This window comes from Nilaparvata lugens, chromosome 6 (genome assembly GCF_014356525.2).
Source record: "Nilaparvata lugens isolate BPH chromosome 6, ASM1435652v1, whole genome shotgun sequence".
In the NCBI taxonomy this organism is placed as follows: Eukaryota; Metazoa; Arthropoda; class Insecta; order Hemiptera; family Delphacidae; genus Nilaparvata; species Nilaparvata lugens.
In genome coordinates, this window is record NC_052509.1 from 26,122,410 (window position 1) to 26,194,498 (window position 72,089).

At 34.4% G+C, this 72,089-nt stretch overlaps 3 protein-coding genes across 5 annotated transcripts in view; 2 read left to right on the forward strand and 1 right to left on the reverse strand.

Moving 5' to 3' along the window:
- Window positions 1-1,532: 1,532 nt before the first annotated feature.
- LOC111062725 (zinc finger protein on ecdysone puffs) lies at window positions 1,533-52,195 on the forward strand. Of its 2 annotated transcripts, XM_039430555.1 has the most exons (14): window positions 1,533-1,686; window positions 6,505-6,795; window positions 13,514-13,651; window positions 15,412-15,593; window positions 23,498-23,555; window positions 24,142-24,225; window positions 24,706-24,807; window positions 33,056-33,202; window positions 46,492-46,593; window positions 47,067-47,148; window positions 47,577-47,681; window positions 48,199-48,335; window positions 49,009-49,149; window positions 50,333-52,195. In XM_039430555.1, exons 2-14 carry the CDS (start codon window positions 6,508-6,510, stop codon window positions 50,678-50,680), a joined length of 1,914 nt encoding a protein of 637 aa, XP_039286489.1. In that variant the 5' UTR covers window positions 1,533-1,686; window positions 6,505-6,507; the 3' UTR covers window positions 50,681-52,195. The 2 variants fall into 2 exon arrangements, with proteins under 2 accessions (XP_039286489.1, XP_039286490.1); XM_039430556.1 differs by lacking the exon at window positions 15,412-15,593 and having other exon boundaries at window positions 23,502-23,555.
- On the forward strand, window positions 26,305-29,492 carry LOC120351858. Its single transcript, XM_039430557.1, has 2 exons — window positions 26,305-27,338; window positions 28,905-29,492. The coding sequence occupies exon 1, from the start codon at window positions 26,360-26,362 to the stop codon at window positions 27,305-27,307; it is 948 nt and encodes a 315-aa protein (XP_039286491.1). The 5' UTR covers window positions 26,305-26,359; the 3' UTR covers window positions 27,308-27,338; window positions 28,905-29,492.
- A 1,922-nt stretch (window positions 52,196-54,117) lies between the features above and the next one.
- The window catches only part of LOC111062784 (ABC transporter G family member 23), a 95,667-nt gene continuing 77,695 nt past the window's right edge, over window positions 54,118-72,089 (reverse strand). The window contains exons 12-16 of one of the 2 annotated variants that reach the window (XM_039430553.1): window positions 63,676-63,746; window positions 62,592-62,680; window positions 61,950-62,126; window positions 61,270-61,356; window positions 54,118-54,500 (exon numbers count right to left, since the gene is read on the reverse strand). In XM_039430553.1, coding sequence (XP_039286487.1) covers window positions 54,274-54,500; window positions 61,270-61,356; window positions 61,950-62,126; window positions 62,592-62,680; window positions 63,676-63,746 — 651 coding nt within the window. In that variant the 3' untranslated portion in view covers window positions 54,118-54,273. The remainder of the gene's footprint in view (window positions 54,501-61,269; window positions 61,357-61,949; window positions 62,127-62,591; window positions 62,681-63,675; window positions 63,747-72,089) is intronic. The other variant, XM_039430554.1, reaches the window with a different exon arrangement.

Consider the following 72,089-nt stretch of genomic DNA (forward strand, 5'->3'; position numbering starts at 1 on the left):
ATCAGATTATTTGTCAATGTGTAATAGAATTGACTTGTTTATTTATTTATTTATGCATTCATAGAAATAAAATAATTCCAAACATATTATGAATTATATTGGAAAAGGAACAACAGCTTTTATGTTGATATCAGCAGCATGAGATAATACTGAGAGGGAAATTATGGAGTACTGTAGTATCACACAGAAAATATATTTTCTTTTCTCCTCTCTGAGAAGTTACTGTACTAGTGTGTGATTCACTGTATGGTGTGTGCATGTGTGCGTATGGCTTCATAAAATTGAAAAGACAGCAGAGCAGAGCAAGCCGATCATCTACTGAAGTGGGAGAGAAATTACTTTTAACATGGCTCTTTCTCAAAGACAGAGAGGTCCGATGCTCTATCCTCCACTAATCACTCCCACTACCCAGCAGTATTCTATGCATTCGATGCTCTATCCTCCACTAATCACTCCCACTACCCAGCAGCATTCTCCTTCTTTTGTGTCTGTGTGAGAGAGCTTTGCAACGATGCACCAACACTCCCCTTCCAGCTATTGCTGTCAATGTTTCAAGTCATATACTGGTCAGCAGGTATAATATTGTTTTCATCACAAGAGCATGAAGCAAAATGACACGGCACATCCAATTGTGCGCAGGATGTCTGTCTGTGTCTACGCTACAAACTGTGGAGGGAGAAATGAGTTCTCCTCTTCATGTTAAAAGTAATATATCTCAGACTTTAGTAATATTGGATAATTGCCAATCGTGACTTGTTCTTATTTTGTTGAATATGGATGTGGAATGACAATAGCGGAGCAAGGGAGGAGGTGACAGAGTACTGTACTACAACTGTTGGAGGGGGATTTCTGAATTAGTGGGCAAGGCCTGTCGATGGTACTGATCTCTCGTAGTGAGTTGAAGAACTAACTGTTAGTCACCCACTTTACCCCCCTCCACACCCACTCGCACTGCTGGTCACCCATTTAGCGCAACATTAGATGAGTTCTCTGTCCTCTTCTCTGTGGAGTAAAGCTTGTTTCTTCAGTTTCTTGATTTCGATCGCTTCTGATCTGAATTTAGCCGACGATGCGACTACAGTATACACACAGTACGGAAACTTGGCTAGTACTCTGACACCAAAATCCGCCATCTTGTTAGGAAGCGCTGCATTGTAATAGTATTGATGAATATAGAGCGGTCCACGTTATAATGACAGTATCAACTTTGGTTTTGCTATCCTTGTCTATCATTCGACAAAGCCGGTGGTACTATCCTTTTCTAGGTCCACAAAAATGCCAATTAAGTTTTTGACAGTGTAGAAATATACTTTATCAATGGAGAAAATCGGCATTGACATTCTTCTATCTTTATCTACTGCCATTATAACGTGAACCTCACTATAGTATTGATAGTATTGTTTGGATCACTTTAATGATCCGGATCAATTGATCCCATTCACTGCTACGAGCCAATCAGAAGACCAGGATTGGAACTTCCCAAGGTCACGTGACGTGTCTAATTTTTGCGTCATATAAAAAGCATTGGTTAGATAGGCGTTTGATTACAAGTTTCCATTCTGTACCTATTCTGTGTCGCGACGTTGGTGACGAACGACGTGCTACAAATTTCGACAGTGCTTGTGGATACATAAAACACCGACTATTAATAACTTTTTCATTTCTAGTGCATAATTCCTGTCAGTGGTGAGTTGCAATTTATTTCTACATAGATTAAAAGTGAATTTAGTTTTTGTCAACAAAACATTCAGGAATATTTAATCAGTAAAAATTATGCCGGACTAGGTAACGCCTTCAAAATTAAAGCTAGTGTCGAATATTTTACAATTCACGCTTAAGCATAATTATAACTCAATTACTTATTGATATTACTGTGGTAGAAAAATCCTTCTCATTTGTGTTTCTTTTACTAAACTCTGAAGTTTTGTATTATAATCAATAGATTTTACTTCTGTACAAGCCGACAAGCCATCCGACGGCCATTGTTGTTTTTATGCTCATTATTGTAGATGCCGATTGTTAGACAAGCAATTGAATAATTTGTAATAATTCAGTCAACAAATTTGAAACAATGTATTGGCTTATAATACTAGATCTTTAAACAATATGAACTAACTACATTCAAAATCTATTGAGATTTTATTAAAAAATCTGATACATTATTTTTATCAATGTTCAACTTGGACCTTGATTATTGATTTTGTTGTATTTAAGTTAGTAACTTAGTTAGTTGTGTCTTTAAATTTCCCATTAATATTGAATGATTTATTAATTCTATTTCTCTATTAAATCGTTTAAATTTAATTTCAATTATTTAAACCGTTGTTGCATTAAGTTGAGAAATTTATTTTCAGCTATAGCCTAGGCTATATTATAAATCTTATTGAAATACAGTAGGCCTATATCATATAAAACTCTTCACACCACATCTAACTAATCATATTTTCAGATCAGCACATAGATTTATTAATCCTCGAACTAACTTAAGCATTTGAAACTATATGCAGAAGACAAAACCACAACACATAACATTATATAGGTATCGTATATTACTAGCCGGCAGGATTGCTTCCCTCGCCTTATCCGTCTAGCCAGGGGGCTCCGCCCCGGTTGGATCACCCAAAAATAGGATCAACAGGCTTGCTTTGCTTGCCTGCAGTTTTCATTTAAGTTAGCTTCCTTTCGTCAAAGATTAAAAGAGTTTATCAGGCTTGACTCAATCACCAGTTTTATTTTAATTATGTAGCGCAGGATTGCAAAAATCTTATTTTTATTAGAATTGATAAATATTTAATATTTATAGAAAATATTATAATATTTATTATTCTTAAGATACTTCAGTATTTCATAGAATCACTTCACTTATATGGGATACTTTATTCAAATTAATAAAGACAATATACAAACTTGTAGTAATCTTTTATTAAAACATTTACTTTTAATAAGTTTTTTTTAAAAGGTACTACAATGTTTTTATTAATTATTCAGAATTTCAATATAATAATTCTGTGAAATTTGAAACAGGAATGTTATGGAGAAATTAACAAATATATAGCCTATATATGCCTATTTATTTAAACATCTTAAGTATGAATTTACTTGAGAAATGTGGAGAAATGCATTGAAAAGTTGTGAAAGGAAACTCACTAATTTAGCACTACCATTAGGCCTACTAAGTTTTACACTTTCAAGTTCATTTGTTCACTGGAAAACTTGCTCAAACCCCAAACAAATATTTAGTACGAAATACTTGTGTACGAAATTTAAACAATTTGTGTTTATAATATGATGAAAATGCTGAGAAAATTTTGAAAACCGCCAACTTTTAGCGTATCCGAAATATTGGAGCTCTCTTAACATAAGATATTATTTAAGCCCTAGCTAAACCTCTGTGCCTAATTTGATCGTTTTCTATTCATTAGGCCTACTTCACGAACAATCTAAAAAAAAAACGCTGGAGAATTCTGGGAAAACGATGTAGAAGCGCCTATATAAGGCGTAATTTTGAAGTCCTCTCAAGACAAAATTTCTAGGTCCTTGCTGAATTTCTGTACCAAATTTGAACAATTTCTTTCAATTAGTTCTTGAAAAATGTGAGAAAATGCTAAGGACGGTAGGAAAACAACCTATCCTCGGCGTATCTTTAGCGATATTCTCAAGTTCTCATTAGACAAAAATTCCAGACTCATGATGAACTTCTGTATCAAATTTGATCATTATCTGTCAATTAGTTCTTTAGACGGCCTAGAAAACGCCGGAAACGTTAAAAAAACCGCCGAATTCGGGTGGGACTTAACGTAGGCGTTATTTCAAAACACTTCCAATACAATATTTTTATACCCTAGCTGAGCCTCTGTGTACAAAATTTCAACATTTTTGCCGACTAGTATATCAAAAAGCTAAAAAAACGCAGATTTTGGGCGTATCTTTTTCAAATCTGCTCTTAGTGCGCCTCTAGAAGGCCAACTGAAAATACATGCCTATTTGAACGTATTTGGTCTAGTAGATTTTTAATCTGTTGATTATGAAAGAGTGAGTGATATATTATATAGATTCCATTTTATAAAAAATCAAATCCACAAAAGCACTTGAAATAGAAATAAAGAACTGGATCAAGACCAAAAATGTTATAGCCAAAATATTTTAATAATATTAATTTATTTTCTATTTATTTATTTCCCCTTCACTACCTAAAAATCGTCTCTCAAACTTGATTTAATTTTGCTTTCTTGTAGTTACTGTACCTATTTCATCATTTCGCACCTTATTTTGTTTTCCAAATTTTGAAGATGATTTTTTGTCGAATTGTATTTTATTTTCCTTTATACTATAGACATTTTTTTACTTTTCTCTAATTAAATACTTACTGAACGCTCAGTGCTAGCACACAACATTTGTTTTGCTGGTAACGCCAGTATTAATTACTATTATTCAATTTTAATGAAAGCTTTTGTAATTTTGTTCGTGAATTTTTCAATGTAAGAATCTCAATTTTGTTTTTCATGTTTGTAATCTTTTTATTAATTTGTCAAGAAGTTTGATTTGATATCATCATATTGTCATTTACAAACAAAAATGTAACCTCCCTAACTTTTCCTTTTATATTTAAAACATAATTAAACAGAACCCTTCAGATTGTGTTCATATAAATTTTATATGCAACACAATTTGAAATTTGGCAGATCTGAGGACTCCTCTCGTCAATTTGAACATTACCATATTCCATGCATCATGGAATTGATAGTCCTTTCAAACAAAAAATAGATCTCATCAATAACTCACAGTTTTAGTTTTATTCTTATTCTAAGTCATTGACCAGCGCTGCTGGATAGACTGTGTCAGGGTTTATAATACATGTCACAAGAAAGTTTCAAAATGCCATCTCGCTATCAAGAAATTCACTCAGGTTATAAATGGATTTCAAATCTGCTCGGAATTGTCTATCACTTCCAGTATCCTTGACCCACTCTGGCAGCTTATTGAACATTTTGAAAGCGATGAAAGGATAACACCCCTGAGTCCTTGCTAAACGGCATCTTAGCATGTTGATAAGGTGAGTCTGACGGGTTCCATAGCCATGTATCTCACCACGAGTATCAACACTCCTAGCTATGTCTCTGATGCGAACCACACATTCAATAATGTACTGATTTACAACAGTAAGCATTTCTAACTTCATGAAGAGTGGTCTGAAATGAGCCATGTAGTCACTGCCCCTCAGCACTCAAACAGCCTTTATCTGCAGAAGCAGCAAATCACCAAGTCGTCCAGAGTGTCCCCACAGGTCAAGTCCATAACAGACATGGCTGTGAAACATGGCATAGTAGACAGTAAGGAGGTATCCGGCACCAATTTCAGATTTCAACTTTCGCAGAACATAGAGCGCACCGGACAGCTTGGCGCAAACATTGACAATATGACTTGTCCAGCTTATTCTGGTATTCAAGGAAAATCCCAGCAACTTCACATCAGTTTCCACCCGACCAGCCTGTCCCAAGGAGCAGAAAAGCTTCTGTGTCTTGTCCTTGTTCAGCAGCATCTTGTTTTGGTTGAACCAGCTCTCAGCAGACCTCAAAGAATCATTAGCAGCCTGCCCCAGCAACTGCGCATCACGTCCTCTATTGATCAGTGTAGTGTCATCTGCATATACCAAAGCATTCATTCTCAGATCAATGTCATTAGTTGCAATGATAATTATTAGGAGAGGGCCCAGAACCGATCCCTGAGGTACACCGTACTTCACCAATTCACTGCTTGAGGTGGCTCCATCAATACTCACCACTCGACGTCTTTTGTCAAGGTAAGAGGCCAGAGTGCTGAAAACTGTCCCACCAATTCCATAGGACTTTAGCTTCTTCAGCAGGATACCATGAGAAATGCTATCGAAAGCCCGCCCTACGGAGGTCACTCCAGACAGTTTTGTCCTCTTGTGGGCTTAAGTCAGAGACAAAAAGACCAAAAGATCTCAGCAAGTGTATATTACAGCATTAGCCTCTCGATTACTAGTCAAATTGAAACGCACATTGAAATCTTCACAAATTAGGATTTTGTTACCTCTACCTCGCCTGAGAACAAAGCCAAGACAAGCCTCAAGCTTTTTCACAAAAACTTCAAAACTTCCATTTGGTGAGCGGTACACAACAAGTGCAATCAAATCATACTGCACCAGCTTTGAACAAGTTACCTCAAAATTCAGCTCGACACAAAAACGGCCAACATCAATATTGTTATATTTGATAGAATTTTTTACATATATACTAACTCCTCCATACAGCTTAATTCAATTTCAAGATAGGAAACGCTTAAAATGAAAAACCCCTATTAGAACAAAAAAGATCCCATGCAGAAAAATAGGAAGATATAGCCTACCTTTCTAGGGTTACATGTCAAAAATATGATCATATTGTTTGATAAGAAATCAAATATATGAAATTTGGTAAAATATATGATCATAATTATAATGTTTACTGTGTGCAATTATTGGAAAATTGGGATTAATTCCAGGGAATGTCGTATCGTAGAGATAACCGCAGGGATAACCCTAGAAATTCAGGCGGAAACTATGGAGGTGGAGGAGGGGGGATGAACAGAAGACAGAACTACGGCGGAGGGATTGGAGGAGGCCTGAACCAGGTGAATCCTTGGCAGGGAGGACTTGTGCCAGGTGTCAATCAGCTGGGACTCCTCCAATCTCACGGCCAGCCTAGCATTCTGTCTCAACTGTCCTCTCCAGAGGCCCAGCTCGCCATGGCTACCAACCTTCTCAACAAGATACTGTCACCTCAAGAACAGAATGTGAGTAACCGTCATACTTACATTAATTCAAATACAGTATCTCTGCATAACCTACCTCACTATGATGCTCGGTTTTACCAAGCTCGGTCAAGACATTTAAACATGGTCAAATAGTGATCAGTTTTCAACGAGTGCACTAAAATTTGATTTCTTTGGAAATATTGGAAATAGTTACTATCGATTATTGCAGTGCACACTTTTAAATCGTACCCGTCTTGACCGGGCTTCAACCAGTTTTGATTTTGTATTAATCTACTGAAATTTATACATTCATGTTGTAAATGATTGAACCATTAAGTAAGTCCAGTAACTTACTGTACTTTTTGTGAGAAGTATCTTGTTCACTTGTAAACTTGTCGTTCCATATTAAATTTGTGTGAATATTTTGTATGAATTTAGAATGAATAAATTTGAATAAAAAAATCTTATTAACTGAAGTACTTGTATTCAAAATAAACAATCTATACCAAAGGAAAGAGAAATTTGTAGTTTTTTTCGCAATAATTACCTTAGACTAGGCAGCCGGGCGGATGTCCGCTTACTCCTTCTCCGGGCACTCTTGTCACCGGGTTCTTTCAGGTCATTAGACACCGCCGTCTTATGAAATATGTAGCCGACTATCCCCTAATCCGAATATTATATAATCAATCTGCCATTGCTGTACCGTAGCATAGCGTCGCATCGCTGATGGTATGTAATAAGTGTAGCCAATAATATGCAGGGTGTCCACGCGGCGGGAAAACCGGGAAATCCGGGAATCGTACGTGAATTTCATTTGGGCGGGAAATGTACGGGAATTTTTTGACACTCCCGTCAACTAGCCAATTGTTTATTAATTAAGGACAGAGTTGAAATTTAGCCAGTGGATGAGTGGTGTATTAGTGATGGATGATGCAGGTTGGTGTATTGATTTGGCGTTCTATAAATATCGTGTATCGATTCGGCGTTTTATCGGTGCCCTGCATCGATACGATCTATCGGAACGAGTAGGTTTTCTTGCGATATTCATTATTAAGTTATGTCCACACATGCCGAACCGAACCTCGAACAGCGCAGCGAACCGTGCAATTGTTTGTTTTGTTTTGTTTTTAATATCTTCCCAGAGACTCTTAACAGAGTATGAGAATTGTCAAAAAAAATGCTTGAAAACATTACTTTCAATTTGAAAAAATACACATGACACATACTCATATACATACATACACATACACATACATATAAACATATCAACACACAAAGGGCCCCTCCCTACACATATATTCCTGTGTGGTATAAAATACACCCTCCATCAATAACTCTTTTAACTTCCTTCCGAATAAATTGAGATCTTCAACGTTTTTCATATCATCATGAAGCTTTCTAAAAAATTTAAGACCCATATATGTTGGCTTCTTTTCAAAAAGAGCTGTCCTATGGTACATGGAACATGGTCTCCTCTATTTCTGGTTTGATACCTGTGGGAATCACTATTTCTAGCCGAAGCCTTATTTCTCCTGAAGTACATAATCACCTCATAAATGTAAAGAGAGGGAACGGTGATAATGCCTAGCTCCCTGAAATGATTCCTGCAAGATTCGAGAGGCATAATTCCTTGCAGCGCCTTGCAGCGAACCGCTCAGCGAATTCAAACAACAAAATACTAAGTAGTGAATATTTTTCAATTTTTATAATGAAACATTTATACTGTTGATTTATTTTACTAATTTCGCCTTCAAATCATCAGTTTTCGTACTGTCAATGATAATCTGAAATAATTTCAAGACATATATTTTCCAAACACTGATTTTTTTCTAAACATGATTAGAATATTATTTGATTTGGATTCTCTTTATCATACTTCCTTGTGAATCAATAATTGATCATCCATTTTGAATTTATAGGTACTAAATAAATTATCAAGTAAAATAAATTACTGTACATTATATTATCAAATTTATATCTAGAATAGTTATTGATAACTCTATCAACTGCCACAAGTCCTCCCATATCTGTAAAAATTTCAGGAGCTCCGTCCCATCTATGCAAAGTTTCATTTTAGAGTTCCAATTATCAGGTCTCAGATATAATTTAAACGAAAAATTTCGAGTAGAAAAGATTGAGCATGAAAATCTCTACAATTTATGTCCAGTAACATTTTCACCTAAAATTGAAAATAAGCTCAAAATGTGAGAAAATAAGATTATTCAATTACAAACTGTTGGCAACTTACTGTTGATTCTATTAAATCATTCACTATGAAGAGATAGCAGACTTCGAGTGTCTGCAGCGCTATTGTCCTGTCACCAGCTGCTGTCTCAGATCTTACAATAGTAGATTTGATATGTGCGGGAACACTAGCGTCAGTTGATAAATTTTTATAACGGCAAGGAAAGTTGAGTGTGTGCGCCGCACCAGATTTTTTCAATCGTAATGTATTTTGTTTTTTGTTGATCCCAGCTATTGATAGCATATGGTGGCACACCATTCAGCCGCTATCCTTGACTTTGAAACTCCTGAGAGCCCATAATACCTTCTTCCGAGTACGTTTGACAATTGAAAAAATAATTTCAATTATTTCTGAGAAACTTTCTCTCTTTCACCACCTACTTATCTTTTGAAACAAAAAATTTTGCTCGAAATGTCTCGACATTGACGAACATAATCATGAATTAAAAAATAACTATAGGTCGGATAAAAATGATTCAAACATTAATAGAAAGGAGACATTCTCCCCGTTAATTTGATATAAAACTATTACGCATTACGACGCCACATGATTCTGAGAGAAGCGATCTTCAAAAGAAAAAATCTGGTGTGGCGCACTCACACAACTTTCCTTGCCGTTATGAAAATTGATCAACTGACGCTAGTGTTCCCGCACATATCAAATCTACTATTGTAAGATCTGAGACAGCAGCTGGTGACAGGACAATAGCGCTGCAGACACTCGAAGTCTGCTATCTCTTCATAGTGAATGATTTAATAGAATCAACAGTAAGTTGCCAACAGTTTGCAATTGAATAATCTTATTTTCTCACATTTCGAGCTTATTTTCAATTTTAGGTGAAAATGTTACTGGACATAAATTGTAGAGATTTTCATGCTGAATCATTCCACTTAAATTTTTTAGTTTGAATTGTATTTGAAGACTGATAATATTGAGAATAAAAAATCAAACTTTGCATAGATTGGGCGGGGCGGTGCTCCTGAAATTTTTACATATATGGGACTTGTGGCAGTTGATAGAGCTTATCAATGACTTTTCAAGGTATGAATTTAATCAAAATCGTTGGAGCCGTTTTTGAGATAATCGCGGAAAACCCTGTTTTTGATAACATTTTCGCCATTTTAGCCGCCATCTTGAATTGCATTTGGTCGAAATTGTTCGTGTCGGATCCTAATAGTGAAAGGACATTAAGTTCCAAATTTCAAGTCATTCCGTTGATTGAGAGATGAGTTATCGTGTACACAGACGCACATACACTCATACACACACACACACACCACACACACCACACACACACACACACACACACACACACACACACACACACACACACACACACACACACACACATACAGACCAATACCCAATAACCACTTTTTGGACTCAGGGGACCTTGAAACGTATAGAAATTTAGAAATTTGGGTACCTTAATTTTTTCGGAAAGCAATAGGAAAATAAAAGGAAAGTAAAAAAATCTGGTGTGGTGCACTCACACAACTTTCCTTGCCGTTATGAAAATTGATCACCTGATGCTAGTGTTCTCGCGCATCTCAAGTCTACTTATAATAAAGATCTAAGCCAGCTGGTGACAGAACAATAACGCTGGAGACATACGAGGTCTGCTATCTCTTCATAGTGAATCATTTGACCTTCCGGGACGCGCGCCTATTTTTGTAACACGAGGACGCGCGCGTTGTACTTTATACAACACTTGGTTTCTTCATTAAAATAGCTACTATATCAATTATTATAATTTTAAAAGGAAATAATTGTCATGATACTGAGTTCTTGGTCAACAATATTTTAATATTGAAATTTATCCAATCAATAATTTTTCAGAAATTATTCTATTTACATTTAACATTATTTATGGAATCATGACAATGAATTGTTCGAAATATGGATTAAATAAAATGAGAAGAGGCCTGTACTGTATTAATGTTAGCAAAAGTATTCACATGTTTTCCATTTGTGATGGATAGCCAAAATTGGACCGCAAGCTGCACGGCGATTTTTAATCAAGGACTCTGATTGGCTGAAAAGTTCAGCGTTCGGCGAATGGCGTGGAGAACGGTTAAAAGAGCGGCTAGTGGGACGTCGAACGGTTCGGATTCGGAGAACTGCGCGGCGGTTGTTCAACAGCTGAGTGTTAAGAGTATGAAACATATGACTTATGTTCGCTGCACACGGCTCGATGCACGGCGGATTGTACGATTCGCTACGCTGTTCGAGGTTCGGTTGGGCCTGTGGGAATACCTTTCCCTATCCATTTGAGGTGTAGTTCCGTATCTGGTATAGCTATTATTGATGTTGAAATTATTGATAGTGAATCAAATCACACTATGTTTTTCAGAACCTTGAATGTTCTGTTCAATATTATTATTATTATATTTTTTTTTTTTGAAGGGACGGATTCAAGGATTCAAAGGTTCAAAGAACCCCTAACGTCAACCGAAGCTTATTGTGTTCCCCAAGTAGTATGTTAGTTAGGCAAACAAATACCTGTGTCCTTTACAGGAACCAAGCATTTTTCCCTATGCTGACATCCCATTCATCACCTGGTTGCTTGTCGCAATCCAGTGTGATAAGCTTGGCAGTCCCTTCAGACTGATTGGTCCTCGTGACCTAAGTGAGTTCCACTCCTGGCCTTTTTGTAGGTCCTTCCGCTGAAGGAGGGGTCGCCAAATTGCCTGTAGGGCATCTAGTCACCCTCGGCTCAGCCTCTTGACCTACATTTGTGCCTGTAGTTTCACCCATCTCTGGTCTCTTGGGTTTTTCTTTTTGCCCCTCCGAAACTTTGCAGGGTCGAAAGCCTGAATGGCCCGAAGTTTTGCCTGAATGGCCGCCTTCCTTTGACCAGTGGTGAGTTTTGGCCTCTCCACCCACAAACTCGTGACCTACGTGAGTTCCACTCCTGGCCTTCTTTGTAGGTCCTTCCTCTGAGGGAGGGGATTTTTAATATTAGTCATGTCTCCAGTAAATATAGACATAAAAAGGGGGTGTGCTTTTAATATAATATTGTAGTTCTGATTTTTCAATATATTGCTTGGTTACATAAGAGAAGTCTAGGACCAATTTTTGCATGCAAAATTTCCTTGTGATGGATACAGAATGACCCAAACACCTTGTATTTTTGGTTCATTTTCTAGTTTCCAGCTTATTTCCACTCAGTCGTCGGACAGTTGAATTTGCTCTTGCCTTTTTTCATATTACAAAATTCTGAATACAATGAAATCATCCGAAACTCTCTATATCTAATGTGTTCTGAGTTACAAAAACGAGTAAAATTTTAACAAAATAATCAATTTAAATGAATTTTAGTTTTCAATCAACAATATCTTCTAATTGCCACAATTCAAATGTATAATTCAAAATCCCTCTGGGCGTAATTTTGTGCGCTCTCTGGTCTCAGGTTGAAGAGCTTAAAATTACGCCCAGAGGGATTTTGAATTATACATTTAAATTGTGGCAATCGGAAGATATTGGAAATTTTGCATGCAAAATTGGTTCTAGACTTCTCTAATGTATCCAAACAATATATTAAAAAATCAGAACTACAATATATATTGCAAACACCAATGTACGGTATACACCGGTAGTGATTACCGGAGTACAATTGTTTAAAGGGTAAAGGGTAGGTTATGGAGTTTCATTTTTTCTTCTAAATTGACTTTTTTATATTATTCGAAACACAGTGTACAGTATAATCGTATAATGGTGCTACATTTTGATGAAAAACATACTTGTGCACTTTTGAAATATTGTTATTTAAGGATATTTTTTCCAAATTGACCCTCCTTCTGAATAACCCCATAGACCCCCCCCCCAACCTATATTTTTACATATTAATCATGTGTCTTAACCAGCGAGGGAAACCGGGAAAAACGTGAAATATGCGGGAAATGTACGGGAATTGTACGTGAATTTTCTGAGCCTGATTCAGTGGACACCCTGAATGTTTTCCAACGTATCCGTAGCTTCGTATCTTGACGCATGCGCTCTGAGCTGAACAATGCCATGCGCTCAAGCTATTGCGTATTAATAAGCTGGGATAGGTAATAAGTCTCCCAAAGACATATTCCAAGCTGTGCTTCGACGGTGTTTAATAGCCATTACTATACGAACAGCATTTTTCGGTCGTGTTGCCGCTTGTCATAAAACCCACGGCCCTTTATGGGGCAGACTATACAAGCTAAATAAGACTGCGAATAAGCCTGGCTGACTGCGTGGCCTGGCTAGCTGCGCATCTCATGCCTTGTCTAATAGGGGCCTAAGGTAGTTAAAACAAATTATTATGAAATTTTCTCTTTCCTTTGGTTTAAATATTGCACATTCCGGACTATTGGTTTAGAAATTATGATTTTTAAAAATTGTTTCATTTTAAAAATAACCTAGTAATTCCAATTTCACCGAGGGGTCGAGTTATATCTTCAGAGAAGTGAAGACCTGGAATAGAGGATAGGTCGTTATCAATTGAATGGAACCTAATAGTAGTAATATTTTGTTGAACAGACAACACCTCCTTCACTGCTGAGTTTGCCGATCAACCGCAATATGGCGGCATTCAGCGATTCCCGCTCACGTTGGAACAACTCTTACTCGGACCGTAGACGGGACAGGCCGGACCGCCGGGTGCAGCCCTACAGCAAGGTACGCAAACATCTACAGTCACTGCTGGCTGGGTTCGATTTCATTTCCACAATGGTCTCCTTTTCACCACTAAAAACTGTGCCGCCTTCAACTTGTAGCCATCATTTTATCTGGTCGTGGACTTATCATTCAGTCTTGATTTATCTACTGTCAACCTATGTTTTCATGTGCAGTCTTATTGTTGACGTTTATTGAAGATTGTTGAACAGGTAGCCGAGAGAATAACATGATTGTTGTGGAGGTAAGTTTCAAACCAAATGAGGTTCGCCACTATTGTCATAATATTGCTGTCATCTTTACTGCATTCTCAATTATCAGACTATGTGAATTCAAAGTGACCTTAATTTCAACTGACGCATTATATGTAACGTACTTCTGGCTTGATCCTCTGATTACTCAGCTCGAGTGTTTTTAACTTTCCATCTGAAAATAATTATTTTGAATTTTATCTGTTTATGCTCTCTTATAGTATGCAATCGTAGTGAATCCTACATTCATTTAATAATTTTTGCTAATGCTGTATTTGGTTTCTTAAAATACACCAAATGACTGATCGTCCATGTAGAAGGGAGTATCTTACATGGTTGGTACTCAGTTCCAATCATGTCGAACCAATAGGTTCAGTCTTCTGAATAAATTCTATGTATGAACCTCTTGGCAACTGATTTCTCATTTTGGTAAGTAGTTTATTTGTTTCTTGACAATTCGCTCAATTGTTGCTAGTTATATTCATAAATACTGTTCAAAAAGTAATATTGGCTATTTGTTCATGAGATTATATCCCATCGCTTCTCCAAATATCTTATCTCTGATCTTAATTCCCGCACCACCTTCACATTGCATCCATCAAATATCGTTTTATATTTCAATTTTATTTATATCAGTTATCAGATAATTTATCAATTGCTGTATTCATGCACTCCACTAATAATGATAATAATAATGCCGAGTGACCTGGATGGCTCAGGTCTTGTATCAGAGTTTTCAGGTCGCACCTGACATGACTTAAAGTCTGTTTTTTAGGCAGCCAGGACCGACAGCTTAGCGTGGCATGAGAAAAATATTTTGCCCGGGCCGGGATTCGAACCCGGGCCTCTGTTTACAAAGCCAGCGTCTAAACCACTCGACTATGAACTCGACTAGTAGCAGTGAAGTAGTAATACTGTTGAGTAAAACAGTTAAGCTATATTGACAATATCCCATTTATATTGTTGAATATCGCAACAACATTTTATTGCATCTATCAAATTTCAGTTTTTTATTGAAGCGTTTTCAGAATTTCTATGTGTCAACGACTGGGTATTATGATGGCTTTTCTAATAGATTGACTTGAAACTTGACTAGATCCAATTTCAACTAGGTTGCTTTAGTTTGAATTTTATTCCATACTAATATTTTTAATGTATCCATTATGATGAAATTGCTGATTGGTGATCTAATTCCTCTCAACATATAAATGTTGATTATTTCAAACCAAATTATTTGCAATTACTTCTTCATCCATCTTAGTTATCTGAAATACAAAAATTCCCGACCTAGAAAATGATGGAACCATTGGAAATTAATCGAGGCGCAGCTCGTTTCTTTTATTTTTTGCAGTCCTGTTGAATTTTGTCTCACGAGGAGTTTCATCTCGCAGGAGTTCTTTTCTCAAAATCGTCATTCCGCATGTAACCATTTAACAGAAATTGCAAGTTTCAGATTCTGTTTTTCTCCTCACAAGAGGCTGCTGATGTTTATCATAGACCATTGATTTTCAGTCGGGCTCTAACCGTCATCAGGACGGCAAATCCCGTTTCGGTTCAGAAAAGACTTCCCGTTTTAATTCTGACAAGGGCGGTTCTTCAAACAAGTCCAAAAAAAAGGAATCTACTAACGATGTTAAAGTAAAAGAAGAGGATAAAGTGAACGGCGATGCTGATGAAGATAGGAAGTCCAAGAGGTAAGCCGCTTCTCCAAGATATTCCCTCTTTCTCTCATATCTCCATCTCTCAGCTCCTAGTCTATGATCAGAAGCAGTTTTTATCTGTCATAGTCAGCGAGTCACTACTAACATTAAGAATAGCTTTCTGACTTCTTGATCATCCGTTCCTACTGCCAAATTTCATGTTGTCTTGACAATTTTTTTTGTAACACCAATGTAATACACTGTTAGCAGATATTTCTTTCAGACTCGTTGGCTGGGACTATCTCTCCTAGTTTTCTCCACTAAGTTCAGAATTGCAATATCCGTAAAATTCATCTCAGCAGATGAATAACGAATTGAAAACGACTCTGAAATCCTATCTCAATTATTTTGTGCGTATCTCAAGTTACCTCAAGCCCAAAGCTGTACATGATCCTAATGATGGCTACTGACATCTACTGTAGCTTCACATCACAATGCACTCAAATTCTCCACCTTCGCTTCTCAAATCAAATTCTTTCATCACTACTTGTATGAAATATTTTTCCTTGCTAAGTTTCGTGGTCTTCATTTCACGAACTTTCCAAATAATACTGTTTTCTATCCTTAGAAAGGATGTTTGAAAATAGGCTTCCCGAATGTTAATGTTATGAGGAATATTATATGAGATATGGCATTTTATCGAGTCTAATATTGTTCTTGTATATTGGATTCGAGTCTTATTTATCAAGACAGTTCACAGAACTCTTCTTATCTTCGAAGATTTTGATTATAGAAATCTACCATAACACAATCAAACGAGCTAAACTTGAAGGTTGTCTTCTGATCAAAACAATTTTATGAATATTGTAACAGCTGAGCAATCAAAAGCCAACGTTATAGTTTTCAAATTATTTAATGTTGCTTTGTTCATGCAATATTAAAACAATGCATTGGCATTTTTGCATTAATTCAACATATTCGACCAATATATCACTTGAAAAATATCTTCAATAAATGGTTTCACTTACTATTTCATAGTAAAGCTTTTCTGTATAGTCTGTGTAAAATAAGTTGAGACTTGGCCCTCCATCCGAAGAAATTACAAGGTTGCCAATTCGTGTAAAATTGCAACTTTCTCAAATTTCCAATTGGACGTGGAATATCATCCCCGATATTCTAGTAGTGCAAAAAAGTTTCAGTGTTGGAAGGATTAGAAGAAAATTTAACTTTTATGATAAAATTGGAAACATCGTGTAATGTAGCCGATTATTTAACATGAATTTTCACAATCCGAGAGCATCCATTGTTTAAAAATTAAAAGTGTCGAAGACGGTGAAAATTCATGACAAGTAAAAAAGGACTGAAAATGTATGCCTCTTGGCAGTCGGTTACGAGGACGGGACCTGGAACTATCTACAGCAGGTAATCGGGCCCGGCTCTACACCTTTTGTTTCGAGACACCATTCTCCAGGTTCAGTGAGTTACTATCATTATTGTTATATTATTCATCGATTTTCATTGAAGGCAAATCCTGTAATTATTCTATTGTATATTTTATTTAAGTTTCCAGTTTCATTTTGTGTTTCAATTAAATTAAATCGATTATTTAGTTCTCCAATATGTTTTGTTTATTCTTTTAATTTATAGTTTCTTTCTCATGAGTTATAGAATTATATCAATTTAACCTCTCGCAAGCCAAGCGATTCCCCCTTTATAAATTGTTACCATAATGTCTAGTTTATTTTCAACTTTGGATTAGTTATCATTCTCACTACCCTATACTACCAGCTCAACACCATACATAATATAATCCCAATATTACCATATTAATAACCCCATTACAATCGCGAAGATTTAATTTTCTTTCGAATATCACTTCTGTCAGAATCATGGGGCGTCGTAATGCGTAATAGTTTTATATTAACGGGGACAATGTCTCCTTTCTATTGGTGTCTGGATCATTTTTATTCGACCTATAGTTATTTTTTAATTGATGATTAAATGTCAATGTCGAGACATTTCGAGCAAAAAAACATGAAATTTTCGACATACTAGAAACGTTTTTGTTTCAAAAGATAAGTGGGTGGTGAAAGCGTGAAAGTTTCTCCGAAATAATTGAAATTATTCTTTCAATTGTCAAAAGTAGTCGGAAGATCATATTTTTGTCTCCAAGAAATTTTAAAGTTAGAAGAGCGGCTGCATGGTATGCAGTGTGTACCAAATTTTATGCTAAAGGCTGGCAATTTGCAAGATATTTGACTGAATTATTTCAAATGCAAGCAGCTGATTGCCTCTAGAAAGGCTGCAATGAAACACTGCTTGGATTATTCGAGGCGTGGTTGTCATTTTCACTATTTATAATCAATATCGGGGCACCGAGCTTCGCTAATTATTACTTTCCTTGTCCTATTACCATAGGTAAGGAAAGTATTGCTTTCCGAAAAAATTAGGTACCCCAATTTCTAAATTTCTATACGTTTCAAGGTCCCCTGAGTCCAAAAAAGTTGTTCTTGGGTATTGGTCTGTATGTTTGTTGGTGTGTGTATGAGTGTATTTAAGTCTGTGTACACGATGTCTCATCTGCCAATTAAGGGAATTACTTGAAATTTGGAACTTAAGGTCCTTACACTATAAGGATCCGACACGAACAAATTCGATCAAATGAAATTCAAGATGGCGGCTTAAATGGCGAAAATGTTGTCAAAAACAGGGTTTTTCGCGATTTTCTCGAAAACGGCTCCAACGATTTTTATCAAATTTATACCTAGAATAGTTATTGATAACTATCAACTGCCACAAGTCCCATATCTGTAAACATTTCAGGAGCTCCGCCCCATCTATGCAAAGTTTGATTTTAGTTTCCCAATTATCAGGCTTCAGAAACAATTCAAACAAAAACTTACAAGTGGAAAGGATTGAGCATGAAAATCTCTACAATTAATTTCTTGTAACATTTTCACCTAAAATTGAAAATAAGCTCGAAATTCGAGAAAATGTGATTATTCAATTGCAAACTGTTTGCAACTGTTGATTCTATTAAATCATTCACTATGAAGAGATAGCAGACTTCGTGTGTCTCCAGCGTATTGTCCTGTCACCAGCTGGCTCAGATCTTTATTTTGTAGACTTGAGATGCGCGTGAACACTAGCGTCAGGGGATCAATTTTCATAACGGCAAGGAAAGTTGTGTGAGTGCGCCACATCAGATTTTTTTATTTATTGATAAACAGAACACAATTCTCTAAAATGATTGTGTTTATATTTCACAGCTGGCTATTATGTCATCTTATGAATTTCGGGGATGCGATATTTTGATCTTTTACATACTCACTCGCTCACTCACTTTTTTTACTATCCACAGCTGTTTCAGCCAAGGATGAATTATCCTTTTAATGTTGTTCAGCGAGTTTTCCCAAGGATGAGACCTAGTGCAATCGAATTTTTATATCATAAACCTACTATGTTCTGAATTTCGTGAAAATCGTTGAGCCGTTTTCGAGATCCGTTGAACATAAATAAGCAGATATAAATAATATATAAAAATACAGAAATTGCACGCTTAATATAATAGGATGTGGCTTGCAGTTGCTGAATTTTTCAATTGTTCTGTATTTTGTTTTTGTTGATGCCAGCTATTAATAGCATATGGTGGCACACCATTCAGCCGCTATCCTTGACCTTGAAACTCCTAAGAGGCCAAAATACGTTCTTCCAAATAAGTTTGACATTTGGAAAATAATGTTCACATAATATAATAATAGTTTCACATTTGGAAACCCCTCCTTGGTTTACAGCTAATATCATTCGTCTGATTAAGAGGAAAAACAGATGTGCTAGAAAGAGGAAGTACTCTCGATTTCATGATGATGAATTTAAAAAGTTGAGGTCAGATTTGAAGTTGATAATCTCGAATGCATATAGTGACTATATCAATAGGTGCCAACTGCAAATGGATGGAAACATAAAAGGTTTCTGAAAATTTGTGAATTCCAAAAGGACAACCTGTTTCTCTGAAAAGGTAATGAAATGGGGGGATGCCACATATACAGGAATGAATATACCCAATGGATTTGCTGATTTCTTTCCATCAGTTTACAGAGATGCTGATTCTGCAGGCATTGAAATTTATTATACAACTACTGATAATTTGCATTACCCCTCTGTTAGTCTTGAAGATGTACTAAATGCAATAAATAAAGTGAGTCCATCGGGATCTGGGGGCCCTGATGGGGTGCCAGCATTCATTATGAAGGGCTGCTCTAACATACTTCCTGAACCTTTAAAATTCCTTTTTAACCTCTCCCTTGAATCAAATATTTTCCCTGATAAGTGGAAGGTATCTAGAATTGTTCCGATCTTCAAGTCTGGTAATAGAAATCTTGTCAATAATTATCGTCCTATTTGTATATTGAACTGTTTTGCCAAAGTATTCGAAATGATTCTCTACAATTACATATTTAGTCATGTTCGGAATAGAATAAGTAACTTTCAGCAAGGATTTGTTCAAGGTAGATCAACCACCACCAACTTGGTCGAATTTACTCAGAGAGTCTCGTCGATTTTAGATGTTGGTGGTAGGATTGATGTCGTTTACACTGACCTGTCAAAGGCATTCGACTCCGTGAATCATTCCATATTGTTGAAGAAACTATCCCTATTTGGTTTTAGCATGTCCCTACTCTCCTTTTTCGAGACTTACCTTGTTGGGAGAAGGCAGTATGTACAGATGCTGAATTACCGGTCACACTGTTTTGTGAATACTTCTGGGGTTCCTCAGGGATCGAACTTGGGACCATTGCTTTTTCTGTTATCCATTAATGATTTGCCTAATGTCATAAATCACTCTAATGTTCTATTATATGCCGATGATGTGAAGCTTTTCAGAAGAATAAGTGATATTGTTGATTGTGAGCTCTTGCAGAGTGATGTGGATGGTCTGTGTGGGTGGTGCGTGGCTAATGGATTGGATGTGTATGTGGAAAAATGCAATATCATGAGGATTACCCGTCAGAGGAACATTACATTGAACAACGCTCAGTATCATATTAATGGCATAATTATTAAAGAAGTAGATAATTTCAAAGACTTGGGAGTTGTTTTCGATCACAAGCTCAATTTCTCTCTGCTCACATTTCAACAGCATACAGACTCTGTGCTATCTCTTCAAGACACTTATTCGTAGTGTTCTGGAGTATGGTTGTGTGGTTTGGAACCCATACCAGAATTCACTGATACATCCTTTGGAGTGTGTTCAAAACAGATTCCTTAGATATCTATATTTTAAAAAGTTCAACAATACATGCCCCTTCGACTTTCCCACATCACAACTCTCGAATGATGAGGACACAACTCACAACTCCACGAACGGTGTGGAATCATTAAAATTGAGACGTGATTTTAGTATGCTTTTGTTCGTTCTTAATGTATTCAATGGCAGAATCAGCTCAATGTTTTTGCTTTCCCAGTTTAATGTGCACATTTCTGCAGTGCCTCACCGTTCCAGTTTTAGATTATTTTTTTATACCTTATTGCAACACTATAAATCATCAGAACTCTCCCATATATAGATCATCATTCATTTTCAATTGCTTCTCGGATCATCTCGACTTGTCATTCGCTTACAGTCGCTTCCGTAGGGATTGTAGGCGACTTCTGCGAGTTTGACTGTCGAGTGTTTTAATGTGTCTCTTCTCTGTTGAGTTGATATTGTATGTTTTTTTTAATCCACTTTTGCACTAGTCCTCGAGGGTATGATTAGTACTGATTTTGTTTTTTTGTTCATTTCTTTTTTTTCTATTATTTTTCCTCTTCTTTCATTGTAATTTTTCAATATTCTTCTTTTCTGTACTCTTACTATGTATAATGAACTATTGTAATTGTGTTGTTATGGAAGCAATTTTTGGGAGAAATCCTGTATGCTTCCATGTTTTTCATAAATAAATATTATGTCCATTATAACTTCAATTATTTCTGAGAAACTTTCTCGCTTTCATTACCTACTTATCTTTTGAAACAAAAAATGTCGAAAATTTCATGTTTTTTTGCTCGAAATGTCTCGACATTGACTAACATAATCATCAATTAAAAAATAACTATAGGTCGGATAAAAATGATCCAGCCAGACACCAATAGAAAGGGGACATTGTCCCCGTTAATTTAATATAAAACTATTACGCATTACGACGCCCCATGATTCTGAGAAGAGTGATATTCGAAAGAAAAATAAATCTTTGCGATGTTTCCAATTTTATCATAAAAGTTACATTTTCTTTTTTTAATCCTTCAACCCTGAAACTTTTTTAACACTAATAGGATATCGGGGATGATATTCTACATTCAATTCTGACGTTGAATTGGGAATCTGAGAAATTTGCAATTTTACACGATTTGGCAACCCTGTAATTTCTTCGGAAGGAGGGCCAAGTCTCAACTTATTTTACACAGCAGACTATAGGTCCTTATTTAGTTTGTTCCACGCCGCGGTGATTGTTTCTTGTTTATAAAAGATATAACTTTTTCAACAATTTTTTCTGAAAATTTGAACAAAATATAGGCTACAAAAAGGTGAATTACTTAATAAAACATTTTTTTAATACTTTGATTGAATTCAAACTAACGAATACTTAAAATTTTAAGGGAGCCATCCATGTGCTGTTGAATATAACCGTAGTTAGTAGCTTATAACCGCGGTTACTTTTAACCAATGATGGTGAAACGTAAACATTTGTATAACCACGGTTATATTGCGTAACCGTGATAAAATGAGATAACCAGCGTTGGTGAAACCGGTTTCAAATAATGTTTTAATCATTGCCAGCTGTTCAGTAATATCGTGGTATCGACCGCGTCTTACCACTACCTCTGTAAACAAAGCCATAGTGCATTCGTGTGACGTCAGCACAGGTAGGGCTCTTACACCAATAAAAACACTCGCTGATATAGATCAGCTGAAATCAATGAATTTTTATTGGTGTAGGAGCCCTACCTATGCTGACGTTACACGAATGCAGTACAGCTTTGTTTACGGAGGTAGTGAGTGGTCTTACACGTTCTGTTCGCACATGTATGTGTTGAGTAATTGCTATGCTCATGATTAGGTGTTGCTCTTTTATCAAACTAAAATCATTTCCAATACAATAATTATAGCTTGAACTTAATTACTTAAAGTATAATGAATAAAAGTTCCCATAAAATATACTGAAATATTGAAATAACAAAAGAAGAAAACAAATATTATGCTCTGAGCTTGAACGCTATTTTTGTAACAAGCAATGTTTTGAAAGGAAACACTATTTGGAATATAATTAGTAAAACAGTATTTGGACTATAATTACTATTTTTTGGCGTTGGCAAATTTCATAATGCTTTACGTCAAATTCACGTTGTCATTTTCAGTGGTAAACGAAGATGGATTCATAAAAGCATTAAATTCAAAATGCCTCTGTAATTACAAATATTTTTTAATATTGAATTTTTGTAGTAAACTGAATACAAACTCATAAAATGTGGAATTATGAAATAATTAGTTCTGTGAGGAATCTGTTTAATTTTACATTAATTGCAAATTATACAATTGAATTATTGATAAAGCGAAATATTCTAGTTCAATTTGTATGATTTTTTTTAAAACTGTTAGTATTTAAAAAATTGAATTATACCTGATATTGATATTAGGCAGAATAGCACCTGACTAACTTTTTATTGTGATAAGTTATAATAGTTTTTAGTTATTTTATAGTAATTGATTAATGTTGAGAATTTTCACTATTGTGTAAGCCACTATTAGTAGCATTTAGTTAAAATGATTTTTGATTCAGCAAGATGAATGCATAACTTGAACTGAAATTATTAAAGTTTCTTCTTTGTAAATCACTGAATTCTGTTGTGCAATTGAAATTTTGAATCATTTTCAAATAAATTTGTGTGATTTTTGTTTTAATTCATGCACTCTCATTTAGGAAGGAGGAGGATGAAGATGATGGTGGAAAAAAGAAGGATGATTCTAAAGATGATAAGGTAGGTTCATATCCAAAAATGCCTAGTAGGCCTATCGTATGATTTATTATTGCAATTATCATTAATTCTATCATCACTAAAACGTAACTGTCTATTTAGATTCCCAATTGCTTGCATGGTACTATTTGTTGCAAATTCTATCTCAACCATTCTAGAATACTACATTTCTGGTCTTATTTGTCAGATTTTGATAATATTCTCTGTGTTCGTATTAGAAAGTATAGAAAATGTACGCAATACAAATTAAATTTATGTAAAATTCCAGTATATTTAATTAATATATTGTATGTTATTTGGTTGCTGTTTTGTTTTATAATCATTATTTTGAACACATTATTTCGAAATATCTGGGTCAACAGGTTTTCTCCGTTATTGTTATACAGTAATACATTTATTTCTTTACGTTAATCCGAAGTAAAAGATTTCTTTATAATTATGCAAATGTTGATTTGTTTTATCCTTATTGTATTTGAATGTTTTCAAATTTACGGATTTGACGTTCTATTCGCATAATCGTTGAAAAATTCTGTTAAGTGATTGGTATTTACATTTCCTGTAAGTAACGTTTGTATTGTTGATTTAACAGGCTCCAGCTACTGTCAAGTATGCAGGAATTCCTCAATCATTGTTTGCCTGTCATGTGTGTCACAAGAACATGTGGGACGCTACTGTAAGTATTTTCATTTTATGAAATCAACTATTTTTGTTACTACTGTATTTATAAAAGAACTGTTGTCATAATGTTAATTGGTCTGTCTTTATGCATTTTGATGGTTTTATCACTTTACAAAGTTTAATGTTCATTACTTGAGTAATTTGCTAAACGTTTCAAGTGTAATTTTATATTAGCTATGAACATATATTATGAGAAAATTTTATGGAAGATTTGTTCGAGATATCATTTATCAATTTTTCAACGTTACATACATCAATTTTGAAATGAATCTTACATTAAAAAGTGACCTATAATTAATAACAGGCCATAACAGAGAAACAATAAACGGGTATAAACAAAAATATAAATTAATAATATATTTAATTTATTTAATTGCGGTAACATTTTTTCACATTAAGTTTGCATAGCTTTTACACACTAGTTTAAGTGAATGTGATGAAAATGAGGTAGGCCTAATTGGTTGTGTATTTGCAGTCGTTCGACAAGCATGTTAGTGGCCGCAGGCATCAAATGATGATGGAGCAGCAAGATGAGACGTACAAAATTAAAGTTGAACTTCTGCGTCATGAGCAAAGGGTAAGTTTAGTTTTGTTAAATTTCATATTTAGACATAGTCCAGGCAATTAATGCTCAAAAAGGGGTACAGAAGGAAAAGTTTGGAAGACAATTTTTGACCCCGCGTTCCTGTTTAGGGTAGTGAGGAGGTAAACATATCAAAAGTCCCCACCCCTACCCGCTGTGCTAAGGGGGTGTGGGTGGTTCAAAGGTACCATTTTTTGGTTTCTCGCATATAACACGAAAATTATGCATTTTACAGACATGACATTTCTATAAGAAATTGAAGCTTACATAATTTCCTACAATATTGATCTATTATATTGAATATTTAATATTGAATCTCCTATAACAATAGAAGGAAAACATTAAGTAGTGGAATAATACATCAAATTGAAGAGAAAACAAAGCTCTACAAATCTGCGGTGAACATTCATTTTTATGATGCATTCATTTTTATCAAAAAATAGGATTAAAAGCTGTTATTTCAACAATTTTACACATTTAAGAGCGTATATCTCGAAAACTGTAAGAGATATCACAAATCACCATAGAACAATAATATTGTAGAGAATTTATCGAGCTTTATTTTTGAATAGTTAGTCATGTCGGTTGAACGTATTTTCCTCAATATATGAGCGTGTAAGCAAAACATTGAAAAATGCAACTTTTAAACCACCCTCATCCCTTTAGCACAAGGGGTAGGGATGGGGACTTTTGATATGTTCACCGCCTAACTGGTCTCAACAAAGCTGCGAAGTCAAAAATTGTGTTCAAAACATTCTCTCCAAATTCCTTTGTTGGTCTATTTTTGCATAACTAAAGATCTCACACTCAACACTGAAGCTACTGCAACAGTCGTGGGGATGTGCGTAAACTTGTGAAATTATACATCAAATTGAAGAGAATTTGGTGCTCTATAAGCTCATGATCAGCATGGATTTTTCCCATGATCGACATTAAAAAAGTTATAAGAGCAAAAATAACAAAAAATCGAAGGAAAATCTGTTTTTTTTTTTCAAAAATGTCACATCTTTTAGAACGGATATCTCGAAAAGTGGAAGAGATATAGAAAAAGTTGCTAGATCAATATTTTAATAGAAAAATGCCCGTATAGAAAAGAGGAGTTTTTAATTTGAGGGTATTTTTGTTTGCTGTTTGTATGCTTGTGTTTTTAATTTTTATTTGAATGAATGTAAATACTTTTTATTTACCATGTTTAATTTATCATGACGATGCTATGCATTTGTATATAAATGTTTTTCGCAATAAAGAAATCTTGAATCTTGTTATTGTAGGAAATTATGTAAGCTTCAATTTCTTATAGAATAGTCATGTTTGTTAAATGCATAATTTTCGAGTTATATGCGATAAATCAGTACGCCTCTGGCAGTTGAATGAGTAACATCGATTGTTAACAGCTCCGTGTTATTAACCAGTTTTTTATCAATTTAAATCATTATGCAGTGTTCAAAATGTGACAGTGATGTTCCGGAACCTTATTTTTTGTTGTGTTTGTAAAAAATATTTACATTCCGTGTGTGAACTTATTAACGAAAAAAACTTTCGTAAAATGTCAAATGACACTAGAAGTAAATGGAAATGTATAGTGTGTAAGTCGGTGGCAGTAGCGGGTAAACAGCAGAAGCAGATAAGCAGTGCAGACGGCGCCAGTGCGGGTGACAAAGCGGCATTGTCCACTGTGGTTGAGGCGGGGGTCGCGGTGTCAACACAGAGTGCCGCCGCTCCGTCTACCTTCACTTCTACTAGTAGTAGGCCTACAACTACTCTCTCACAGGCTGACCTTCAAGCGATCGGCCAAGTTGTTAAACAGCTGATTCAATCGGAGTTGCCGCCAGATTTCAAAACTGACTTCGCTGAGTTTAAAAAATCGATTCAATTCATTTCGGAGGAATTTGAAAGTTTCAAAAATGATTTAACATCCATCAAGCTGGAGAATGAAAAAATTAAAAAGGACAATGAAAAATTGAAAAGTGATAATGAAAAACTGAAAACAGATATTGCGGACCTACAATCTTACAGTCGTAGAGATAATATTGTGGTTACCGGAATAACAGAAACAAATAACGAATGTGTCAATGAGGTTTTTAATATGCTTTCAAAAACGATTGGAAGTGAGTTAACTGCTAGAGACATAAGTGTTGCTCATCGCCTTCCCAGTAAGAAGAAAGACATCATCAAACCGATAGTAATTAAATTCGTACGTCGTCAAGATAAGATGTCATGGATGGGTCATTTTCGTCTAGCATCTTCGCAGGACAATAGTGGGGCTGGTATATCGGCGAAAAACATTTCAGCTGTTCTACCTGAAACAAGGGTGATGGCTTACGAACATTTGATACCTTCAACGCTTGAACTGCTAAATACGACCAGAACAATCGCTCGGGAGAAAGGATATCGCTTTGTGTGGGTACGTGATGGTAATATTCTTGTCAAAAAAGACGAAACCAGTAAGAATGTTTTACATATTAAAAGTGATGTGGACCTTTCTAAGATGTAAGTACTAAAGACTTGTTTAACAATGAACAGTAATAGTATATTTCGCACCTAGGGCCGAAAATGAGACTTTTCCGGCTCGAAATCGGTTTTCAAGTCCGAGGCCGTAGGCCGAGGACTAGAAAAAATTGAGAGCCGGAAAAACATTTTTGCCCGTGGTGCGAACGCTATTTTTCGCCACACAGAGAAATAAACAATATATATGAGAATAATTGTTTATTAAGCAGTTCCGAAAACAAAAGTGGAAGGTCATAGCTCTAGCTATTAGTATAGTTATTAGTATCTAGTTATTAAAGTATAGAAAACTGAAGAATACATAATACTTGGAAACCTCACAGAATCATATTGATTTTTCCAATACATCAATAAATTTTAGTTCTATTAGGATCCTCCTCAATTTGAATCAGGCAGCCTTTTGTTTTCCCAATTCCAAAAAAAATACCTAAAATACTCGTTTCACTGGGAATTCGTGTCTGATAGTAGCCTACATTATAACTGAAGAATATAAATTATTACTCATTTTATTGTGATCTATTCATGTTTTTCTTATGAAATTCAATAAATTATAGGCCTACAGCATGAAGACTATGTCCAATTCATTTGTACTGGTGGCAAAATTTTACATTGAAAATAATTATTTGATAAAATCCAAGTTCAATAGTAATGAAAACAAATTCCTTCAAAAAATAATTGATAATAATACGTTTCGAGGGAAAAAATTAAGAACAAAAAAATGGGAAGCATCGGGGGATTTGAACCGAGGTACCATCGCTCCGTAAGCAAGCTTCTTACCGCTGCGCTACATAGACATTCGTAAATGGTAGTCTTATAACCTGCTCATAAAGATACACACTTTGGGCTATGGAACTTCAATTAGCCTACGGTAGCATAGATGAATTTGAACATTAATATTCTGAAAAATCTAGAAGGAAAATAGAAATTTGGGCTTCCAGGTGCACGAGATTGATATTTTTAGAATCTATGTTCAAAATTTGGAGATCTAAATCATTCCCGTTTTTCCGGTATGCAATCCACAAGTTGACATGTTTTGATGCGAACAAACACAACCCCACTCTCTCTTATTATATAGAAGAAGAAGATATCTTACCTCTATTTCATTCATCCAAATAAAATGATAGTATATTACTGCAGAATACTTTATTCAATTCTAGAAGCATAAACTGATTCTGTTTCATAAACTATTTGTTAAAACGTTCAGCACCATGGATATTGCCCAAGTAGTTCCAAAACTATCCACCAGGTTTTGTGATAAACGCAGTACTATGAGGTTTGAGGTTAGATTCTATTATACTCTGAAAATTGAATTTGAGTAGTTTATAATATCTTATTTGTATTTCATTCATCCAAATGAAATGATAGTATCTTATTGCAAAATACTTTTTTCAATTCTAGAAGCATAAACTGATTCTGTTTCATAAACTATTTTGTAAACCCGTTCATATCAAATCAGAATCAGCTGTTATTCAAGGTCATTTTACAGCCCTAGGGCCGTAAAGTTTTACCGGCCTGGTCGGAAAACAATCACTTTCGGCCACCATATGACGCACGTAAACCAGCTCATTACATCCAAGTGTGGCGAAAAATAATTTTATTATGGACATTTTTGAAAATTTAGATGAATTCGATGAAGTTGAGACATTATGTTTAAATAACTCTAATGATTATTACAATATTATTTCTAATCAACCCAGTGTAAATTTTGATATAATTCATAGTAATATCAGATTCATTGGGAAGAATTTAGACGAGTTCTGTTTAGAATTTGCTAATGTATTGCCATTTATAGACAATCATGATTGTATTATCTGAGACGGGTCACCAAGGTGTTAGGCCCATAGGGTGTGATATACCTGGTTTTAATCAGTACTATTCAATGAATCACACAAATAGAAATGGGGGTGTAGTAGTTTACTTGAAAAAAGATTATGATCATGTTCATGTGCGGGAATGCACAATAGTTGGGGCTAGTTGTCTCGTGATAGAGCTGAAACTTTTTGAGGAGGAGTGGGTTATTGTTTGTGCTTACAGATCACCTAATGATAATTGCCAGGACTTTGTTAACTCTTTAGCTGAGCTGCTTTCGAATTTAAATTTAGGAAAAAATATTATATTTGTAGGAGATATAAATATTGATATCTTGAATAATAGAAATAACATCCACACTGAATCTTATTGAATTTATTGAACGAAAATGGGCTTATATCTTATGTGAATTGTTTTACAAGGGTTCCATTTCAGGGAACACCTTCGTGTTTAGATCATTATTTCGGTAATGTTCACAATAATAAGCACATTGAACCCATGGTATTGAAGACTTGTATTACTGATCACTATGTTACTTCTCTTAGGGTTCGTTGTGAAATAGACTTGACTAACAATGCTGCTCAGTTGCCACTTGTTGCCACCAGGCTCGATTATGATAGGCTTTTGTCTCTTATCCAGTCTGAGGGCTGGCAGTCTGTATTTTCTAGTAGGGATGTTAATGTTTCAACAGATAACTTTGTAGCAACTCTACAAAGCTATATTGAAAAATCCACTATAAATGTAGCCAAATCTAGTTCGAGGTTTAAAAAAATCAAGCCATGGATTACTCAAGGTTTAGTATTTTCTATTAGAAGAAAGCAAGCTCTATTTAACAAATGTAAAAAGGAACCATTCAATTTAAATCTGAGAAATTATTTTAGAAGTTACCGAAATAGATTGACAGTCCTTATTAGAGAAGCTAAACGATTGTATTATAGCAGAAAAATTGAGGAGGCTGGAAATGATGTAAAACGGACTTGGAATGTAGTTAGGGAGGTAGCTGGTTGTAAAATAAGGAAGGAGTGTTTGGAAGAAATTGAAATTGATGGTAATGTCTATAGTGCTAGGGATAATCCCAATATATGTGCTAATGCTTTTAACGATTTTTTCATCTCTATAGGAGAGAAAATGGTACAAAATATTCCTAGTGAGCCTGGTGACGATTTGCAACCAGACAATCCCCACAATCCGCAAGATTATTTTACTTTTCAATATGTATCAGAGACTGAGGTTGTGGAGGCGATCGAGAGTCTTAGAGGTGCATCTGGGCCTGGTCATGATGGCATTACTGTATCTGTTTTAAAATCTGTTAAAAGTATTGTTGCCTCTCCACTCAAACACATTATTAATGTAAGTTTTGAACAAGGTATTTTTCCAGATTCTTTTAAAACAACTGTAGTAAAACCAATATTCAAATCACAAGACAAAAGGAAAATTACCAACTATAGACCTATAAGTTTACTTTCGAATTTGGCTAAAATAATTGAAAAATGTGTAAAGAGACAGCTACATAAATTTTTGGAAGTGAATAATATTCTGTCAAAAAATCAATTTGGTTTTAGAGAGGGGATGGGAACACAGGAAGCAATTGCTGCTTTTGTTCAAGAAACAATCTTAAACTTGGATGTAGGTAGGAGACAAATAGCTATTTTTCTTGATCTTGCAAAAGCCTTTGATACAGTTTGCCATGATCGTCTACTTGATTGTCTCCGTAGCCTTGGTCTTGAGGATGTGGCACTGGGATGGTTTTGCAGTTATTTAAAGAATAGGCAACAATGTGTTAGAGTCAATAACACTGTTAGTGAAAATCTGTTAAAATGGGAATCCCGCAGGGAACAGTGATTGGACCTTGCCTCTTCCTGATCTATATTAATGACTTTTGTAACCTTAATTTAATCAATGGGAAAATATTGTCATTTGCAGACGATGCAGTTTTAATTTTTCATGAAGAAAACTGGGCTAGCACATATGACTCAGCTGCTAGGGGACTGGGAGAAGTAAAAAAATGGCTTGATAGAAGAAAACTGACTCTGAATTTGTCCAAAACAAAATACATCTCTTTTTCCTTGAATATACAGAATCAGCCAGTTAATATGTCACTTGTTTTGCATTCTCCAAATTGTCTTAGTCATGTAGATTTAGGGTGTTCAGTTAATTGTAATAAAATAGAGAAGGTTAGCAGTATCAGATATCTTGGAGTAATGGTTGATCAGCATTTAAAGTGGGATGTACATTTGTCGCAGCTTACTACACGATCTAGAAAACTTATTTATTTATTTGTGAAATTTCGTTCTGTTTTGCCTATGAAAGTCATGAAGATAGTGTATTATGCACTGGCACAGTCATTGCTCCAATATGGTATTGTGGGTTGGGGTGGTGCATATACAAATGTTCTAAAACCAGTAAAAACAATACAAAATTTAATATTAAAAATTATTCTGAAAAAGAATAGAATGTATTCAACAAGATATACCTGAAACACATCATATTATATTATAAGAAGCTATCACTTTTTCATTTCAGTAATAGAACGGATTGTGCTATTACAAGACGGGAGGAGTCAGGTCTGGTTACTGTTCCTAGATTATTGACTACTGCTGGTCAGCGTAGCTTCATATATTTATCTCCATTATTTTTTAATATTCTTCCAAGTAATTTGAGAGGTTTACTCGCCCAAAAAAACTTTGGACTACATTTGAAAAAGTATCTGGTTAGCTCTTATGGCTGGGATAGTGCCGAGAATTTCTGGATTACATTAGTATAGTAATTATTCCAATTGAATAGATTTCATTTTGTACCACATCTTATATCATGTTACACTGGGCTAGGCAATATCAGGTCATTATTATAATTATTATAATTTACAAATTTTTTTGCATTCTAACACATATTGTATGTAAATATATTGATCTATTATAGCATCACTGATTTATCTTGTTTATTGAAAGGATTTGATTTTAGTTGTTAATGTATATACTGTAATGTTAATTAATAATAAGTAAGTAGTCAAAGTACGGCTGCTCCTTCCCCAAGCTCGAGCTTGCTCTTTTGGGGAAGTAGTTCCTTATGTTTATTTGTATTTCCTATTGATTCATTTTGTTGTTATATTTCTAAATTGTGAATTATTGTAATACTTTTTCAAGGAATAAATAAATAAAAATAAATAAATAAATAAAACCAAAAATGGTACCTTTGAACCACCCACACCCCCTTAGCACAGCGGGTAGAGGTGGGGACTTTTGATATGTTTACCTCCTCACTACCCTAAACAGAACTGCGGGGTCTAAAATTGTCTTCCAAACTTTTCCCTCTATAACACTTCGTTGACTGGGCTAACAATTATTTTGATATCTGAATCGAACATGAAATATTTTATTTAATCAGACGATGAAGTTACTAAGTTACTCACCTACTTATACTTCGCAGATTCCTCTATCTCAGATTATATGCATCATGTATATAATCGAATACGATTAATTTATTCACGAAATAATATTCTCTTTAAAATCTGTAAGAATAAACAGATAAATTGTTACTCTGAATAAGTTTATCATACAGAGATTTTGAATCGAGCTACTGCACTTCTTGATATTTTCAAAGGCTAGTCCTCATAAAATTTGATGATTATAGATTTTATGTAATTTTTATTTACCCCTGGACATGAACGTTTTCATTTTTTCTCAAAATCTTGCGTTTTCTTTCATTTATAGTATTTTTAACCAATTTCATTAATTTTGAGTCAACAACGGGATTTTTTAAATCTAAGGTAGAGTGAGAAAAGTAATTTACAGAAAAATGTAATTGCTTTTAAATTGCGGTATATTATTTTATCCATAATTTATTACCCATAGTATTTTATTGGTAGATAACAATTTACCTATACATATACAGATATATGTATGTGTGTTGATTTTTGTTTTGTTTGAAGGCTGCTGAATCACAGCGTGAAATGGAGATAGAGAGACTGCAGCGTCAGGGCAAGAAGGTGTTCAACAACAAGCGTGCCTACTGCACAATGTGTGACCTGCATTTCTTCGGCAACCTCATCTCTCACCGCAAGAAGGACCGCCATCAGGTTAGTCCCAACCTCTAACCTAGTGCCGCAGTGCAAGCTGGTTACGCAGAGCTTGGCTGAGTTGTCATTTGAGATGCCTGTCTGAACGGGAAGTGTTTCGGCCGCATTCCAGGATGACTGTTAACGGTTGGTTGCTGGATGGTCAGCAGCTGGGGTTTTTCGTTATTTTTCAAAATAGAGGAATTCTGATTTCAGATTCGTTCTCAGCGACACCAAGTTTAGCCAAAAAAGGTTCAGAATGTCGAAAAACAATGAAAAAAATCAATTTTAAAATCATCATGAAAAAAGTAAATTTAAGGTCTTGCGGATGTGTTTTTGGAAACGTTTTACTGGTGACGTTCTTAAAATTTCAAAGATTTGAATACTGTTGATATATTCAGAAGATAAATTAATGATATTTCGAGGATACATTTCCAGGAATTCGATTTTTCAATTATCAATTTCAGAAAATATTATTCTAGTTTAAAAAATAAATTTCAATCAGGTTATGTTTTCAGGTATATTTTATTACCTAGTGCATACCTCACATTTATTACCCAATAGCATACATCAGACAAGTTTTTTTGTTTCGGGTATTGAATCAAGTATTAAACCTGATAGACTTACCAAACCTGAAAAAGTAATAATTCAATAATAGCAGCATACTATTTATAGACTGAAGGCGGCAAGTATTAAAATGAAAAAAAATGCATGTACATCAAGCATGGCTTCATATTACTGGATGATTAACAATCGGATTATTTGTAGCTTATTCAGAATATTATTACATTCTATACTTACTGAGCTTATTGAATTTGATTCTATATTCTTTGTCTCTTATAATTATAAAGGGGATACTTTAGTTTCATTTCCCACTCTCCTGTAATATAAGAGAGATTTTATTCCACTCAAACCTTAAGGTTTGTTGTTTGATTTCAAATGTAAAACATGTCGCTCTCCAAAAAATTACTTTTGAGTGAGTGCAGTTTATATGTACAAAATGAATTAATGTTTGATGCTAGGTCTATAGTTTGGGTACATGAGTATTACAGAGATGGTGAGTGTGATGGCGAATACTTTACTATGCAAGGATGAGCATAGAATCATTTGATATTTTACTTTAAAAAATCAAACATCTACTGGAAGAACCTCAACTAACTTCAGGGAAGCTATTTCTGCCGAGCAGAAATAAAGTGAGTATAGTTATACTATACTATAAGGTAATTATAATATACAGGGTGTTTACCAACTCCCTACCAATACTCTAGGGCATTGTTCCTGGGTAAGAAACATATCTAAATATCTTATTAAAATTGTCCGGAAGTCTTCAGTTCAACTAGACAAAGCTAGCAAAAAATTATGATAATTTTTCAAATTTATGAAACAAAATAGCGGCCATTTAAAATGTTGCTTCTCAAATAACTCAGAAACCGTTGGTTTTACTAAAAACTTTGCAAGAATAATTTTTTTAGTAAATTCAAGTACCAGATTTCTTTTAAAATTGGACCAATATTAACAGAGATATGGCAGCCTTAGTGATAGGTGACCACTGCAAGTTTGTTGCAGTGCAAACAGGGGCATGCTGATAGAGTCGCCTTAATGATGCAACAATCTCTATTTGCATTGCATGTTAATTGTGAGTGATTTTATGTCATTTTAAATGATAAAATAATGTTACATAACCCTCTAAAGGTGGGTCACCAACCACTAAAGCTGACATATCACAGCTAATATTGGTCCAATCTTAAAAAATCTGGTACCAATCGATAGGCAATTAAAGTTAATAAAAAAGTTATTTATTTATTTATTCATTTCGTTGACAAAGTTTATATTCTTGTAAAGTTTTTTGTAAAACCAACGGTTTCTGAGTTAAATTAAGAAACAAAATTTTAAATGACCGCCATTATGTTTCATAAATTTGTAAAATTATCATATTTTTCCTAGCTTTGTCTAGTTGTTATAAATGATTTCGTATGTTTAACCATTATTGTGAAAAAAGCAAAATGGCCGCTGTGTGAGTAACTGAAGTCTTCCGGACAATTTTAATAAGATATTTAGTTATGTTTGTTACCCAGGAACTAAAGTAGACCCTAGAGTATTGGTAGTGAGTTGGTAAACACTCTGTATATGTTTTACAATTATTGGTGATATTTGAGACTAGATTCTTCTTTGTATCGTCTGTGAATCGAACTACCTTACTAGAACAAAACAAGATATTGTGTTTCATCAATGTACAATAATATTAACTTTGAGCAACATGAATCGCTAATTTCTTTTTCATTGGCGATTGTTATATTGGTTTTCAACTGAAAATGCTGGAACAATGAGTTCATCATACTTGTTCTTGGAAAACTGAGTTTATAGAACCGTGTCGACAAAAACCGATAATTAATATACGGTAATATAATAATACTTTAAATTCCAATTCATTCCCAGCTTACAACTCCAATTAAATAAAACAGCTCCATTAACATTGAAATTTTAAGAAGGAATAGTGGAGACTAAGCTTAGTTTTCCTCTCTTGGATGATGATATTATCTGATGATGATGATGATTAATGATAGATCATTGTAGTAGTTTTATATTGATAAACTAGCTGTCAGGCTCGCTTCGCTCGCCATATCCGTCTAGCACGGGGGCTCCGCCCCCTGGACCCCCGACTGGATCGTCCAAAAATGAGATCAGCGGGCTCGTTTCGCTCGCCTAGACCCTAGTCTAGGGTCGAAGTACTGAGAAAACGCAGAAAAGCTGAAAAAACGTTGGAAAAACGCTGATTTTGGGCATATCCTTTATGAAATATCAAAGTCACCTCATCACAAAATCTTAGACCCTAGCTAAACCTCTGTACCAAATTTGAAACTTTTCTGTCTATTACTTGATGAAATAACTAAGAAAACGTAAAAAACCGCTAATTTTGGGGTGTATCATTGGCGTTATTTCAAATTCCTTCTTACACAACATTATTACACCCCAGCTGAGCTTCTGTAGTAAATTTGAACACTTCCTGTTCATTTGTTCTCGATGAAGCTGAGAAAGCGCATAAAACCGCTGGAAAAACGCAGTTTTGGGCGTTATTTCAAATCCATTCTAACACAACATTATTACTATTACACCCTAGCTTAGCTTCTGTACTAAATTTGAACAATTTCTGTTCATTTGTTCTTGATAAATATGAGAAAAAGCAAAAAACTCTAATTTTTACTCAAAAATAATTTTTACTCTAATTTTTATTCTACTCAAATACATTTTATTCATCAAGCTGGTTTTCGTTCGTCATATGGAGACCGAAAGTGATAGTTTTCTGACCAGGCCGGTAAAATTTTTCGGCACTAGGGCTGTAAAATAACCTTGAAGTCAGTTGATTCTGATTTTATGATTTTGATGTGAACGTTTTTACAAAATAGTTTATTAAACGGAATCAGTTTATGCTTCTAGAATTGAATAAAGTCTTCTGCAATAAGATAATATCATTTTATTTGGATGAATGAAATACAAATAAGATATCATAAACTATTCAAATTATATTTTCAAAGTATAGGCTAATATAACTTCTAACCTCTAAGAAACAAGAAGTATTGTTGTCTCCAGTCTCAGTACTGCGTTTACCACTTGAAGGTGCATTTTCGTTAATGCGTAAATTTCCGCAGTCGACGACGACAAGCATTGTTGATATTCATATTGTCCAAATTTCAAGTGTGCTAAACAGCTGATCAAATAACTTTTCATTATTTGTCTTCATTATTAAAGAATTAAACATTTCTAATAATATCAACATATTGACATTTAAAAGTATAAGCTCAACCTGCCCCATTAAAACATAATTGAACATAATCTTTTAGATTATGTAGCTAAATTGAAATCCACCCAATCTGAGATTCTCTCCCTGTCGTGGTATCTACGCACGACGGCATCTACGCACAAACGAAAACCCAGCTAGATGAGTTACAACCCCTCATTTCTTTAAAAACTAAAAATTCAATCAGCCGCCATTTTGGATACTAGTATCATAGACCATTTTTATCGATGTTGTCTTTCTTCTTTTAAGAAGGTCTTTAAAATTATGTACACAATGGGTGTTTACATTTCAAATATTCTACATTAATGATGCCGTCGTCGACCACGACAGGGTGAGGATCCCAGATTGGGTGGATTTCAATTTCTCTAAATAACCTAAAGTATTATATTCAATTATGTTTTATGGGGGTAGGTTGAGTGTGTAAACTTTTAAATGGCAATATATGTTGACATTAGTGATGTAAAATACCCGGGTATTTAAAACTCTGGGTAAATACCCGAAATTCATAGATACCCGGGTAAATTGGGTATTTATGGAATCATGGATGTTTATACCCCTGAATACATTATTTTAGTCATTGTATGATATTGTGATTGTATGTATGGCATAGTCTTAGTTATAATGCAATTTTTTCAATGACTTAATTATTATTTTTCAATTATTACTCATAATTTGAAAATAAACAGGATTTTTTATTTTAAGAAGAAACTAGTTGAATAAGAGTAAGCTAATTCTTCATAAGTTTTATGCATGTATTTCTACTTAAAACTATACTTTAATAATAATTATTGTAAAAAAACATAACATTAAAAACAACTACAAACTTGAAAATCAAGAAAAATATTTATTTGAAAAGGCAAATAAAATTAATTCTTTGAAAAGTTGGTAAATAATGTGGATTTTTTTGTGTCTTGGAATCATGACAACACTACATTAAAGGTGAACATGAAAATGCATCTACTGTTATATTAAACTCCAGTTATTTTAAAATAAAATAACTTTAATTATCTATTGCATTTTATTCACATTAATTATTCATATTTTATAGTAAATTTATATTTCAAATATAAATAATTTTATATTTTAAATCAAATTCTTCACTATATTTAAAAAATAAGACATGAACATGCTTCCACTGTTATTTAATTATGTGATTATTTTCCTCTAGAAGATGGACTGCATGTGAGAAGTGATACTTGACTGGTAAAATTTTCCACTCCCTGAACTCTGAATAATAGCTATTGATTAAACAAATTTTTCTTCATTTTCAAAAAGATGTAACACCACAATAACAAAGAAAAATAGCCAGTACTTGGGTATTTATGTCAATCATGATCAGGAGTAAAATGCTATTTGGGACTGCATGAAAGACTGTTGAATACATTTTATCGTCATTTAACTATCCTTGGAGGATAGTTACGGCAAAAAGCCAACTCAATCTTCTCCAAATTCATTGAAAATTATAAATACCCAGTTATTGGGTATTCACCCAGCCCTTGGGTAAATACCCTATTTATATTTACCAATCCGCTGGGTATTTATTTACCCAGCCCACATCACTAGTTGATATTATTAGGAATGTTGTGATTCTTGAATAATAATAAATAATGAAAATTTATTTGATCAGCTGTTTTAGCACACTTGAAATTTGGAAAATATGAATGTCAACAATGCTTGTCGTCGTCGACTGCGGGAGTTTACGCACAAACGAGAATGTACCTTTAAACTGGTGAATAATTTTGGAATTAATCGGAAAAAAATCTATCATATGTCATTCGATTCGTTAAATTAAGGACTACAATATTAGTCATATTCATTTCCTCAATAAATCAAACAGTTTCCTTGATAAAATAATATATACGTAAAAATTTAGGGGTTTTTCGATTTGATTTTTGTTTTCTCCGATTAACTTCGAAGCAAATAATCTAAAGAAAATTAGACAAATAATTAATGTAGCCACATTCATTGCGAATCCATTGATTTATATTGTTATTCATTTGCGATTCGATTTGACGCTGTGGAAGGGGAAACAGTCGACGCGGTATGGCGTGGCTGACTCTCTTCACCATAGTAAACAGTAAAATACAGTAGTAGGCCTACTGCTTTCTAAGTTGCATCTTATTCACACTATGGCGCTCGAAACAATCAATTTTTTCTATTGTTTTGATATGCGATGAAACTAATTTTTCACATTTTAATTCTCTAAATTCTCTAAAATCATTTTGTTGTTATAGATCTGCTAAATCATGAATTCTATGACAGACAAAGATATTGTTTGCAACCGATAAAATATTCATACTATTACATAATATAATACATATTTAAAATATGTGTGTATGATCATAATTCTATGCTAAAATTTATCATAAGTTATGTCAAAAACTGAGATAAATCATAGATTACAATAGTGTTAACAGTGGCAATTTCCTGAAAAATCATAGCGTGCAGTGTTTGCTGTTTTCTACAGTTAATATTCTTCAGGCCAGGTTGATAATATACCTTCAGTTGAGCCAAATATATATGACGGCTGAGGCATAAAAAAAATTATACATTGGGCTTGTTGAGTCGAAACTTTCTATGATTCTCTCTGTTAAGTAGCTAATCTTCCGTTCTTACTAGTTGAATTTAGACAGTCCAATATGAAAATTCAGTAGATTCTAAAGATGAAAGCCATGCAAACATACAAATTAAGGAAGAGTAAGCATGCATAAAAGGTAGGAAAATCATGAAAGTGTTTCACATTTAACCACAAAGTACCCTACCGTATAAGATTAATTGAAAGACGATTCATCATCTTCTATTATTTTTGTTAACATATCGATGTTTCACCTCCACTCGCATCTTGTCATTCACTATACAAGGTTGGCAGAAGCTTTTCTTTATGTCGATTAATGTTGATTGAAATTGATTTTGATTAGGGCACCAAAAGAATAGATCATTTTCTATTTGAAGCATTCAAATTGAATCTATCGAACATTATTTCTTATGACTTAGCATTCACAGATTTAGTTGGGTGAAGCTATTTGAAAAATTTACCTGATAATCAATTCCATGGTTTTTATACCATTCTAGTTCATTGTGATCATTGAAGGGTTGAAGTGATGAGTTAGTTCAAGTAAATTCTAGTACACAAGTATATTGTGCTTATGATTGGCTCTTCTTTATTTTCTATCGATGTTTTGCTCCAGTAGAGAAAATTTAAAATGTTGGTTTTACATTTCATAAGCTTTATAAATAATATAAATTTGATAAGTCCAATATTAAATTAATCGATGTTGACTTTCATTGTATCGCTTTGTATCAATGTTACTTGCACTGTTTGCAATCCATCACTATTCTCTCAAGAATTAGTTTTCTATGAATTTCATGATCTGAAAATTGAAATTCAAATGCTATTTGGATGACTTTCACATTCCACTGGTTTTTTTTCAATAATTGTTACGTTGAAGAGTGAGGCAATTCAATCCATTTGGAAGTAAAAGGAAATCACAGTGCGATTTGAACAGTGGATAGTTACTTTGAAATTCAGTTGCTCAATTCATTACGGCTTGATACTATCATTTATAATTATAGTTGATCAGAAATATGGATTGTCTATAATGTTTATATTTCAGTTTGACCAATCTTCTATCACAGTCTCGCTTTCATTCATAAACATGATAATCCTAAATAAGTTTAGCTTATCTTAAGTCGAACAATGTACAATATAAACAGTTTTCATTGAATTACTATTATGATATTCATTGGAATTTCTGCCTGTGATTGAGAAAAAGTCATTTTATGAGCCTTGAAATTCATACCTAGAAAAAGTTGCATTATTACTAGAAATTTTGTTATTTTTACTATTTATTATAGGTACTGTACATTGATTTTTGTGATTATAGAGATCAACTACTTTATTCTGAATCAGGATAAGGATAAATAGGAAATTGTGAGATGGGGATAACATCCATAGTTACATAGCATCAATTTGAAAGCTCTGATAATAATGATTTGAACGGAACTGCGATTCTGGCTTGGTATTGCCTCTTCATGTTCAGTGAGAATAGTAAGCTTCAGAATAATTCGTTCTCACTATATGTGATAATATTTGGTAACATTTGTTAATATTTGAACCGAATGTGCAACAAATTAATCTACTTTCAGCTTGAAAATTTTTTTGTTTACGTGATCTGATGATATTCATTCCATTATCAAGTGTTTAAATTATAAAGAGTGATGAAACAAGTTAAAACACAAGAAAAGCTACGAAAATAAATTTTGAATCTTCATTCTTCACAAAATAAGGATGAGAAGAAGGAGTCGGACACATAATATATCATGAAACTCCGTTGAAAAACATCAATATCTGAAATTAGAGTTATCAAATTGTGTTACCTCTGACTCGTATGGAGAAGGCACACTTCAAATTAGTATAATAAATTCTGTGAGAAAACAACGAAATCCTGATTTTTATCATGAGCATGTTTAAATCATGAAAATTGTAATATTTTTTAAGAGTATTGAAAAGTGAAAATCTATATACAGCTCATGTCAAACAATAGACAAAATTGATTGTTTCGAGCAACATACTGTAAATGAGATGCAATGTAGACAGCAGTATTATTCTGTTTACTATGGTGAAGGGAGTCAGCCGCGTCGGCTGTTTCCCCTTCCACAGCGTCAACTTGAATCGCAAATACATAACAATATACATCAATGGATTCGCAATGAATGTGGCTACAATAATTATTCGTCACATTGTTCTTTAAAACTACTTGCTTCGAAGCTAATCGGAGAAAACAAAAAAATCAAATCGAAAAACCCCTAAATTTTTACATTATATTATTTTATTAAGGAAACTGTTCGATTTATTGAGGAAATGAATTCGACTAATATTGTAGTCCTTAATTTAACGAAACGAATGGCACATGATAGATTTTTTTCCGATTAATGGTTACAGAGATAATTGATTTCCAGTTTGCTGTTTACTATGGCTAAGAGAGTCAGCCGCGCCGTTCCGCGTCGACTGTTTCCCCTTCCACGGCGTCAAATCGAATCGCAAATACATAACAATATACATCAATGGATTTGCAATAAGAGTGGCTACATTAATTATTCGGCTCATTTTTCGTTAAATTGGGAGAAATGCAGGTTATTAGTTTAAAATATGAAGGAGAAAATTGTTTGTGTATAGTGCCATGTTATTTCATTAGTAGCGCTTTGTGGGAAAATAATTATGCATATATGTGGGAATTTTTAGAAACTTGTGATGGAGAAAAGGAGTTGATGCTAATAGGGGATTTTAATGGGAGGATTGGGGAGGGACAGGTTATCCACGAGGAGGTTTTAGAAAGTGATTGGGAAATCAAAGCAGTTAGAAGCTCGAAAGATAAAGTTGTAAATACAAGAGGGCCAATGATTTTGAATATGTGTGACACGTTTGGTTTGACGGTGATAAATGGAAGACTGAGAGGTGACTGTATGGGAGAATATACTTTTGTTGGAGCTATGGGATCTTCCGTTATTGATCTCTGTTTAATGTCATTGAATATATTAGGGCTAGTGCGCGAATTTAGTGTTGGTAACCATATTTTTTCCGATCATATGCCTATTATTGTACAACTTGATTTGAAGGTAGAAGAGAGTCAGTCTTTGCGGACGCTTAAGTCAGTACCAAAATTAAAATGGGTGAAACAAAATGATGAAAATTATAAAAATAGTTTAGAAATAAGATGTAGAGATTTTACTTGGGAAGAGGATATTGAGCGAAAGTGGACATATATTTTAAAAATGATTTATGAAGCAGCAGGGAAACAGGCGCATCAGACAAAAGGGAATGGGAAATCTTGTAAACAAATGTGGTTTGACTGGGACTGTAGGAAGGCTAGGGATAGAAGTTTTGCTAATTTAAAATTATATAGAGCCTGTAATAATGAAGAAACTAGGAGCATGTATCTCAGTGCAAATAAAGCATATAAATTACTGTGTAAACTGAAAAAGGAGAATTATTTCAAAACTCTAGGTGATAAGTTCAGAGAGATAAGAGACGCAACTGAATTTTGGAAACTGATAAAAACTATTAAACCTAGTAAACTTAAATGCTCGGCTGATATAACATCTGATGATTGGGTTAACCATTTTAAAAGATTACTGTCATTAGAAGGGGCGGCGGATGAGTTCTTGTATGCAGCGCCCCGTTGCGAAAATCAACTCTTGGATGCCGAAATAACGGATGCCGAAATATTGGTAGTGTTAAAAAAATTGAAAGAGGGTAAAGCACCGGGCATAGATGGGATACCAGGAGAATTTTTCAAATATGCCCCTAGAAGCTTTGTTGCATTGCTGCGCTGCTTTTTCAATCACGCTTTTGAAAAAGGTGAGTTACCTTCTAGTTTTGGTAAAGCCATAATTTTCCCAATCCATAAAAAAGGAGATGTGGCGCTAGTAGAGAATTATAGAGGCATTGCATTCTTAGATTCGGGAGTCAAAATTTTTGCAGGAGTACTGTTGAGGAGATTGGAAAAATATGTGATGCAACACAATGTTATAACAGAGAGTCAGGCCGGTTTTAGAAAGGGTTACTCTACAGTAGACAACATTTTCAATTTGTACAGTATTGTCACTTTAAAAATAGCGAAGAAAGGCATTAAAGTGTATTGTATGTATGTCGATTTCCGGGCTGCGTTCGATGTCATTGACCGAAAGGCACTATGGTTCAAATTATATAACATGGGAATACCATTTAAATTAATAAAAATGTTACAGGAATTATATAAATGCACACAATCAGCTGTGTGGACCACTAAGGGGCTAACACAGGAATTCGAAACTTACTGCGGCTTAAGACAAGGCTGCTTATTATCGCCGATTCTCTTCTCCTTATTCATTAATGATTTATTAGATTATGTAGGAGATGGGTTATGGATTAGGGATCGAAATATTAGAGGCTTACTTTATGCCGATGATTTGGTGCTGCTGTCAGATACACCCAAAGCTCTGCAGAGAATGATTAATAAACTTAAATCGTATTGTGAGGAATGGGGAATCAAAATAAATATGAATAAATCAAAAATAATGGTTTTTAGAAAGGGTGGGAAATTGGCTAGTCATGAAGAATGGTTTTGGGGTGGAGAGAAAATTGAAATAGTAGGAACATATAAATATCTAGGGGTTATCTTCACGGCCACCATGAGGTTCGGAACTCACATAAAAGATAGGGTGTCAGCAGCTAAGTGTGGAGTGAATACAGTTTGGAGCAGTATAATTACTAACAACACAATTCCAGTCAAAGCTAAATGGGAGGTATTCAATGCAGCAATTAGAGCGATTGTGAGTTATAGTGGACAGGTCTGGGGTTACAAGATGTTTGAAGAGCTAGAAATTTTTCAAAGATTTTTTATCAAAAAGTTATTTTCCCTACCTAGATGTACACCCAACTACATTTTGTATTTAGAAACAGGGAAAAATCTTCTGTTTTTTCATAGTTTTAGATTGCACTATAAATACATTCTTAAAGTATTGAAGTTGCCAACATCTCGTTTGCCTCGTTTTTTAGCCGATGTCATGATAGAGAAAAATATGGGTTGGTTCAAGGAATGGAAGAATTTAGGCAACAAATATCAATGCGAAGTAGGCGTGAGCCGAACAAGTATTGTCAATCAGGAAGCACAACAAGAACTACTTATGGACTGCATGATGAAGGAATTTCGTGAAAAGTGTAGCGAGAGGGCAAGAAGGGCAAGGTATCATGACATCTATGCAAAATTAAAACAGGATTTAGGTGGCAGGGACTATATAAATGCGAAGTTTAATAGAGCAGAAACAGCCATGATACTGAAGTCAAGAGCAGCTTTGTGGCCTCTCAATTATAGAATAGATAGAGACGGAGACCAAACACTTTGTTCAATGTGTAATGACAGATTGAAGGAGGACACATATCATTTCTTAGGAAGATGTTCTATTTTATCAGAAATTAGATGGGAGGTTTGGGGTAGACGTGAATTGACCGAGCAGCAAGTAATAGAGCAGTTAAATGGTGAGAGCTGGGAGAAATTAATAAAATATGTGAGAATTGCATGGAGATATCGCTCGCAACTCATTGAGGAATTTAACACATGAAATAGAGATAAGATAGGAATTTAGAAATAAGAAGAACACAATGATTGATTAATTATAATATATATCTATTATTTTGTAATTTCTTTTTCAAGTTTGCAGATAAAATGTAAATAAAATGTATGTATGATTTAAAAAATAAAGAAAAATTGTATTACTTAAAAGCCAACTCCTGGCAGACGGCCGTGTGGCCATTGCTGTAAAAAATGTATTCTTTTCAAGGATGAATTATGTAAGAAAGTGAAATAAAGATTTTTTAATTATTATTATTATTATAAGAAATAAGGCAAGGAGGGGGGGACAGTGAGTGCAGGGGTAATAGAAGTGGGAATCACGGACCGACCAGCTCGGGGCTCGGAGAGCCGCATACCTCAGAGATAGCATCAAGGCAATAATTCTGTGCAGTGAGTGCAGGGGTAATAGAAGTGGGAATCACGGACCGACCAGCTCGGGGCTCGGAGAGCCGCATACCTCAGAGATAGCATCAAGGCAATAATTCTGTGCAGTGAGTGCAGGGGTAATAGAATTGGAAATCAAGGACCCACCAGCTCGGGGCTCGGAGAGCCGCATACCTCAGAGATAGCATCAAGGCAATAATTCTGTGCAGTGAGTGCAGGGGTAATAGAAGTGGGAATCACGGACCGACCAGCTCGGGGCTCGGAGAGCCGCATACCTCAGAGATAGCATCAAGGCAATAATTCTGTGCAGTGAGTGCAGGGGTAATAGAAGTGGGAATCAAGGACCCACCAGCTCGGGGCTCGGAGAGCCGCATATCTCAGAGATAGCATCAAGGCAATAATTCTGCATGTCACTTTGTTCAATTTTGAATGCATAATATTATTATGTGTTCTGTGTTGTGTTCTGAAGTTCATATATATGGAACCTCTGTGTTCAATTTATCTCTATTATGTCTAAAATTGCCAAATTATTTCCATATTTGTGTAGTTCTGATTTCAATATAGAAAGTGTTCATTAAATGCTGTTTTTTGTGTAATACTATTCCTTGATTTCAGTTCCTGAAAAAGATTCTCGAATCTAAAATTTAAGATTGAAATTAGAATAATCCTTATTATTAGTTAAGTCTTATTATTACATAAAAACAGCAAAATAACGGTTGATTCGTTTTGAAAATAACAGAATTTATCTGATTTGAAAATGATGGGGCAAAGTTAAAGTCTACACATCGACGTCTAAAAAATATGTAAAGTCGTGTAGTGTGATATCACTAGAATTGACTATAAAATATAACCGACTTCTAACTCGGGATACTTCACCCCCAAACATTGGATATATCTACAAATAATGTATTTACTGCACCCTTTTGTATTAGAATCTATGGTTATTTCATTAACAAAAATGATACTGGTCATGCATTTTTGTAAAAACTGTAAAATTTAGTTTATTTTCTATTTTTCAGAGACTAAAATCTTTCCTGCACCCCAAGTGCCGTCTCTGCCACAAGGAGTTTGCGAATCGCTTAGAATGGGATGATCATAAATTGACAGCCTCACATCTGACGGTGAGTTGATTTTCCACTAATTATTAACAAATAATTCTTATGAAGAACTTGCTGGTTGATTTGAATAAAATTGTGTTGTATGGATTTGCAGGAAATTATATTGAAATTATTTTTTAAACTAGCCTATTAGATAAGTTTCCTCTGATTAAACACGATTTACCAGTTACATTAGGCTACTACCTAATGCACCAGAATGTCTTTGGAAAACCTGATTTTATTTGTATTCCTCTATTCGTAAACAATCTTTTTTGAGATTTTCTGAACATTACATGTCTAATTCCTAATCCTCCAGATCATGGTGAAATTAATTTTATTTCTAAATTCCAAATGTATTGTTGATTTATAATCCATTAGCCCAATGGCAGTAATATTATGTTTTGAATTTATTCGATAATTTTGTTTCTAATTAATTTTTATTGAGTGTACAAATTAATATTTTTATTAATTGTTAATGTTGTTGGTTTTTCTTATAGAAAGTGGCCGAAAGTCGTCGTATTAAGAATCCTGGTCTCAAGGATGAAGAAATAGATTTCCTTGACTACGATAGTCTTGATGGTGAGTGGATCTATCTTCTTTCTTTCAAATGTCTAAAATGTGAAAGTGTCTATCAAAAGTCTTGATATATTTTTTTTTTTGAAAATATTATTGAACATTCATTATTCATTTTTCTTGTGATTGAAAACTAAGTGATAATAGTAAAATTATACAATGAGTTCAATGCTATGAAAGTAATAATTTCATTTAGTATTATTCTTCCAAGCGGCAAGAATTTGTTTTTAAGAACATTGCTTTTTGATCTCAGATGTCCATATTGACGACATTCATCTCTTCCAATGAACGATAGGCCTTATAAAAAGGTGTTTTCTTTCTATCTAAAAATCTTAGGCTACTTTCGAACTGGTATAAATATTATCTTCATTTTGGTATTTTTAATTATATTAAATTGAACATTTTGTGCTGTTTCAATCATTGAAAATTTTCAGAAAATGACGATGATCTGTTCTCTTCGGTTAAGGAGAAGAAGATCAACTTTGACATGTCTGAGATTCCAACAACAATTGAGGATTATGATCCCGAAAAGTCAGTTGGTAAGTAATACACTTATCAATTACAATATTTAATTACGTATGATTACGCTGAATATCTAACATGCCATTGCATGAAACAGTAGCAGGAAGCACAGTAAATTGAGTGGTCGTGTTTGACAAAGCTTGAGATCTATGAGTTGAGATCTATGAAAGTTATTCATGAAATTTTTATTCAATTCACGGAAGGATAAATTATTAGGTTTTGGTGGATAAGATAGGGCTGAATAAGTTTTTAAAGACGGAAGGTTGAGGATGTTCGAACGATGCACAATCAAATACGCAAGTCTATGGCTGAGATTAAAATTCGCAAAACCAATTTGGATTGACTTGTTGTTAATCACAAAAATGTTGATTATTTTAATAAATTGTGAAACTCAAGTTGAAACAGACCGACAATATTAATTTATTGTCTGTTTAAAAGTAAGTAATGCATCTTAGACTTGACCCGATGATGAGAGATTGAAACTTTGAAAAAATTCTCGCATTTTATATTAACTTTTTCTTATTTTTGCTACAGGTAGTATTTTGGTGACCGATGTTTCTGGATTTTTGTGCCGTGGGTGCAACAAATTCCTAGCCAGCAAAGAAGAAGTCGAATCTCATCTTCACTCGTACACACATTTCAAAAGTTTTTCTCAGCTAGTAAAAACCAAGGTAAATACTTCTAATATTTCTTGTTCCAGTCGAACTAGCCGTAAATGAATTAAGCCATTTCCCAAATTTAAATCTATAAAATACATTACAAATTATAATTTACAAAAAATACATTACATGTACCTATCTAACCAAACATATGTTTTTTTACAATAAATTTCGAAGAACATTTCACTATTTTACATTACCTTCCATGTGTTTGTATTTATAATATTAGATGTTTATCAAATACCTTCGTAATTTTTTTATTGTAATTGATAATAACATCGTTTAACCTGGCTGGCTCAGGTCTGGTGTCAGAGTTTTTAGGTCGCACCTGATCAATTTCAGGGCCTCTGACGTGACCTAACGAATGACTTGAGGCAGCCGGGATCGACGGTTTACAGGAATGGCCCGAGAAAAATATCTTACCCGAACCCGGGTCTCTGAATTATTAACCCAGCAGCATCTAATTGACTCGACTCTGACCAAATCAGAGTACAATAATGAAGCACATGAGGCTTTGACATTGGAATACAATGCACTGCCACTTTGCAATTTGCAATACAATTCTGTTCTGTATTATTTCACTTTCACCGATTTGCAAATCACTCGAAAACTAAAATAAGCTTTTTATGATGAATCTACCTATGCTATTCTATATGTTATAATATTTTCTCTATCGGGATTCCAGGTGAAAATAGAAAAAGATAAGACCAAAAAGGATAAACCCGCTAAAGAAGGAGGAGAAGAGGAGGAAGAAGAAGAAGAGGATTACCTGATACCTGACGGAGAAGACGAGGATGAGCACAGTGAAAATGACAAGCCTTCCGCGGTTAGTAATCTATTATTATATATTATTTAATCTATTTTATTTTCTTGGATATATACAATTTCACTTTATATTGCAACTGGCAGTTTTCAAGTTTAACTTACTAACTTCTATTCATAACAAAATTCTTTTCTAAACTCGAAGTATCAAAACATATCGACTGAACAAAGATTCCCTCCAAATGGTCAGTATTACTTCTCATTCATAATGCTTCTCATCCATTGCTTCATTCATAGAGTTATATGATGAAATACAGGAAAATCTCAATTGCGTGATTGAACTGTAATCAAGATCACGCCAATTATTGGTTAAATCTCACAGGTTGATTTCATAGATGAAACAACGGTCAAGAGTTTGAAATGCCTTATGCAGTAGGGGGATTAGCCTACTTGGCACAATAATTGAGCTTCATCACATAGATTTGTTTAAGAACAGATCAATATCAACTTAATATCTAGAACCGATATTTCTTAAGTATCTGCAAGTTAAATGTCTACGAGTTTCATTTAAATGTTCAAGTTCTCTCTGTAGTAAATGTAGGTAATGTTTAATTCAAGATTATTCCAATAATCTTATAATTTTTTCGTAATGAAATTCAATAGAAAAACTACGAAGAAATGGATTTGGAGAAGATATCGCCATTGAAGGACAATTTGCTGTTTATCACATAATTAAAATGGTCTAATGTACGTGTTAAAAGAAATTCCTGTTAGACCAGCAACAGCTATTAATTACTTTACTCAATAGATTTGTTAATACATAACTAACTAAAACTTATTCAGAGGAAACGTTTTCTGGTTTATGTTGTAACTTGGAAGAACGATTGCATTTTTAGATATTGAATTTACAATAATAATTGTTGGATTTATTCCAATTTTCTACTATATCCTAGAATCAAGACGGAGGTCGTGTCAGAATAACAGTCTAAAACAAGATCAACCTTTTTTTTATGTGAAGGTCGACAACATAATATAACTCTATTATCTAATAACATGTGTCATTATGAAAGCACATAAATTGTTAAATTTTGTCCAATGTAAATTATCTAAATATTCAAACCCAAAATGTATTTTTTATACAGTGTGTGTTGATACCAGTTGTGTATTGATTATATCCATTGATTATTGTGGATGGGGCTAGAATAAAATAGGGTGAGTTTGAGATGAACAATAATTGTGGTTTAAAGGGAGGAGACAGCGAAGGAGGTACTTGGAAAAGACGAAAGAGGGGAAGTGGGGGAGCCAACAGCAAAGCCAATAATGGAGAAGCCGACGAAGAAGAGGAGGAAGAAGAGGCGGAGGAGGAGGAGGCCACAGAAGAAGAGGAAGCTAATACAGCCGAAAAGGACAGCGAGGTGAAAGTGAAGGAGGAGATAAAAATGGAGGTGGAGGATAAAACTGACAAGTACGACCCGGACAAGGCTGAGCAGGAGGAGGGGGATGAGGAGGAGGAGGGGAAGACTCCTCGCGCCACCAGAAATAAAGCGGTAAGGGGTGGGGTGAGGGGTGGAAAGGCTCGTAGGGGAGCCAAGTAGATTGCTAGCATTCACAAATATTATTACTCTACGATATATCACTATTAGTATTTTGAATAATTAATATATTTATATTGTTTCAAGCTTAATACATCACAAAACCGTAAGATATTATATTACATAGCATAGTTGCAGGTATCATACTAGTAAAACTATACTCCCTTTTGCCCAAGATTCTCTCCTAGTTCAGCCGGCTACACACTTGACGAAAAATTCAAAGGAAAATCTCCACAGATCCCCATCCACTAGTTGAGATTGAGGCCTTCATTGAGTCTGTGAAGCCGGCTTTAGACTAATCAAATTAATTAGACTAGGGTATTGAAACCACATAAGAAACTCAAGTTCCCTCAGTTGTTGATAAATGGGTTTAATTAATTTGAGAGAATCTAGGGTGAAGGTTTAATGATCCGGAGTATAGTAAGACATTGTACTGGAAAGACAGTAAGATGTCTCAACAATGGTACTCATATTTTAGGGCTGCAACCTAGTAGAACTATTATACTTTAAAATATACTTAGAAACGACTAGTTGTGTGTCATGAGAATTTGTTAGATAATTATTTTTACAGCGCTATTTTGTTGCAGATATTATTATTATTACTACGTGTCTAGACAGACCTCTAGACAAGAATCATTTGAACTAGAATATTATTTTATGACAAAAAGTATATAGCCTAAACACAATTTATTTGAATTTTAGTTTTGATTCTCTGACTAGTCATAGCAGTTTTATGCTGAAGATAAATGAAATCATGAAAATTTTAATTTCATGAAAAAATTTAACCCAGTCAATATTATTGATATATGTATGTGCATACTTCAGTTGTACAATACATTTTTGAAACCAAATTCGAAAAATTAGATTACAAATTCTAATTGTAAATTCTCTTGTATTATTTTATATTTCTAATATTCATTAACCATTCGATTTATGAACGTGAGAAGAACTTTAAGAGAGATTTATCCATAAAGATACCCACATTCATATTGTGAAGCACACTAATCTAAGATGTTGATCAAGTTTTTCTCTTATTAATAGGATCTTAATTGTGGATTTATCTATCAATAACTATGTAGAACTCTACATCATCACTCACATCCCATTTGCACTGAATAAAAGAATAATCTATATAATATTTGCTCTAATATTTGTCCCATGAGTGTGCTAGGTCTTAGCTGTTGTCTAATAACCTTTTCAGAATAATCTTTATTGTCTAAGTAAAAAAGTCTACATATTCAAGAGAGTCTCAATATATACTAAACGTCACTAATACTTCGTTAATAATGCAATTCGTGAGTGTATCGTAGCTTTGTCGTTGTAGCAATTTCTAGTATATACTCGTAGCTTGTTAGTATCTGTTTGTCCTCTTATTATCAATCATCTTGGCTATAACCACTACTATAGAATTATCGTATATAGCATAAAGCTGTAACATATACAGTATAATCACAAATTCACTAATAATACTCGTATTTGGCTGTATCTATTCAACTCCTGTCTCCTGATGTATTGAAACTAATAACGTGTAACGTGTTGAAATGAACTCTAGGCTACTGATCGGTGATGTGTTGTTCTTAATTGTGGATGAATCATCTTGTCAATCCTGTTTTTAATCAATGATTTCAATTAATCTATTTTTCCAATAAATTATCATTTTTCTACGCTAGTTTCATGAATATCACAAACTTTTGATCTTAATTTTAAGCTAATAGTAATTTGATACTTGATAGTTAATTATTAATAAATTGCAGAACAGTGAAAAGAAGTTATTGTATCTCTCATAATTGGAGTGAGTTTCATAGAGGTATTGAGATAAATAATGTCTTTTGAAATATTATATAATATTTTGTTGTTGCAATAGAATATTTTCTTATTATCTTTCTATTTGATAAAATGTTATCATTTAAATTCAAATTCCAAATCATTGTTTTATAACATCGTTTATTTTTACAAATAATCTTCATAAATTACCAATATTTTGAATGCTTTACTAACTTATAATATATTGTATTGATCTCCAAATCAATGTTTTTCCATTCCTTGATGTTTTTTTCTATTTACTTGTTAGGTCTTATCCATCTTCAATTACATGTTCTTCTTTTATTTTTTAATCCATTTTGTTGATGTGTGAAATGTTGAAAATTAATTTTTATAATGAATTGCACTATGGATTTGTATTTTGAATTGAATAAAAATTGAGACCAAGAATCATAATATGATTGCGTTCATCAACCTAATAATCCCTGGGTAAATATTTCAATTTTTTGTTCCTGGTTTAAACTATTGTTTCATTAAAAATCGTGCTATTTTGTATAGTTCCTGTTCGGATACAGTAACTTGATGAGGATTAGCTTCGAGGTTATGATTTGTATTGTAGGTCGTAATTTATCTATTAACTAAAGTTAAGGTTCATTACTAACCTTTTCTATAAAAAAATAACGTTAGGTTTTAAATTAATTTTCTTAGAATAACTTGAGATTACTCTAAAATAACAGTAGAATGATATTAATTTTTTATTAGATGTACTGTACATGAGCCAGTGTGTCGCAACTGTATCGCAGTGTCGTCTATCGTTTCAAAGTTGAGTTTTGTCACACTTGAAATATCAGCATTGGCCGGCCATTGCTTGATTGTCAGTATTGATGTTATCGATAAGAAATGCTGATAGTTTGAGGCGAATTTCACTATTGTAGAATGAGTTGTAAAAATTACCACGTCGCAAAGTAGGTTCAGTCATCCCTAGTAGCAATAATAATTATTGAGATCAGATGCAAACTCGACCAAGTTGTAATTGGATTTTTTATGAGTTAATTTTGGTTCATCTGATAGACATGAACGATATCTAGTTTGGACAACAGTAATGGTCACCATTGCCAGTTATTTGGGCTAGAGATTGCTGTAGTTTTGTGCCCAGTTTTAAATAAGGTACGGTATATCATCCACCAGTTGATGATAACTCTTTTTAATATAGTACTGAGTATAACAAAATTGTAGGATTTGAGGTAATCGCTATAAGGTGCGGTTCCCACTAGAGTGATACGATATGCGATGCAACATGATCAACTTTTTCATCAATAATAGTGAGCACTGGACTAGTTGCTTGAGCATTGTATTGATATGAATGATCTGTGTCGATTCTGGATTTATGTAGTTTCGTATTGTATTAAACGTGAGGTGCGTCCCATATTGCAACGCATTAGTAGGAACCGCGCACCGCAGCCAATTCAACATTTTAATAGTTGAGTGCAACCGACCAAACGTCAAGTGGAAATTGATAACTGCTTACCGCTCAAAATCAATAACTAGTTAATAGATTAAATGTGTTTCTATTTCCTTGGTATTCTGTACCATGAGCATAATTTTCATTTGTAATAAACTTTTCTGTTGACAAGTAGTGCTTTATAAAAGATTCTATTAAAGATTCAACCAAACCATACTTTCTTGAAAGTAGTTAATGACACGGCCCCATATATCTCTGACCAAGACCAACCTTGGGCTTATCATTTATTCCATTTATTTATCAAACCAGCACATTAGGAAACATGGAACGCAAAAATTAAAAATAAATTATCATAAATAAATATCGTTGCGTGTTATTTTTTGTAGTGAAAGCCCCTGTACTTGATGACTACATAGGTTGCGATGAGGAATACAGCCGTCCAACCAGTGATTGCCATAAATGCTTTGTAGATGTGTGGGTGTGTGATGGGCCAGTTGCGGGCCGTGATGCCACGCATCGCCTCTGTCGACAGGGCCAGTGGAGACCACCAGATCACCTCCCTCATTGAACTGTGAATCCCTTCAAGTGGCCACAGAACACCTGAAAACCAAAACACTCATAAACCACACTATCCAATGTTCCTGTAATATTAGGCCCCTAAACACTAATTAATATTTCTGTGCGTGTAGGTTTAAAAAAAAATATTGAGACAAAAACTACTTCCATTTAGAAGTGATATCTAAAATTGTTAGTTCTATCTGATGGTATGTTTTGTTGATGTATTGTATTTTGTTGTATTGCTGATATAAACTACAAAACTTGAAAACATGAAAAATGAGAAGTAAATATGGCTACTTCCAACGGCGTTTTCATTACTACATAGAGATTCACTTAAAACTTTCAGCATTGGTTGAAAGATAAGCAGGGATGTTATTTATGAGGAATGCTGAACGTTTTGAATGAATCACTATATATCACTGAGTTTCAATAAAATGGGTCAAACATGCAATAGGATAATGCAATGCAATGCCTTCATAATGAATAATCCAAAACTAATATTTAATTTTTATGTGCAAACACTATTAATAGACAACGAAGTGTTATAGAGGAAAAAGTTAGGAAGACGATTTTTAACTCCGCAGTTCTGTTTGGGGTAGTGAGGAGGTAAACATATCAAAAGTCTCCACCCCTACCCGCCGTGCTAAGGAGGTGGGGTTGGTACAAAGGTACCATTTTTTGGTTTCTCGAAAATTATGCATTTTACAGACATGACTATCCTATAAGAAATTAAAGCTTACATAATTTCCTACAATATTGATCTAACAACTTTTTCTGTATCTCTTTCACTTTTCGAGATATCCGTTCTAAAAGATGTGACATTTTTTAAAAAAACACATTTTTCTTCGATTTTTTGCTCTTATAACTTTTTGAATATCGATGGAAAAAATCCATGCTGATCATGAGCTTATAGAGCATCAAATTCTCTTCAATTTGATGTATTATTCCACAACTTAATGTTTTCCTTCTATTGTTATAAAAGATTCAATGTTGGGGGGGGGGGGGGTGAAATTTTCAACTCTGCAACAAGTATCAACTTAACAGCTCCACTGACACCTTCAATAGGCGGGCTAGAGATGCGTATTTTTGCTACGTTTACCTACCAAGTAGTCTTCCTTAAGCTACGAAGTTGAAAATTGTGTACCAGATGTTCCAGACATAAATTTCATTGTCAAGTTATCAATTGTTAAAAAATTAAAATTTCACCCTAAACATTGAATCTGCTATAACAATAGAAGAAAAACATTAAGTGGTGGAATAATACATGAAATTGAAGAGAAAACAAAGCTCTACAAATCTACGGTGAACATTCATTTTTACGAAGCTGCGAAGTCAAAAATTGTGATCAAAACATTCTCTCCAAATTCCTTTGTCAATTGGTCTATTTTTGCGTAACTGAAGATCTCACACTCAACACCGAAGCTGCTGCAACAGTCGTAGGGATGTGCGTAAACGTGTGAAATTATACATCAAAATGAAGATAATTTGATGCTCTATAAGCTCATGATCAGCATGGATTTTTTCCATCGATATTCAAAAAGTTATAAGAGCAAAAATAGCAAAAAATTGTTTTTCTTTTCAAAGATGTCACATCTCTTAGAGCGGATATCTCGAAAAGTGAAAGAGATATAGAAAAAGTTGTAAGATCAATATTGTAGTAAATTATGTAAGCCTTAATTTCTTATAGGATAGTCATGTCTGTAAAATGCATAATTTTCTAGTTATATGCGAGAAACCAAAAAATGGTACCTTTGAATCACCCCCACCTCTCTTTAGCACAGTGGGTATGGGTAGGGACTTTTGATATGTTTTCGTCCTCACTACCCCAAAGAGGGCTGCGGGGTCAAAAATTGTCTTCCTAACTTTCCCCTCTATACCCTTTTTTGATCATTCATTGCCTGGAGTATAATAGCCCAGTCAATGAAGGTCGAAAAAAGCCGTTTCGATCCGAAAATTAAATAAAAGCTGAATCTCTCACCATCGATAGAACCCTCCCAGAGGGTCATTCTCCCAAAAGTCCTAAGAAATCCCCCTGGAGCTTTCCCCCCTAGCCCCCTTAAACATGAAAAATGCAGGTAGTCACGGGAAATCAATTATTTTTGTAACCATTAATTGGAAAGAGCTCTATTGTACGTCATTCAATTCGTCACATTATGGACTACAATATTAGTGATGTTCATTTTTCCAATAAAATGAACAGTTTTCTTGATAAAATAATATATTTGTTAAAATTTAGGGGGTTTACGATTTGATTTTTTGTTTTCTTCGACTAACTTAGAAGCAAATGTATTTAAAGAATAATGAGACAGATAATTAATTTAGCCACTTACATTGCAAACCCATTGATGTATATTATTATGTTTTTGCGATTCGATTTGACGCCGTGGGAGGGGAAACTGTCGACGCGGTACGGCGCGGCTGACACTCTTCACAATAGTAAACAGTAAAATAGTACTGATTTCTAAGTTGCATCTTATTTACACTATGGCGCTCGAAACAATCAATTTTGTCTATTGTTTTGACTTGCGCTGAAACTAAATTTACACTTTTTAGTTCTCTAAATTCGAAATACTAAAATGTTTTAAGATTTAACCAATTTGATTACAGCAATTTATTCAGCTTTCATTGCTAGTTCAGGAAATCAATGATTTTCCACGTGAATTAACTATAATGCCACAATTACAATACGAACATCATAGGCTATTGCTGTCTATGTTTTGAATGAAATGTGATAATTAACTCATCATTTTGTTGTTATATATGTGCTGCTTAATCATGCATTCTATGACAGACAAAGATATTGTTTGCAGCCGATAAAATATTCATACTATAACATAATATAATAAATGTATATTTTTGTAGTGAAAGCCCCTGTACTTGATGACTACATAGGTTGCGATGAGGAATACAGCCGTCCAACCAGTGATTGCCATAAATGCTTTGTAGATGTGTGGGTGTGTGATGGGCCAGTTGCGGGCCGTGATGCCACGCATCGCCTCTGTCGACAGGGCCAGTGGAGACCACCAGATCACCTCCCTCATTGAACTGTGAATCCCTTCAAGTGGCCACAGAACACCTGAAAACCAAAACACTCATAAACCACACTATCCAATGTTCCTGTAATATTAGGCCCCTAAACACTAATTAATATTTCTGTGCGTGTAGGTTTAAAAAAAAATATTGAGACAAAAACTACTTCCATTTAGAAGTGATATCTAAAATTGTTAGTTCTATCTGATGGTATGTTTTGTTGATGTATTGTATTTTGTTGTATTGCTGATATAAACTACAAAACTTGAAAACATGAAAAATGAGAAGTAAATATGGCTACTTCCAACGGCGTTTTCATTACTACATAGAGATTCACTTAAAACTTTCAGCATTGGTTGAAAGATAAGCAGGGATGTTATTTATGAGGAATGCTGAACGTTTTGAATGAATCACTATATATCACTGAGTTTCAATAAAATGGGTCAAACATGCAATAGGATAATGCAATGCAATGCCTTCATAATGAATAATCCAAAACTAATATTTAATTTTTATGTGCAAACACTATTAATAGACAACGAAGTGTTATAGAGGAAAAAGTTAGGAAGACGATTTTTAACTCCGCAGTTCTGTTTGGGGTAGTGAGGAGGTAAACATATCAAAAGTCTCCACCCCTACCCGCCGTGCTAAGGAGGTGGGGTTGGTACAAAGGTACCATTTTTTGGTTTCTCGAAAATTATGCATTTTACAGACATGACTATCCTATAAGAAATTAAAGCTTACATAATTTCCTACAATATTGATCTAACAACTTTTTCTGTATCTCTTTCACTTTTCGAGATATCCGTTCTAAAAGATGTGACATTTTTTAAAAAAACACATTTTTCTTCGATTTTTTGCTCTTATAACTTTTTGAATATCGATGGAAAAAATCCATGCTGATCATGAGCTTATAGAGCATCAAATTATCTTCATTTTGATGTATAATTTCACACGTTTACGCACATCCCTACGACTGTTGCAGCAGCTTCGGTGTTGAGTGTGAGATCTTCAGTTACGCAAAAATAGACCAATTGACAAAGGAATTTGGAGAGAATGTTTTGATCACAATTTTTGACAGTATAAAATTAATCGATGTTGTTTTTAATTGTATCGCTTTGTATCAATGTTACATGCACTGTTTGCAATTCATCACTTTTCTCTCAAAAACTAGTTTGTTATGGATTTTATGATCTAAAAATTCAAATTTAAATGCTATTTGGATGACGTTCATATTCCATTGGTTTTTTACAATAATTGTTACATTGAAGAATCAAGAAATTTAATCCATTTGGAAATAAAAGGAAATCACAGTGCAATTTGAACAGTGGATAGTCTCTTTGGAATTCAGTTTACGGTTTTAATTTGAGTTGATCAGACATATGCATTGTATATAATTTTTATATTTCATTTTGACTGATCTCTTATCACAGTCTCGCTTTCATTCATAAACATGATAATCCTAAATAAGTTGATTATCTTAAGGATGTAGTTTATCTTATGTCGAACAATGTACAATACAAAGAATTCTCATTAAATAACAATTATGATATGACTATTATGATCATTGGAATTTCTGCCTGTGATTAAGAAAAAGTCATTTTGAGAGCCTTGAAATTCATACCTAGAAAAAGTTGCTATATTACTAGAAATTTTGTTATTTGTAATATTTATTATACGAGAGGTACTGTACATTCATTTTTGTGATTATAGACATTAACTACTTTATTCTAAATCACGATAAGGATAAATAGGGAAATTGTGAGATGGGGATAATCCCATAGTTAAATTTACATAGCATAAATTTGAATGCTCTGATAATAATGATTGTGAACAGAACTGCAATTCTGGCTTGGTAGTGCCTCTTCATGTTCAGTGAGAATAGAAAGCTTCAGAATAATTTGTTCTCACTGTATGTGATAATATTGGTAATATTTGGTAACATTTGTTAATATTTAAACCGAATGAGCAACAAAATAATCTACTTTCAGCTTGAAAATTTTCAACTTATGGCGAGTACAGTGTTATCATATAGTATCACATCTTCGTTGAAAAACATCAATATCTGAAACTAGAGTTATCAAATTGTGATATCTCTGACTCGTATTGAGTAGGCACACTTCAAATTAATATAATAAATTCTGTGAGCAGACAAAGAAATCCTGATTTTATCATCAGCGTGGTTAAATCAAGAAAATTATATTTTTTTAGTGTATTGAAAAGTGAAAATCTAGATTGAGCGCATGTCAAAACAATAGACAAAATTAATTTTATCGAGCGTCATAGTGTAAATGAGATGCAATGTAGAAAGCAGTACTATTCTGTTTACTAATGTGAAGGGAGTCAGTCGCGTCGGCTGTTTCCCCTTCCACAGCGTCAAATTGAATCGCAAATAAATAACAATATACATCAATGGATTTGCAATGGAATTGGCTACATTAATTATTTGGCTCATTTTTCTTTAAAATTACTTACTTTGAAGTTAAACGAAGAAAACAAAAAAAAATCAAATCGAAAAACCCTTGATTTTTTACATATACATTGATTTATCAAGGAAACTGTTCGTTTTATCGAGAAAATGAATACGACTAATATTGTAGTCCATAATAAAACAAATTGAATGACATAATATGATAGTTTTTTCAATTAATGGTTACAGAGATAATTGATTTCTTGTTTGCTGTTTACTATGGCGAAGCGTGTCAGCCGCGCTGTACCGCGTTGGCTGTTTCCCCTTCCACAGCGTCAAATGGAATCGCAAATACATAACAAAATACATCAATGGGTTCGAAATGAAAGTGGCTACATTAACTATCAGTCATATTTTTCTTTAAAATCACTTTCTTCGAAGTTAATCGAAGAAAACAAAAAAATCAAATCGCAAACTCCCTAAATTTTTACATATATATTATTTTATCAAGAAAAGTGTTCATTTTATTGAAAAAATGAATATCACTAATATTGTAGTCCATAATGTAAGGAATCGATTGACATATAATAGAACTCTTCCCGATCAATGGTTATTGAGATAATTGATTTCCAAGGCTCAAGGGGATTTCTTGGGACTTTTGAGAGAATGACCCTCTGGGAGGGTTCTATCGATGGTGGGAGATTCAGCTTTTATTTAATTTTCGGATCGAAAAAACCTTTATTGACTGGGCTATAAATAGTGTTTGAAATGAAATTTTCATTCGCGATAATATTTTAATAATCGTTTCTTCTTTATCTCTTGCCCCGTTGTGCCTCACAGCGTCGGGGTAGCCTCAGGCCACCGCCTCCAGTGGTCCCGATCCACGGCCAGCCTGCGCATTTGCCCTACAGTCTTACCTCTCTCCTCTCCCAATCTTCTTATGTTCTTATGTGCATCATACGAGTGAGTACCTGGGACGTCCTCTTTCACTCCTACCACCCACAACCTGGGACGTCCTCTTTCACTCCTACCACCCACAACCGTATTTGCTCATTTTAATAATGTATAAATGTATTCACTGTCGCAGTGAAGAATGATTGTATTATATATTATTACCAATGAACTACTTTGCAAAATGTCATTTTTGTTGACATTTTCGCACGTTCGTGTCAGGTGATTCTATATGTCAATATTTGAATAATAATCCACTGGTTTAACAGCCTTGTCATTGAAAATGAAAAGGCCCTGTCTTGTGCATGCTGGAGCAATGCAGCATTTTAACATGAAAAACATAAGTTATATTGTTGATAGGTGTTTGCTGAATTAATTTAATTCGTCAATACAATTTCAAATTCCATTCAGTATTCTTACCACTTGTAAAAGTAACAAAGAAGAAAATTCCAGTGCCACCCATCATAGCCATGACATGCGAATTTGAAACAGCCGTCATGAAGAAACCTGTTGAACAGATTTTTCTTTATCAAAACTATATTTAGAGTTATAGTAATTATACAACAAAGTAAAAGTTCAAATATAAAGTATTATAGAACAAATTATATAAAATAATCATAAAAATATAATAAATGAAAGCATATTTATATGGTTTATAAACAAAGTTTTAATGTGAGAGTATTTATGTTTTTGTATAGCCTTTTTCAACTAATTTTTCATTCGTAAAAGTTTGTAGTGTCGGAATTCATTTCGTGATACGGTGCTACTTATAGTTTTGGCAGTAGTGCTATGGTTCTATACAATTTACAATCATCATTAATTATATTATGGTGATCGGTTCATAGAAGTCTTTCTAGAAGTAGGTTCAGCTTATTCTCATCTCAAACACTAGATATGCTATTATACGCCATTGCAGTCATGGAATCGATCACTTAGCATTCATTTCCCATGTAAAAGTCATAGTCATCAAAAAATGAAAACAATCTTTTAATTTTTGCATTGAAATAGAGATCGTGTTTGTAGGGTCAACATCGTGAGTTGTAGAGAATTGTTATAAATAATATTGAGCCACCAGATTGGCTCCCTGTGTGGTAACTTACCAAGACACATTCCGCTCATTCCTTGCCAAAACGATAGAAGGAAAGGCAGCCACACACTGCACACAAACGGGTTTTCAAACAGCACATAGAATATGAAGTGCATCAAGCCGGTTTGCAGGTTTGTTATTATAACCTGAAGAACCAAGTGGGCGAGGATCAGCTCAAGCGGAGTTAGACCTGTTTAATTATTCTAGATTAGTTGAAAGCAAAGCATAGCAATTAAACACTGTTTAATTATTCTAGATTAGTTGAAAGCAAAGCATAGCAATTAAACACTCATTGCTGTTGATGGTATACTAGGCTTACTGAGACTTCTTTTTTACGCAACTTATGTTTTGCACAGTAATGACCATTTTCACACATCGATTGTCGGCCGACACTCAGAAAGACTGGCTAATTCTCACCAATAGCTTATTCTCAGCTAATAATTCTGAGTGTCGACCAACATTCGGTAAGTGTGAAAACCAACAATTTTATTTTGTTATTTTTTCAATGAATTTTTCGCACTTAGTACTGTATTTATAAAAAAATATTGTCGCATAATCGAAAATCAATATGTTGTTCATATATTTTTTCAAATTATAGAATTAAAGTCGGGAAGTCCGACAAAAAAGTAGTTATTCAACTTCCTATTTTCCTCACCTACAGTCATTGTTCTTTCCAGAACGCCCGACACCTTTTCGTGTAATAGGAACCCTGTGGTGAAGAGTAGTGGCAAATAGAAATCAAACCTGAAAACAGAAAAAAAGGCCCATAATTATTTAATTCCTTGAAGTTAATTGCTCAGAATTCCAATAATGTAGTGATAATTCTCATGTAAAATTGGATAATTCCAATAATGTAATGAGTACTTGATAGTGAGAACGCTTATCATTCAAATGTTTTTGTCATTGTAAAGGGCCAATTCCAGCCGCGCTGTATTAACTGATAGTCTATTATAGTCGATTAATGTCTATTTCTGTGGTTTAGGTGTATATACAGTATGTCGACTATATAAATAGCCTACAAAATGATATACAGTAAAAATTATTTTTGTTTGTATGGATTGTAAATTGAGTGTGTAATTGAAGAATTTTGAAGTGACACATAAACTTTAGCTACATTTGGACTGAAGTATAAATTCGAATTGGAACAGTTTTGGGCGTGAGTTAGCCTGTGGTACTTTTCTGTAAGTTGTATAATTCTGAATGATTGAATAAATAAATAATGGAGTACAGCCGTAACCGTTGATACATGCGGCTAGAGTCGTCGCACTCTATTAAAGAATAGGACCTTTAGGTGATGAGTTTACAAAAATAAAATACTGTTCAATCAAATTGAAAAAATATATATAAACAGAATCATGATGTCGCATTCTACACATACCGTAACATAAATATAGCTTAGTTGCTTAAATTTCTATAAACTCTCAAAATAATTATCAGCGTAACATCAACGATTTTTAAAATAAAATATTTTGTTATGACGTTGGTGTGTGAACATTCTCACTTACGGAACTATTCATTTAGAATAAATTCATCACAAATATCGATATCAAGTGAATCAGATATTTCAGTCGGATCAGTCGTCACTATCAACCTTTGATTAAGTGCTGCTGAATTAAGTTCGAACCCTTCTAAACTGATTGAGCGCTCATCATGTTATTAACTACTTATCTCATTACTCATCCACTACTGCAGTGCTAAAGCATGTGTCAAAAAAGAGAGTAAATAATTCATCAACTTACGCCACAAGAATAGCTGGAGACTGGAAGTGAGTGAAAATTGGCCGTCTGCTACCATAGATTGGCTCTTCAATCTGAAATCATTATAAAAGCCTCTTAAGTAATGTAAACGATTAATATTTATTGATTTTTGACAGAATTATCTTCGAAATTATGATATTTCCTTATTCTATCATGTTTTAATAGAAGTTTTTTCATTAAAATAAGGAATTATCAGAATATAGTATCTTCATCAATCCTATTAAGTGAGCAATAATTTATATATATGTATATAACAGTTTATATATATATATAATATATATATATATATATATATCAATTAAAACAGGAGACATAAATAGATTGAAAACACTTAGAAACTTACATTAGAAACGGAAATTTTCGGAAACTGAGTTTCCTCCCTCAACCGAGCAGTGAGTGGGTACAGTTTTAAATCAAACGGTCGTGACCACAGAGTACGCACGGAGAGTCAATTGTAGCAGCAGAGACCACAGATTACGTGGTGCAGACGAATGGAGAGAAAAAGGGTACAGATTCAGGGGACATTAGGGGGTATTTAGGGGGCGGTTACAAACGGGATATTTAAGATTTGAGTGGATTATGAATAAATAAGGAGAGGTGTAGCTTAGGAATTGATAGAAAAGAGGAGATTTAAATTTAGAAATAAAAAAACAATTAGACTAAAATTGGAGAAAGGAATTGTAGAATTGAACTTGAATGAAATTTATTTTTCATTTTTATTGAACATTTAATATATATTTGATAGCTGTGAAATTTATTTTGATATGATGAAATTTATTTCAATTTAATTAAACAGTTGGTGTAGAGTTGATAGCTATATGGTACTATTGCTGTCTGTTGAGACCAGGACTGGAAGCAGCTCCAAGCACCCAAATAAAAGCCAATTCTTTCGTCTTGACATCTATGGAGGGGGCTGTGGGAGGGAGGGTGGCAAGGACTTTGACTTTGAAGCATTGGTCAAAGTTCTTGTTGTGCTCAAAGCCATGGGTAGGGATGGGTAAGGAAGTATTATTTTTAAAGGAAGCCCTGTGATTGTTGATCCGGAGGTTTAGGGCAGTGGTGGTTTCACCTATGTAGAAGGCAGGACAGAAGTTGCAGGAAAGGAGGTAGATGCAATTTTTGGAGATGCAATTACTGGATTGATGGATTTGGTGGGTGTAGTTGGTGATAGGACTGGTGAAGGAGATGGAAGAATCAGTAATAGGACAAGTTTTACAGGGAGGGGGGGGGGCGTTTGCAAGGTAGGGTACCAGGTGGAGTTGGGATTTCCTCAGAGGTGAGTGATTTGTTTTTACTGAGAATTTTCTTGAGGTTGGGAGGTTGCTTATAAATGAGGGTGGGTGGTTGCTGGAAAAGGTGTTTGGTAGAGGGATTGGAAGAGACGACATGAAAACAGATCTTTAAGGACAGGTTTGAGGTTTTCAATTCCAGGGAAGTAGGTGGTACAGAGCTTTGGAGTTTGTGGGATTTGGGAATTTTTGTGGTTGGATTAGAGCCAGTTTTGGAGGAGATTTGTTTCTGTAACAACCTTTCAGGTTACATTTCAGGAGGGATTGGTGGAGTTTTTTGAGGTACTGGTCAAGATGGTGGGGATCACTGCAAATTTTTTGGCCTTGGATTGAGAGGGAACGTGGGAGGGATCTTTTGATGTGGTAGGGATGGCAACTCTCAAAGTGTAGGAACTATTGAGTGTGGGTGGATTTGGTGAAAGTATTGGTGGATAAGGTATTGGAGTTGGAAAGGATTACATTGACATCTAGAAAGTTGATGGAGGATTCAGAATTATTCCAGGTTGTAGTGTTCGGCATCCTGCTCATGACGTTAGAGAAGCAATGGAGTGAAGTCTTTGTATTAGCCAGTCGGGCGGTCTAGTTTTGTAAAGTCTTTTTGTGAGTTAAAAGTAATAAGTCAATAAAGAATCAAGTGTCTAACTGTCTTTTATGAATGAGTACTCCAAATAATCATATTAAAGTATGAACATTATATTTGGCGACGAGATAATCAATGGTGAAGTTGTGCATCGCGTGTTCCTGTTTTGTGGTTATGTACTCTGGCGCCTTTATTCGTGGACTGTGTCATAGTTACGTTTTTCGTTCAGTGTTTTGTATTCGTGTTTGAACTATGTTTGTCTCGATTTCGGTTATCGTGTTTTGCACTATGTTTTCCGGACTTGGTCAAATTTCTTCGCGTGTGTTTGAAATCATAGACTATGTTTAGACTATAACCTAACCTCACTTACGTGTCTCGTGTCAACATGTCCAAACCTCCAGTTTTCGAACCCAGTGTGGAGGACTTTGAATCCTTTTTGGAGCGTCTCGAACTATATTTTAGCATCGAAGGTTTCAAGGATGAGGTAAAAAAAGGTCACTTTTGTGTCGATCTTCCTCCGTCTGTCTATGAGGAGTTGAAAACAGCATTGTCTCCCGTCGAAATCGCAACTGCCACATATGAACAGTGCGTACAGGCTTTGACAAACCGATATAAACCAGTGTGTAAAGTAATACCAGAACGATATAAATTTCATTCTCGGAAGCAGCTTGCAGGCGAGTCGCTACACGGCTATATTTCAGCAATATCTCGCTTGGCCACCACCTGTAAATTTGGAAGCTTTCGTGACCAGGCTTTATGTGATAGACTGGTGTCTGGCCTACTACAAATGTCAATGGTGAGTCGGCTTTTGTCTGAGCCAGATGACATGAAATTTGATACTGCTTGTCGTCTAGTATTAGAAATGGAATTGGTTGAGAAGTCCACTTTGGTCTTGGCTGGTGATGCTACAGAGACTCTTATGGTATCATCTACGTTTTCACGTTCCTTGTCTCGCCAGTCCAGGCAAGGTCCGTCACCACGGCAGGGTTATCCTGAGCGGTCGCCGTCACGTCCGTCATTGTACCGGTCCCGATGGGATTCGTCACCAAGGTCGGGGTCTCCTGCACGTTCCTGGTCGGTTTCTGGTCAGTCGTCATCCATGTCGCAGATGGGTTCATCTCTGGGTCGAGCGGGTCCATTGGTCTCCAGGGGTCGCTCGCCGTCGCCTTCTCAACAGTCAGAAAAGGGACTGAGAAAAAGATGCTGTCACTGTTTCTTCAGGCATTCTCCTGATAAGTGTCCAGCTAATAAGTGGATGTGTTTTAAGTGTCAACGTACAGGTCACACGGCAGAATGTTGTGACCAGCAAAGAGTAAATTATGTCAAATCCACAGTCAATGTGTCAGTCAATTCATCACAATCAGGTCAGTGTGATTCATTAATTGTGAATATTGTCATTAATGGCAAATCAGTGCGTTTTCTAGTGGATACCGGGAGTTCAATTACTATTTTAAGCTCAGCTATTGCAAAAGAGCTCCAGTTGTTGTCACAATTAGTGCCTTATTTCGGAGCTATAAGGGGTGTTAATAATGATCTGCTACAAGTCCTTGGTTCATGCAAGGTAGAAGTTGTTTACAATGATGTATATACTAAGCTATCTGCTGTTGTAATCGATCAAATTTCATGTCAAGCTTTATTAGGTAGAGATTGGTTGTCGGTAATTGCACCCGATTGGGCAAATAACATTTTGCCAAAGTCCAATGAGAATGATAATTTTTGTTTGTCTATTGCAAAAAATGAAACTGTGGAAACGCTAGCCAAGTCATATCCAAGAGTGTTTTCAATCAAAGATAATGAAAAACCCATATCAAAATTTAAGGTTAGTCTGAATTTGAAGGACGACAACGTCCAGCCTATTTTTCATACACTGTACCATATGCACTGCGGGACGAAATTTGGTAATGAATTGGATAGATTGGAGTCAAAGGGAATAATTAATAAGGTGAAAACATCTGATTGGGCCAGTCCCATGGTAATAGTCCCTAAACCGAATGTGCGCTGATTTTAAGGTAACACTGAATAAATATTTAAAAGTAGATCAACATCCAATGCCGGTTCCTGATGATATTTTCAATAATTTTATCGGTTGTACTGTATTTTGTCGTTTGGATTTAACTGAAGCTTATTTACAGTTAGAAGTTCATGAATCAAGCAGAGATTTATTAGTTGTAAATACGATAAAGGGTCTGTATCGCTTCAATCGTTTATGTTTTGGTTTGTCGTCTGCTTGCGCTATATTTCAGTCTGTAATTGAGTCAATTTTAGTGGGAATCGATAACGTTTCTCCCTATTTGGATGATATTTTGATAGGGGGTAAAGATCTTGATTCGTGTAAAGAAACTTTGAACAAGGTACTGAGTCGCCTTGAAGAATACAATATCAAGTTAAATATTCAAAAGTCTGAGTTTTTTGTCAAATCTTTAGTATTTTTGGGTTTTGAATTGTCAGCTAACGGTAGAGTACCGCCTACTTCTAAGATTGAAAAGATTTTGGCAATGCCGCAACCTGAGAATTTAACACAGTTGAAAGCTTTTGTTTCCATGTTCAATTATTATCGTAATTTTGTACATATGTGTCCTGATATCTTCGAACCATTTCATAAGTTAATGCGCAAAGATGAACCATGGTTTTGGAATTCAGACTGTATGGTTGCATTTTCAAAGTGTAAAACTGCATTGTCAGAAGCTTCACTTCTCACGATTTACGATCCAAGTAAAGAATTAGTGTTATCTGTCGATTCCAGTTCGTTTGGCGTTGGTGCTGTTTTGAGTCAAATTATTGATGGGGAGGAGCGTCCGATTTCTTTTGAATCAGCGACATTATCGCCAGCACAAAGAAATTATTCACAGTTGGATAAGGAAGCACTTGCTATTATTTTTGGAGTGAAAAAGTTTCATAAATATTTGTGGGGTAGGAAATTTACTATTTGTAGCGATCACTTACCATTGAAAACTCTATTTGGAGAAAATAAGAAAATTCCAGTAATGGCTTCATCCAGACTGATGAGATGGGCTGTTATTTTATCAGCATATAATTATCAAATTGTACATAAGAAAGGAGTTTTGATTCCACATGCTGATGTATTTTCACGTTTACCGTCAGCTTGTAGTGTAGAAGAGCATGAAGTTTGTTTCATTTATTTATCAACGCTGTTAATAGATGTAGATGAAGTATATGAACACACTTGCAAAGACGAATTGTTGAGTAAGGTTATTGAATATGTAACAAATGGTTTTCCACATACTATTGATGCTAATATGAAAGTTTTTGAGAGTAATCAATGTTCATTATCTGTGGTAAATAAATGTCTCTATTTTGGAGATCGCATTGTCGTACCAAGAAGTTTGAGAAAAAAAGTATTAGGGGTAATTCATTCGAGTCATGCCGGTGTGGTACGATCCAAATTATTGGCTCGCTCATATGTATGGTGGCCAGGTCTAGATAATGATATTTATCATACAGTTCAGTCTTGCGAAATTTGTCAGTCAACTAGAAACGGGTCAAACAATCAATACCGTCAACCTTGGCCGTCTGCCAAGAGTCCATGAGAAAGAGTACACATTGATTTATTTGATTTTCAAACTAATAAGTACTTGATATGTTGTGATTCCTATTCTAAATGGATAGAATGTTTTTTTTCGCCACACTGCACAGAAAGCAGCTGTTTTCCAGTCTCTATGTAGATCTGAAGACCTTGTTTGCAGACGACGTCAGAAAAGGATTTCTTTTCCGGTCTAGGCCAGAAAGTTGTCTCTCTCCAGCCGCTCATGGAAGTAGTTAATAAGTCATCCGCTAGATTGGGTGAGTGTCCACTTTCATCATCAGCTGAAGTCGCCATGATTTCAGTTCCAGTTTCGAATCAAACTAATTCGCTTCACAACTAGTTTTATTCAATTATTTATTGTTGATTAGTGCATTCCGAATTTTCAAAAATGCTTGAAGATGACTGTGGTATTCCAAGTGAAATTTTAAAAGAATCCGAAATCCTGACTGCAAATCTTCTACCACTAAAATCAAGAGATAGGTACGATAGCTTAACGAGTATTCTTTATTTTGTATTCTTTATTTATTTTGTCAGCAATACCTGTAGTGTGGCGAAAAATATCGTTCGCTCTCAATCTTTTCTAGTCCTCGGCCTACGGCCTCGGACTTGAAAACCGATTTCGAGCTGGAAAAATCTCATTTTCTGCTCTAGGTGCGAAATATACTATTTTGAAAGACAGAAGTGATTTCCGCTCGGTATTGTCAAAATTAGCTGAAATGTTTTCTAGATTTTCATTTCCACGTACTTTGGTCTGTGATAATGGACCACCTTTTAGTTCACATGAAATGAAAGATTTTTGTCAATGGAAGGGAATTAAATTGATTTATTCACCTCCGTATTCGCCGCAATCAAATGGTCTGGCAGAGCATAGTGTGCAAACCTTCAAAATTCTATTGTACAAGTTTAATCTGGACAAGATTAAAAAGAAAATGCAAATAAGCCCACATGATTTGCTGTTTGATTGTTTATTTGCGTATAGAAGTACTCCTTCTTCTGTTACGGGTAAATCACCAATGTGATTTATTGTGTCATATTGAATTTTGAAACAAAAGTACCACTGAAAAATTTGAAAAAGACTGTTACTTTCAAAGATGATTTGGTGGAAAGTCGGAGTATTGAAAATCAGAATATTAAAAATAATGTGTTCAAGAAACCGGTCCCAAAATATCATAGAGATCAAATTGTATGGATTAATTGTAATAAAAAAATGATAGTTATGGTGTCAAGTATGAACTAGGTAGAGTTGTTGAGAGGATAAGTAATTTTGTGTATTTGGTCAAGCTAGCTAATAATGTAGTTTTCAAAGTCCATGTCAATCAACTCAGGGAGTTTTATGAGAATGCTAAGTTGAGCAAAGCATTAGCGGCAACAGTACCAAGTATTGATCTTGAAACGGGTGTAAGGGGAGAAAGAAATAGTGTGAATAATGAGGAAAGGAATGCGGTAGATAACAATGATAATAGAGTGGATAATGATGGTCAAGTCAGGAGGTCACAAAGAGTGATCAGAAGGCCAAATAGATACTCTGATTCGAATTTCTGGTAATTATGGATTTGTTGCTCAACCAAAAATGTTGTAATGTCTTTTTATTGTTTAGTATTGATATGTTATGTTAGAAGTTAATATGTCTTGTGTAGTTGAAAGTCAATCAAGTTAGTCAGTCAATTTGGTCTGTATATCAATAAAAAAAGCTGTACTATCGGTTATATCTTAAGTATGTCGTTTTGTTTGTCATATAATCAATTATTATGAGTATATGAATGTCTGTCATGAGTATAGTCTAGTATTTACGATAACGTCTTTATTGGAAATTGTCTTATGTGAAGTTTCAGTCTTATAAACATGTATTATTTAAAATGTCTTAGTCTTGAAAGTTTTGAAGTCTTGTCAATTAAAGGGGGGAGCAGTGTAGTGTTGGGTAGGGAACTATAAATACCAGGTACGCGTAGTCGCCATTTTGAGTCACAGAAGAAGGAGCCAAATTTGAATTATATCCGTATACGCTATGTTGTATGGTTTTGGACAGAATTTACATTGACATCACTGAAGAACTGAAGTGGCTCATAATAAATTGATGAGAATATTTTTCCAACAAGGATACATTCAAAAAATGAACGTATTGTTCAGAACAAACAATACACAGTCTTCATGTTATGTATCTCATATTTATATTTGTCTTGTTATTTTTGTTTATCTTGTTACTATTGTATTCTTTTGAAATTGGTTTATACCGTTGGAAATGTAATAAATAAATAAACAAAATGAAATGATTTGTATTTAATTAAACAAAACCCGGTACCGTACAAAACTAGACCAGCTGTAGTACTTCAACCCTGTGCCTCAACATTTATTAGTTTTCGAATGGCGCAGTCTTCAGGGAAAAGTTTCTATCAATCATAATTAATAATCTACTCACTACTGCATAGATTATTATTAGATGTAAAAATCACCAATACCACAGTAGGCCAGTGAATATTATTCATATCAGTCCGATTTTGGTTGAGAAAAAGATATAGGCCTAGGTTATAATACTACTGTAGCTTGCACAAGCTTGAAAGACTTTCTGTTACAAGTGTATTGTAATAGTGAGTCTTCTTAGCCACTAGGATTGGTATTTTTTGAAGACAATATTAATATTCATTATAGAGTTCATGATATCAAGGAGAATTTGTAAGTAAGCCTATAAACTAGTGATAATATTGTAAACCAAGCTACTGCTCAGCTTCAACACTTACCTATATTAGGTACCTTATAATAGGTATGGTAGCCTACAGTTTGTAAGTTCACATTATAATTGTCAATTATTAATGTAATATTGTTTTTAGATAATCAATTAGTAAAATAGAAAATGCTTTCAATTTAGAGTAATAAATCTAAAGCCAAATTGCCTTTATTTTTTCATCTGTAGAAAATCTAAACAAACGAAACCCTTATTAAATCTGTTTTATTGGCACAATTTATTGCCGAGCACCCTACCATAATG

Coding starts and splice junctions, on each gene's coding strand:
- LOC111062725 (XM_039430555.1), top strand. CDS start 6,508: ATGTCGTATCGTAGAGATAACCGCAGGGATAACCCTAGAAATTCAGGC. Junction 24,808..33,055: donor TTCTGCGTCATGAGCAAAGG/GTAAGTTTAGTT, acceptor TTTTGTTTGAAG/GCTGCTGAATCACAGCGTGA. Junction 49,150..50,332: donor AAAATGACAAGCCTTCCGCG/GTTAGTAATCTA, acceptor TGTGGTTTAAAG/GGAGGAGACAGCGAAGGAGG.
- LOC120351858 (XM_039430557.1), top strand. CDS start 26,360: ATGTCAAATGACACTAGAAGTAAATGGAAATGTATAGTGTGTAAGTCG.